This window comes from Engraulis encrasicolus, unplaced genomic scaffold (assembly GCF_034702125.1).
Source record: "Engraulis encrasicolus isolate BLACKSEA-1 unplaced genomic scaffold, IST_EnEncr_1.0 scaffold_93_np1212, whole genome shotgun sequence".
In the NCBI taxonomy this organism is placed as follows: domain Eukaryota; kingdom Metazoa; phylum Chordata; class Actinopteri; order Clupeiformes; family Engraulidae; genus Engraulis; species Engraulis encrasicolus.
Window position 1 is genome coordinate 11,481 of NW_026946291.1, and position 72,089 is coordinate 83,569.

At 41.7% G+C, this 72,089-nt stretch overlaps 1 protein-coding gene and 1 pseudogene across 1 annotated transcript; one reads left to right on the forward strand and one right to left on the reverse strand.

The window, feature by feature from the left end:
• Positions 1-7,591: 7,591 nt before the first annotated feature.
• On the reverse strand, positions 7,592-10,149 carry LOC134445025 (glycoprotein-N-acetylgalactosamine 3-beta-galactosyltransferase 1-A-like). Its single transcript, XM_063194159.1, is given in 3 exon segments — positions 7,592-7,676; positions 9,022-9,143; positions 9,724-10,149. Coding segments are annotated over 3 exon segments (633 nt in total).
• Positions 10,150-18,768: 8,619 nt separating this feature from the next.
• On the forward strand, positions 18,769-21,675 carry LOC134445028 (uncharacterized; annotated as a pseudogene).
• Positions 21,676-72,089: the final 50,414 nt, after the last annotated feature.

Consider the following 72,089-nt stretch of genomic DNA (forward strand, 5'->3'; position numbering starts at 1 on the left):
GATACAATGTAATACACCATGTACCAATTTTGTACTTACGTCATGTATTTGTGTGTAAGGTATTACATGGTATTGCATATTGTTACACTGGTATTACACTGTTATTACATGGTATTAAATACATTACGCTGGTTATTACACTGTACCTAATGTGGTAGATCCACTGAAAGGGTGAACCTTTAAAATAAAGTGTTACAGGGCAAATCAATCAACCCAGTCAGAAGTTATGTGCCAAATGAAAATTCCGCCATTTTGAAATTATTGGCCTCCAAAATCTAATCAGTTCATGAATCTACCATAGAACATTGAAACACTAAATCTGGGACAAATCCATCCAACTGGTCACAAGTTATGGGTCAAACCAAAATTCAGCCATCTTGAATTCAGCCATCTTGAAAGTGTTGGCCTCCAAACTCGAATCAGTTCATGAACCTGCCCAAGAGCATTCACCCAAAAAATCTGGGACAAATCCAAACATCTGTTCAAAAGTTATCGCGTTAACACGAAAGACCGGCGGACGCGGCGGCGGCGGCGGCGGACGCGGTGGCGCACGCAAAACCATTACATCCCAGACGCTCCGCGTTTCGGGGATATAATTACTTGTCATAGATGTAAAACTCAGTATGTGAGACAGACTAAAAACTCCATCCGAACCAGATTGCATCATCACACACACAACATCAGGACCAAGTAAAAATCTTAGACACATCTAGCTAGCCACTTCCTTGAACATGGCGTCACTCAACTTAGAATGCAGGGCCTAGCACATCAAGCTGAGTGGACACTAGGACAGAGACTCAGGATGAAGAGGTCTTGGATTAAAAAAATATCCACATTACATCCCACAGGGCTGAATCAACGCCAGGAACTTTAGTTGACAATATAATCCACATAAATTCAATAAATTAATTAATATTTTTAATAAACTAATTCCACCTCACACATCAACACCCTTCATAACTTCTTTTTTCTCTCTCCCACTCCTCTTCCTCACCCCCTCCCTCCCTCCCTCCCTCCCTCCCTCCCTCTCCCTCTCTCTCTCTCACTGTCCCCCTTTCTCCCTCCTCCTCCCTCTCTCTCTCTCCTTCCCCCTCCTTTCCTCCTTCTTCCCCCCTCCCACACCCCCCTCCCCCACACCCCACGATCAGACGCTCGGCACTATACCGATGCGCTGAGTAGTGGTATGTTGTGGGCGGATGGGCCTGGTGTTGACCTTAGCCAAGGTCACCAGAGAGTTGGCGCTTAGTCGAGTGCTCTCTCCTTCATGTCTTCTTCCTTATTTAAAATCATCTTTTTTGGCCAACATATTTTTTTTCCCCTCTTTAACCCTATCCAGACCGGGCTTTTTTGGCATTCCTGGGACCGGGGGGGGGGGGGCTTTTTTGACCCTTTTTGCCAAAGAACTATGAATGACATCAGTTTGGTGTCATTATTGGATATTATGACATCATTATGACGTCATTTCCTGATTTTATTGCCCAAAATGTCACCTTAATGTATTTTCCATCTAACTTGGGTAATGCACATCAATTTTGGTTATTATGTGCATCAGACCACTTCAAATGTTCACAAGGGTGTCTGATGCTAATGAAAATGTAAAAAAATATGAAAAGTGATGATGATGAGACTTAGATCAGTGATTTTTGGTCAGGCGTACCTGTCAGAAAACCGTTGCCATGGCAACACCAAAAATGATAAACCTAATCTTTTGGTATCACATTGTAGCCAACTTCATTTCAGGAAAAGTCACAAAGTTTCGTAGTCATAGCTTTAGTCATTCAGGAGTTATACAACATCAAAGTTGGTGCGGGCCCTTTTAGCCCCCCCCCCCCCCCCGGTCTGGATAGGGTTAAGGAATAATAATAGTATATTATATAATATCTCATTTTACTTCTTTAATTAACCCAGGTAAGTTATTTGTTGATTAACCACTTCATAACATATTGTACTCATACTGAAACGGACTGTGATCTACTTGGATCATATGGTGTTGTAGCTTCTCTTCCACTGTCCGTTTTTGGCTTTTTCCCTCCTTCTTTATAGACATACAAATCAGGACCTTTTTTCAAAAAAGAACCCTCTCAGGTTCATAGATGGGGAAATGAGGGTCTCCTCCTTTATAAGTCTTCCTCAAGACTTGAAGATTTGGAGTATATAAAAAATCTTTATCATAAAAGTCCCTCTTTCTCAATCTTTCCTGATAATCCTAGTGTACCGAATAAAACCAAGAAGCCTATTTACAGTATTTTAAATCTAATACCTCCACTATCAAAACATCTTTGCGCACAAGGCATTCAAGCATATAGGAACACGTTATAATATTTCCTCAAGTAGTTTATAGGAACCTCCTCTTCATAATCTTTTTCCCACACTTCACAAATATCTGGCAACCACAAGGATTTTTAATTTTTTAACTATCTTTCCTAATACACAATTTCCAAGGAGAGATTTTCCCCACGGATTTGGTCTATTCCTATTTATAACTGGTTTAACCCAAAATAGCCAAAACCAAATTACCCCACACACACCTCTTTCCAGGATTTGCGACCTGTCTTTACAAGTTTTTAAAATAGCACACAACACGCCCCCCTGAGCTCCGCCCCCTCAGTTAAAAGCCAGGACTCGCTGTGTAGCAGATACAGTGTTGCCAATTTGGCGACTTTGTCGCTAGATTTAGCGACTTTTGGCCACCTCTGGCGACAAAAAAAATCTAGCAACTTACCGACTTTTCAGGCTCAATCTGGCCGAATCTAGCGACTATTTCGCTTTTCTTGTGAGAGGCAAATCAATCTCCCTCCCCACGACACCACACAATGCATTTTCAGTGGCGGGTAGAGACAGACGTGACACATGATGCACTACGGTGTGGCAGCATTTGTGATACGCACTGGAATTCTCATACACATGCATCTGCTTGTATGAGGCTACGGCAAGCGATATGGGACAAAGGTATGACAGGAACCAAATGTCAACATAAACCGAGATCTTCGATATGGTCACCAAATGTTTTGGGACTGTAATTTATATTATGCCTAAACTTTGGAATTAGATCAGTCTTGTTGTTACACACGTATATTTGACTTACCTCAACTGTGCCCTGCGTATCACAAAAGCTACCACAACGGCTCCTTGGGATATGCATACCGGTATGACAAATTTAAATGAGCACTAGCAGGCTGACCGCACCGACCGCAGTGAATCCCGGGCACTGGCGACAAAAAACTCATCTTGCGCCTTCAGCGACTTTTTGGTGCATCTGGCGACTTTTTACAAACGTGCATTTTCGGGGACAAATTCATCGTTTTCCCACACTGCGCCGCCGTCAGAAGGGTTTCCCACGGTTAAGCAGGGCTGCAGATTAGCTCTGATCTCCAAAAAGTAGCTAGCACCGCCCATTTCTACTGTGGACGAAGGCATGTGGGCACGTTTTCTGTAGATCAGCGCGCCATGCGTGACGTTGTGACGTCATATGTAACGTCATGACGTCATCTAGCGACTTCTAGCGACTTTTCAGCAAGCCCATAGCGACTTTGGCTGATTTTCTTTTGGCAACACTGAGCAGATCACAACTCTGCTGACAATTGATCGCCTCAGTCCTTTGAAAGACTTTGACTACAGATTTTGTCCAGCGCATTCTCGCTTTCTGCTTCTCGGAGCAAATATCGCCCTTTGTATGCCCTTGCAAACGCATTGACCTCAACTGAATATATATTTTTTTGTTGGTATAAATATTTTCCCACAAAAGGCAGTATTTTCCTTAGGGACAGTTTGGTGAACAGTTTTGGTCCCCAACTTGTGTCTCATACTGAGCACGGCATATCTGCTAGTGCTTAACTGGGCACACCACAGGCCTAAAAAACGGCCATCTTTAACAAATACACCTTTTACAAACAAGGGAGGAATATCCTCCATTAATTCCAAATTTTACAACTTAAAGAAACTGTACTTTGTAAAGTGGATACCAACAATAATTCTCATACTTATTTCACCAGCGTTTATTAATCCTTAACACAAGGTGCCTTTTCAAAGCCAACTTGACTGGAAAGTCGCTGGTTAACCCTCTGAGGTCTAAGGCCTTTCAGAGGCTTTTAGGCTGCTTGCACCACCCTGACATTTTCAAGTATTTTCAACTAACAGTAAGCATCTATGCAAAAGTGAAATATATGGTTGCATTCTGAAAAGCCTGACAATAAATAATCTGAAAGAAAATTGGGTGTCATACAAACATGTTTTATTTAAATTGAGTATAAACACAACTGTACAAAAAATCAGGTTTCAGAGGTCTTCAAAAAGTGCAAGAAAACACACAATAAATATATCTAGCCAAGACTTTTGAAGTTTGAATCTTGTAAACAAATGTGTTGGCTGCATAAAAGTAAAAAGGGCATTTAGAAATGTTTTGTTGTTTTCATACAAAATGCAAAAAAGAAACATTATGTCAGGCCACTGCCTGTCTCATTTGAATACTAATGAGATAGGTGTGAAAAACCTCTAATGGCCCACACCCCCCTGTCAATCTCCATGTGCTCTGATAACACACCCCCCTGTCACTCTCTTTGTCCTGTGGCCAAGTGAGGAGCATGGCTGTGTTTACTCTAGCTGAAAGGGGCGTGTTGTCACCTCTGAATAGCCACTCAAGCACCGGTACTTTACATGTGAATAGCTATACGTGTGGCTGCTACAGGCAGAGAGTACAGAATATGCGAAGATTTCTTTTCACTTTCTTTAAATTGGGCCAGCTATATAATTTATTTAATATATATATATTTGAAATCTGGAAGGATGACAAAAACTCACAGAGTTACAGATTTGTTTTTGAAGACATGTCAAATTGCCCTCTCAAGGGCAATTAGACCTCAGAGGGTTAACACCACTAGCGTCCCATTTGGCTTCTCCACTGTATGTTTTTCTAAAAACAAATTACTACTACTTCATATTCTTTCTACAGATACGTTTTAAATTCTGTTTTCAAAACATTTACCAACAACTTCGGCTTTTTATGAAAAATATGTTGCCAAAACAATTTCCAATTTATTCTTAAACCTTTGATTAGCATGGAAATTGTCACCGAAAGTGCCATTCCAAATACTCTCCCTTCTCCTTTCTTCTAGACAACAACCAATGTTTTAATCATATATTCCTAAAGATAACATTAGACTACTCTTTAAAACATTTTCAACTTTTTAGACTTTTTGAAGGTTTGTTCCTTTTCTGCCTTTCAGGCTATTTTCATTTAAATAGTGTTCAGCTGAACCGTTCCTTTGGAGTCAACCAACTCACATCCAATCTTTTTCAAAAGAGTTTTCTAAAGCCGGGCATACACTGTGCGATATTTTCACACGTGGGTCTTAACCCTTATGTTGTGTTCGGGTCATTTTTGACCCGTTTTCAAGTTTTAGTGTGAAAAAAACACACTTTCCTTTATTTTCTTGGAATAAGGCTTCATCTAATCCTCAGTCACAATCATTTCAATACAAAAAAAATATGTTTTATCATTTTAGTGAATTTTAAAGGTCCAAAAAAAAAAAAAGTTACATCTGTGGTGTTCGGGGGTCAAAATTGACCCGGTATAGATTTTAGGTTGTTTTATGCATTTCTGAAAAGCTGTTGGTTGCCCTTTGTCTTCAGTTTGGTGATTTATGGTGAGGAAAATATATTTCTTGCCTGAACTTTTTTTTTGCCAGCTTTTTGATATCACAAATCCAATATGGCCGCCGGACAGTCCCATACACTACAATATGTCATATCTCCTGTTGTGAAAGGAGTACAGATGTATTTCTGGTGTCTACTCATATGTTTTCATGGTCAGGGAATCCATTTCTGCATTATATATGAGATTTTTTGCAGATTTGTTTGCAAAATACATTTTTGCACATTATTTTTTCCAAAAAACGTATCAAAAATTCATAATGGCACCCAAACCTGTAAAACTGGTCTTATACTTTCCATATAGTTGATGTGGCACTGACATAATGGTCCATGTTCATGGCATAGGGGATTCAGATGAATAGTGTGACTTTTTTCATGTTCATTGAGGTGTTCATTTCCAATACCTTTGCATTAGATTGGCAGAATAGCTGTGACTCGGACAGAATTGTTATTTTGTATATTTACCACACTAAAATCATATAAATATTGAAAAACACCAAGTCAACATATTTAAACATTGATTTTATGCACTGAAAAACTAATTTAGCTGACATTTGGTCTTTATCCTGCTATAAATCTCTTTGGGTTGGTTTGGACCTCAACACCACAAATGCCACTATTGATGATATTTTTCAATATTAGAGAAAAACCAATGAAATAAATTTGGGGGTTGTTGTACTCTCATATCAGCTGTAATACATGGACAACATAACCACTAATTGTATCACTTTAGGAGGTATTAATAGTGAATTTATGCAGATTTTGATAGTTTTGGTCATCAAAAACGATTTGCATAATGTAAGATAAAAGGCCAGTAAAGTCAAAAAGATGAATACATAAAGTAATATTTCCATGGATATGAATACATACCAAGTTAGCCATGAGATGAAAAACAATATTTGATGATAACTAGTGTTTTGGGGTATTTTATGGCTGAGTTTTGTTATCACGGGTCAAAAATGACCCGAACACCACAGGTGTATGCAGCTTACGAACACAACACAAGGGTTAAGCTTCTGCTCACATTGCACGATGGAATTTCACTGTTTAAAAGTTCACAGCTCACGACTCACGTCCTCACACTACACGAGCCGACAGTCGGATGCGAGCGAAATGCTTCCACCGTACGACGTGACAGGCATGTTTCCCCGGTCTGCAGAGGAGGGAACATGCGCACCTGAGATGGAGATGAGGTCGCGCTCAACAGCGAATCGCACGGCCCTATTAATTTGTGCATGTGAAGTGTCAAATCGGGTCGTAGCACTGCTTTAACTGTGCGATTTACGCACGAGCCACGACCAGAATTTCAAACCGTTTTGATTTTCTTGCGACCCTGCAATTGCACGATCGTGAGGCGAAATCGCTTGTCGTTACCCCATGTACACTGCACGATGCGAGACTCACGATTGACCTGCGATTGAGCAAGAAATCGGCCCGGCTCCCAAAAAGTCTTGCGAGTGCCCAATTGTGGCAAAATCGGGGCAAAAGTCACACATTGTAGTCCAGCTTAAGTTTATATAACACCAATACATCTGTTTTAACAACACCAATCCCACTTTTAATCATCACATGGGTTTATTTTTGGAGGTTTTTTTTACTCTTTTCTCAAATTGCTGATCCGGACAGACTGAGCAATTCTAGACATTTTAGCAATTGGACAAGGGACATCAACCTGGGCGTGATCACCCCAGGTTGGGCCGCTACTGCAGAGAGCTGTACAGCTTAAGTGGTGGAAATAGTCTTGATGACGCAGTAGGCGCACTGATGATGACAGATGTCCCATTTTTCCACGATTTTCTAAAAAAACTACCGTGAATAGGCCTTATCTAACTTTTTAGTTCTTTTTCCACATTTTCCCCTTCACACCAACACGTATCACAGTTCTGAGAATTTAGAAGTCTCTGGTTTTACGTCAAAAACTTTTAAGAATCTATCCTGAAGCTTAAGGATTACAAATCAGTGGCAATTTATTCTCCCTCGTTCTGCCTTTAACTCCTGTGAGAGCTGTTTCGCTCTTCGGGAGGGCACTACGTTGTAATTTCATATATACCTAACCCTAATCCTCTTCTTGTCTGTTAATAAGGAAAGATCGTCTTTCCCCTAGGAAATCTTCTCCCTTACTTAAGCCGAAAAATATCCTCATTTTGGCTATGTCACGTGACTATTTCTTCTGAAACCCTACACTTCCGGACAAGTTTTTTTGCCAAGTGTTGTGCTCTCTTAGAATATCACTAGCACTTCAACCTAACCAGTGTATATCATACACAATGTCCTAAAGCATGCAAACATTTCAGTAAAAATTAAACTCACCGCTGAGTTGCCTGTGGCCGCAGATAATGGGTGGAGTATCAGGGCATACAGGAGAAGTCCTCCAGTGGATGAGTCACAATGGGACTCCGCTTGGCCAGGTCAATTGAAGTCCAGCTGAATGTCCTCTCCTTCGTTACCTGAGATATCCATCCCACTTCTGACACCAAATGTAGTAAAAAAAATAATATCGGCAAACAACTCAGATGGTAAGCACTGCAGATTTTATTGTTAACCGCCGGAGAAGTTACTACGTGGAGACACAAAGTATTCCACCCAGCAATTTCTGAAGTGAATACAAAAGGCAACCCTATTTAACCACTTCCCTCCCCCAGTCCATGTCGTCAGCTTCTTCTGTGCACATGGGGTCTCGCATGGCCAGATGCCCACTGTCCATTGTCTTGTTGCCAACGTATGCAATTTCATATTTGTTGTTCAGCAGCCAAACCAAGTAGATGCACATGTTTCCAATAATGTTGAGTGTCCAGTGACCCATTACAGAAAAGCTTACACGCAAGAATATGTCACTATATGGGGACTTCCCCAGCCAAATCATAAGAATAAAATGACAATATAATATAGTAATAGTAGAAGGTTCATAAAACTAACATGAAACTAAAAATGTCTCCATTCTCCATCCTATTATTTAACCTCTTTCTAGTCTAAAAAAAAACACATTTAAAAAAAATATATGATGTTTAAAAGGTTGTTCATGCAACCAGAAATGAAACCCAATCGAAAATGCATGGGGATTTATTTCTGGTGTTAGGATTAAACTGGTGAGTTGGCACCAAAATATGGCAGAGAAATCTACGGGGCATATTGAAGAGTGAAGTGCGTGAAAAGCGACACTTTTAACCCCCACCCCTCCCCCCAGTCTGGATAGGGTTAAGTCTGTACAGGGCCAACAAGGCCCTGGTGCAGGAGTGGTCGGTAGCGGGGCAAACAAGATAAGAGCACGCAATACTCTACAAACTGAAAGCATGAACTATACAACATCAGAGTTGGCGAGGGCAATTTTAATTCTGTACACGCCCAGCAAGGACCAAGGGCAGGGACGGGGACGGCCGGTAGCGATAGCGGTAGCCCCAGGGCCGCAGGTGGTAGGTGAAGTACTCCAGAGTGTGCATGAGGACACTGTCCACGTAGTGGAAGGATACGGCCAAGTCAGAGCAGCATTGAGGACCCTGCAGGGACCAGAGGACACACACACACACACACACACACACACACACACACACACACACACACACACACACACACACACACACACACACACACACACACACACACACACACACACACACACACACACACACACACATACACACACAGACACAAGAGGATCACAGGAGTGTCACTTGGTGGAGAACCAAATGTAATTACAGCATCAAATCTTGAAAGTTTAGCAAAAGCATGTCCCATTCAAAAGTTCTAATTTTGGTCAAATCAATCACATACAGAATCCAGCTGATGATCTGGATCTGATGGTAGATGGTCGTGAAGACGAACGAGAAACATTTCAGCTTGCGATAGTCATGTCAGGTCTACTTGTCCTGAGTACTCATTATCATCAGCAGAGCTGCTTGGATTAAATCTGTGGCTTTGTGGGGTTTTACCATGTAATCTTTATACCTTCAGGGATTGACACTTCTGCAGCATAGCATATCATCAGCATTCTTGATTGTCATTAACAGCAATAGCTATTGAGCATGTAGTGTAATATAATTGTATAGAAAATAGAAATGGAACTTAGTAGCTACTTGCCTCCGCAGGAAGGTAGAAATTTTCCATCCAGTACCAGTTAGTCTTGACGAACTTTCTTGTCAGATGAAACTCAGGGACAAGGGGGTGAAACGTCTCTCTGTGCATTGTGTCCCTGGAATCCCCCGGCCGCACCCCAATCTACGCCATACATCGTGCCAAAGACACGTCCTCCACAGCCGAGGTGTGGGTGCACACCTTGGTGCGGAAGGCCTTCACATAGCGCTGTAATGCTTCCTTGCTTAGGACATAGCCTGCGCCACCACTCATGAAGCCTTGCTTGATGTGGAGCTTGAATCGCTTGCCGAAGTAGATGGGTTGTTCTGGTGTGTAGTTGGAGAGGATCCAGCGCAGGTTGTCCACCGCCACAAAGGTGTCGTTGTCAGCCTTGAGGAACCAGTCGGCCTCGTCACCGTGCTCCCCCTTCATACCAGAGAGGTTATGTTGATGTTGCTGGGTGGCTCACCGCTGTTTATTGCTTTACCAGGTATAAACGTACTGTGTCTCCTGGTGCCATGCCATCCCGGCTTGGTAGATAGTTCCTCCTCGCTCCTGGTATGTGTCCAACCCTTCATTTTCCTTTGATGTATGAAGTTAGCATACGATCGCTAGTTAACTGTGCTGTATGGTAACGTATGTGTGCAGGTATGCTGTGGAACTGTGGGCCAACGTGAGGTTGTCTGCTGAGGCGAGCTGCTGTCTTGCTCTACTTGGAATTCTGAACTGACGCGCGCCGAGCATGCATGCTTCCGGAGTGAGACCGATTCAGGCTGCGCTCCTGACTGGTGTGAATGTGTGTGAGTGTGTGGGTGTCTATGTCTTGTGTGTGAGTGTGTGGGTGTCTATGTCTTGTGTGTGTGTGGAGTGATCTCCGGTGCCCTTGTACATCATCACTTTATAACTGCAGTTATATAAATATTGTATAATATTCCCAGTGCACCATTCATCATGAACTAAAAAAAAAAGAACCGTAGAGAACCAAAAACCGTGACCTTGACACCGTGATATGAACTGAACCGTGAATTTTGTGAACCGTACCACCCCTACTAATCATGTGTGTTCTTAAATTGCATGCCGATTTTTATGTAACCTGATTGCTGTGCTAAGTGTGCTGTTTCCTACTTTATGCTTTCGGGGTTGGGGGAATCACACATATGTGCAGCCCACATTTTGTAACTGACTGAAATGGACTGTAGAAATAGAATAGAAAATACTTGTATTACTGTATTAATTACTATGCTAAATTAGATTGGTTAAAAGTATCTGAGGGGGATTTGAGTAAATATTTCTCGACTACTGACAAGCTGTTGGGTTTAATTGATTTACCTAAAAATGCATTGTTGTGCCAGAACATGAATTGTAGGGATGTTGACCATGGTAGTGCATTATGCACCATGTATGATCACATTGTCAGCAGTTTAATTGAATCTAGCTCCTCTATCACTACACAGAGGGGCAAAAGACATGGTAATGCCAAACCAGGATGGAATGAGCACGTTAGGGATCTACATACTGTAGCTAGAGATGCCTTCAGACTCTGGTGTGATGCAGGCAGGCCCCGACAAGGTCCCCTGTTTCTGAGCAAGAAGCTCACAAATGCTAGATTAAAATATGCTCTCCGCTTTATCAAGAGGAATGAAAGTACCATGAGAGCTGATGCACTTGCCAGTAGGCTGCAGAATAATGATTATTATGACTTCTGGAAAGAAGTTAAAGCATCAAACAATAGCAAAACCTCTCTTCCCTCTGATATAGAAGGGGTGTCTGGAACTGACAATATTGTTGAGAAATGGCGTAAGCATTACCAAGAATTGTTTAACTGCATTAAGAATGACCCATTTGAAGTTAAATGTACTGACTCAACTGAAAATTTTGTTATTAGACCTGAAGAAATACTTGAAGCAATATCAGCACTAGATAATAATAAGGCATGTGGCATGGATCTAATCTGTGCTGAGCACCTTAAGTATGGAAGCAAGAAACTCTGCCCTCTTTTAGCGATGTGTTTTACTGCACTCCTCACCCATGGAGTGCTACCAGAGTCTCTCTTGTCCATATTGCTTGTCCCAGTACTAAAGGACAAAGCAGGGAAACTGAATAGTATAGACAACTATAGACCAATAGCACTGTCTAGTATTCCTTCCAAGGTTTTAGAACGGGTACTCATTACAAGGCTTGATGCTTTTTTAGTAACGTCAGATAACCAGTTTGGTTAAAAAGAAACACGGCGCCGATATGTGTATATTTGCTTTAAAGCAAATGGTTGCCAAATATGTAAACCAGAACTCCACTGTTTTTTTATGTGATTCCTCGATGCCTAAGGCGTTCGACCGCATAAATCATACAAAATTATTTATTAAATTGCTACAGAGAGGGGTACCTAAGATCATCGTTAGAATCCTGGTGTTCTGGTACAGCCACCAAACAATGCGTGTCAAATGGGGGTGTGGAACATCATCCCCATTTCATGTATCTAATGGTGTCCGCCAAGGTGGGCTTTTATCTCCTGCACTGTTTAATGTTTACATGAATGATTTATCTGTCCAGCTGAGTATGTGTTCCACAGGCTGTCTAATTGGCAGCTGTGTTTAACCATCTCATGTATGCAGACGACCTGGCCATTGTGAGCCCATGTAGTGCTGACTTACAACACCTCTTTAAGGTATGCACTGAATATGGCCTCTTGTATGATATTCAATTCAATCCAAAGAAGAGTAATTTCATGATAGTGAGGAGTAAAGAGGATAAGAAGATGACATTCCCTGTTTTTATATGGGTGATAGTTCACTTATGATGTGCAAGGAAGTTAAGTATCTTGGTCATATAATATCTGATGATCTCTGTGATGATCGTGATATATACCGGCAACGGCGTAAACTGTATGCTCAGGCTAATATGCTTCTTCGCAAATTTAGCATGTGTTCTTTTAATGTCAAGTGCTCCCTGTTTAGAGCCTTCTGCACACCCATGTACACTGCCCAGTTATGGTGCAAATACAAGCATAGCAGCTATCAGAAGCTAAAAGTTGCATATAATGACACAATGAGACTGCTGATGAGGATACCCAGATGGTCCAGTGCCAGCTGTCTGTTTGTCCACTCCAATATCCCTGGGTGTGATGCAGTCCTGAGAAATGTAATGTTTAAATTCATGGGACGACTGGATTGCTCCCAAAATAGCATAGTTGAATCTCTGGTAAACCCGGCCAAGAGTTCTGTAAGGTTCTCTTCTGAGCTCAGGCGACATTGGAGAAAGTGTCTTTATGTTTGATGGCTGTAGGCCTATCTTGTGTTTTTTATTTATCTTATCCTGGACTGTCTCTTATTTAACCTATGTAATCTGTATATGTATGCTATGGACCATTGTGTCTGTCACAAATAAAGAATGAATTAAAGGGGTATGCCACTATTTTGGGGCTTAATATAGTTAAAATCGTTGGCCAGGGTTTATAAAGGTGGTAAAGTGAATTATTTTTCATGTGAAGCGTTGTCTTGCTTTAAGACGAGTTAAAATAGGGAGTATGTCGCTAAGCTAGTGGAAGTCAATGTATCCATGTAGCATTGCTACATGCTACACGGATCCATTGACTTTCACTAGCTTAGCGACATATTCCCTCTTTTAACTTGTCTTAAAGCAAGACAACGCTTAACATGAAAAATAAGACACTTTACCACCTTTATAAACCCCAGCCAACGATTTTAACTGTAGTCAGCCCCAAAATAGTGGCATACCCCTTTAATAAAAGAATGTTAATTGTATGCAAACCCAGACTCTGGTGTCCTTCACGAACCTCTGTGCCTTGTTACTACTCGTTTGAAGCAAAATATATTCTGGGGTGGAAGTCCCCCAGTGGCGTAGTCGTGCAATAGTCTTTTTGAAATAGGTAATTATTATTTTAATTAATTACCGTAAAAGTTCCACTCCGCTACACTTATTATGTATAAGATGTATAGTGTTTATCTGTGTTGTGGAAATAGTTGAATAAAATAACCATAATTTAACCATAATTAAAAAATAAACATAACTAGCCTAACGCATAGTTTATTTTGGCGAGATAAAAAAAATGGCTAGTTGAATTTCTGTTTGGCTGTTGAGAAAAAATATCTACTAGCCAAATTGGCTGCTGGTGGAAACAGATAATTTAGAGCCCTGGTTGTTGGTGGTGGACACAAGTTGGTTAAGGCAGCAGCCACTCTGGCTCAACAGCAGTCCAAACTCCGTGGAGCAGCACTGGAAGTGGCGTCGTACGCAGCGATGGAAACAGGTGTTGTTGTGCAGCTCTAGCAGCCACAGCAGCAGGCCAACGCAGTGTAGCAGGTAGGCCATCACGATTTGCACACAGCCAAGCGTTGGTGACCATTAGGACTATAGAAAACATACGTGAAAATCCTAGCCTACATGGAGGCACTGTGGTGACCATTAGGACTATAGAAAACTTAAGTGAAAATACTAGCCTACATGGAGGCACTGTGGTGACCATAAGGACTATAGAAAACCTAAATGAAAAGACTAGCCTACATGGAGGCACTGTGGTGACCATTAGGACTATAGAAAACATACGCGAAAATCCTAGACTACATGCATGGCGTTGGTGACCATTAGGACTATAGAAAACTTAAGTGAAAATACTAGCCTACATGGAGGCACTGTGGTGGAGTCACAGCTTTGTGACAAATGCACCCGAGCTGAGGCGAGACACTCCGAGCATTTCCGAAAACTTCATCGTGCGTCTGAAGTTACCTGGTTGGAATTTCATCTGACTTACTTCGTACCTACATCGGACCACGTTGGTCTGAGGGTTTCGAGAAATCATAGTTGTTGGCTAGTTGTTGTGTCGGACAACTTACTTGGTCCGAAGGGCAATTTTGTTCGGATTCGAGAAATCTACCCCAGGATTTGAATTCTCAAAACTCTACACTAGTGGTGGGCCGTTATCTGCGTTAACGTGCTGCGATAATGTGAGACTCTTATCGCGCGACAAAGAAAATATCGCACGTTAATCTATTCACAAAATATGGATTTGGGGTTTGGGGATGCGCGTCACCATAGCGTTCGATTGACAGACGCGCCCTCCAGTCGCTTCGCCTCTCCACCTGTTGCTCAGCAGCAGACCTACTAAATATGAACAGTGTTTGCATGCTGTAAACATTAATCTCTCTGCCGTGGTAGGTGTTGTTTTAGTGCTTTTTCATAAGTGGTAGACTAGAGAGACGTTATTGTTTGAGGTGAAGCAGACATTATTGTGTAGCCTACCAGCCCGACATAGCCTACATTTCCTCACGCATTGTAACACAAACAACAGTCCTGTTCCAGAAATCTTGCCTGTGCCATGATTGCAAAACATTCCGTGTAATATACATTTTGAAGATTGTCAAACTGAAACGGACAATAATTACTCTCGCTGAATGTTTGTGTTATGATCGCGCATTTGAGACTCATGTCAGACGGTAACACCTCGCGGTTGTTGCGCTAGATATAGCCAATCTCGCGGTTGTTGCGCTTGACTTTTTTTTTTTTTGCAAACTGAATTCATTTGGAGTTGTAACTCCGCTGGCATTCTAACGCAGAGAACAACTGTCAGGTTTAGGCCAAATCGATGTGGGCCAGTGCTTTAGGGTCTAGAACTAGCTCTAGAAATCTAGTAGCCTGGCTCTGACTTTGCTGTAGGCTACCTGCTGCGCAGCTCCTCCCTCTCTAAAGGAGCCGCTGCCCTTTTTAACAGTCAGTGGCAGATTCATTCTCTCTCTCTCTCTCTCTCTCTCTCTCTCTCTCTCTCTCTCTCTCTCTCTCTCTCTCTCTCTCTCTTCTCTCTCTCTCTCTCTCTCTCTCTCTCTCTCTCTCTCTCTCTCTCTCTCTCTCTCTCTCTCTCCCTCTCTCTCTCTCCAGGCCCATTAGAAATGCTGAATTGTTGAATCATTTTGTTTAAATAGTCTAAGGGTGGGTTGCACCAACGTGGTTTAAATTTTAATCTACATTTAATCTAAGTTTAATTTTTAGTTGTGTTGCACCAAACTTAAACCCAGTTTAAATTTAGCTTCCAGTAATCTCTGGTTAAATCTAATCCATGGCTAAACTCAGATTTAATACCCCACTTAAACTGAGATTAATTTTGAGTCTGTTGCACCAGTGATTTTAACCCAAGGATAAACCTGCATTGCCTGATTAATTTAAGCCAACCCTGGAGGAGGTTTAAATGCGTTTTTCGGACAACATGGCTGCTATTATTCGTCTGCTTGAGTTACAAGATAGAGTTCCACGCATAAATATTCAAGATAGGCTAAACCCTGTTGAATTCTACAGCAATAGTGAGTTTCAGATTCACAAAATAGGCCCTAATAGTCTGTTGTGGCACCCATTCTCCAGATTCTCGTTGCTTATCGCCACATGTTGTTTCCAGATGATGGATGGTGAACTATTGTCTACAAGTCCAGTCTGCACCTAGGTCCCCTGAATATAGGCCTAACTTAACTGGCCTATTGCAAATAGATAATGACATAAATAAGCAAATATGATTTGATTTATTAATTTGCATTAAATGATGTCACTCAAAAGTTCTTCAAGTGCGTTGTTATGAGCTCAATGGCTTTCCCATGCTCTGCAGCCTTTCTTTTTGCATTAAAATAACCTCCTTCTTCAGTCATCTGAGCAGAAAGACAGAAATTGATGAGCCATAGCCATAACAAATAATTCCATTCACCATTTTTTTTCCAAAATATGACGAAATTGAACAAAACAGTAGAATTAAGTAGTCATCTGAAGATAGTAAGGATATGTCTTTAAAAGGATAATCAACTATGCTGTCATTGTAGATGGTCCGGCGCCTGTCACTTTAATTTCATGGTCGGACCCAAACAGTGACGTCACGTCTGTCAACAAACTTCATTCATGCAAGCGGGACGGTGGAGTCAGAAGTGCCACTACAACTACCGAGATGTTCATTTCTATTGATGCAGTGTAAATAAAATAAACAAATCAGAATCGCCATTGGATTATGTGGAATGTGTGTTCTGTATGCCCTTTTGAGTAAGTCATTACCTTAGTAACAAGAGACCACTTCGTGAACAGGATTCGCTTAGCCTACAGTAAAACTAGCCTTGCTGCAGCTTGTTCTTAACGAAACGGACATTAAATTAATGTTATGCCAAGTTGTTACAATGGTTATAAATTCACGAAATGAATAATGCATTGCCATTTCGTTTAAAATCAGTGCTAAACATTTAATACGAAGTGTTATGTTGGAATATGACAGGTTTTGGTGGACATGAGTCCAACTCCAATGACGTTTTGTAGTAGTTCTAGACGTCAATGTGGACTGTAAAGTGAAGTCAGCATCTACGAAGCATGTTCGTTGTTTATAGCCTAGCCTACATCAATGACGAATTACTTTTCCATTTTGGGCATTAACTGTGGTGCTACCACTTGACGTCTGGTGCTGAAAAAAAATGTATGTAGCCTACAGACATATAGGTGGAGACATGGTGACAACTTTTCTCCTGTCCAGAGCATCAAAGGGGTTGGAGAGGGAGAGCTGCTTCGGGATTAATATTGATATACCTTCGCCGTCAGCGGGTCAATGTTTTCTTTGTACAGTCCCACTATGCCGCCTCTCTTCTGTTTCCATTGCGATCTACCGGTATCTTAACTTTGATACAATGTAACGGCCGCTACGCATGCAGTGTTTACAAAATGTCAAACAGGCCGAATTCCAGACCACTGAACCTGAACGACTATCCCCGCCCCAAACAACTCAATGTGTGATCGTTTGTTTGTTAAATATTAAATAATAAATGTACGTTTTGTCTTTTTAGGCACACATTTTGACCTACCCATCAATGGTGGCTGATGAACATATTTAAATCTAGTTTAATCCTTGATTAAACCAGTTTAGGTAATCCAGGTTTAAATTTAAGATGTGCAACACATCTCAGATTAATTTAAACCCTGTTTAAACATGGATTAACTAAACTCAGTTTAGGCCTAAACTAGGTTTAAATTAAGACATGTTGGTGCAACCCACCCTAAATGTTTGATAGATTTATCTTCCTAACATATTCGAAACACTTTTCAAATATTGCAGTGATTTTTTTTTTCATCACCAAATATCAACCATTTTTTTGATGATGAGATGCATTTTGGAAAAAAGAGATGAGCTCTGGTCTAATGCGCCATTTTAAGAATCCCCCTAGGTTTTTTTTCGTCATTATTTCGCTAGCATGCCTATTCTGAATGAGCCATTTTGATATAGATTAATCTAGATTAATCTAGATTAATTTCATAATTACCATGAGATTAATCTAGATTTAAAAAAAATAATCAATGCCCACCCCTACTCTACACACAAATCCCCAAAACTCACACACAGCGGGCAAAACTCCCCACTACCCCTGAAAAATGCATGGCTTGTCTCAATGTACTCTCTTCTAGAAAGGCAATTTTGTTTTCAAATGACAGACACAAGCAGTCATCACAGGGACCACAATGGAAATAAGTCTTCGGACTTTTTTTTAGTGTACATCCCTGTTTATTTATCTGTCAATGTATGGTTATTGTTGCTGTACAATGTTTTTACATCTAATAGACAAAATAATTAATTAATTTATTCATTCATTTTAATCCACACTAATATGAGCCGTTGAACACCAATGGTAATATGATAAAACACTATACTCAGCTTGACACATTGTGGAAATTATTTTTGTTCAGTGTTCCACTTACTGAAGAGGGTATCTTTCTGTTGTAAAACACTGAAATATTGTTTTCAGACTCAGGGTACACAGATGTGTGGCAAAGAATATATATTTACATATTTATCTGACATCAGAAAAACAACGCACTAATTTGCTGTAAAATATTGGGTAACCACATGAAAGAACCCGCATGGTCTAAAGATCCACCAGACCAAAATGAAATGTTTGACGGGGAGGCAGGTGGTGCAACGCACAGGTCCAGTGCCTGGTGAGACGCAGGAGGAGCCAGGAGTCAACCCACAGTGCCCAGACCCTCCACGCCCCACAAGTCCTTCCTCGCTTCAAGCATTCCGAACATCGTCGGGTTATGTGGCCTGCTGCCAACAAAGAAAGAGAATGGCTCCAGTTTGATGAAAATCTGAACCAAGTCCTTGATGCTACTGCAAGGGGAGACGCGGACCAGAAGCTGCTATCAATGTCTGCAATGATCATCAACATCGGAGCAGAAAGATTTGGCATGAAGGAACAACAGCCAACCAGACGCTCAGGGGAGCCAAATAGACGGGAGCTAAAAATCAGTCAGCTGCGGCAGGAACTTCGACTGCTTGGTCGGCAATTTAAGGTGGCAAGAGAGGAGGAGAAGGCCGGTTTGTCAGAGCTCCGAAGCGTACTGAGGAAAAGGCTCGTAACCCTCCGTCGAGCAGAGTGGCATAGAAGGAGAGGTAGAGAGAGAGCCAGGAGACGTGCTGCCTTCATCTCAAATCCCTTTGGGTTCACCAAGAAGATCCTTGGTCAAAAGAGAAGTGGCCATCTTGCCTGCACTGAAGAGGAGGTCAATACATACCTCAATGCCACCTACAGTGACAATGCAAGAGAGGAAGATCTTGGGCCATGCAGAACCTTGATAACCCCGCCAATACCCACCTCAGCTTTCAACACGAAGGAGCCAACTTTCAAAGAAGTTGAGGAGGTTGTCAAGGCAGCGAGATCAAATTCAGCACCAGGCCCCAGCGGAGTGCCATATGTTGTTTACAAGAGATGCCCCAGACTCTTGAGGCGACTATGGACAATCCTCAGGGTCATCTGGAGAAGGGGGAAGGTGGCACAGCAGTGGAGACACGCAGAGGGGGTCTGGATTCCAAAGGAGGAGAGCTCAAGTACCATCGAGCAATTCAGGATCATCTCACTCCTCAGTGTCGAGGGCAAGATATTCTTCAGTATTGTTGCCCGGCGCTTGATGGAGTTCCTCCTGAGGAACACTTATATCGACACCTCTGTGCAGAAGGGAGGAGTCCCGAAGGTCCCAGGATGCATAGAGCATACAGGAGTCGTTACCCAGCTGATCCGGGAGGCACGAGAAGGCAAAGGAGATCTGGCAGTCCTTTGGCTTGACCTGGCCAATGCCTACGGGTCCATGCCACACAAGCTGGTGGAAACCTCGCTCGACCGACACCACGTTCCAGGCAAGATCAAAGACCTCATACTGGACTATTACAGCTGCTTCAGTCTGAGAGTCACTTCTGGAGCAGTAACATCTGCATTTCATCGGCTGGAGAAAGGCATTATCACAGGATGCACCATTTCTGTGGTATTGTTTTCTTTGGCCATGAATATGCTGGTGAAGTCAGCAGAGGTAGAGTGCAGAGGACCACTCACCAACTCTGGTATGCGTCAGCCTCCCATCCGAGCATTTATGGATGATCTGACGGTCACCACAACATCTGTCCCGGGCTGTAGATGGATCCTCCAAGGCCTGGAGCACCTCATCAGCTGGGCCCGGATGAACTGCAAGCCAGCCAAGTCCAGGTCCCTGGTGGTGAAGAAGGGGAAGGTTTCTGAGAAGTTCCACTTCTCAATAGGAGACACCCAGATCCCATCTGTGGGAGAGAAGCCAGTCAAGAGTCTGGGCAAGATCTATGACTGCACCTTGAGGGACACTGCAGCACTCCAAGCAACAACGGAGGAGTTGGGAACCTGGCTGACTGCAGTGGATAAGTCAGGGTTACCAGGCAAGTTTAAAGCCTGGCTTTACCAGCATGGTATCCTGCCTCGACTGCTCTGGCCACTGCTTGTTTACAACGTGCCAATCACCACCGTCGAGTGCTTCGAGAGGAAGGTCAGCTCTTTCCTGCGGAAGTGGCTGGGCCTACCACGAAGCCTCAGCAGTGTCGCCTTGTACGGGAGGAACAACAAGCTTGAGCTACCCTTCAGCAGTTTGACGGAGGAGTTCATGGTGACCCGAGCAAGAGAGGTGCTGCTGTATAGGGACTCCAGGGACATCAAAGTCTCCTCGGCTGGCATAGAAGTCAGGACTGGCAGGAAGTGGTGTGCTCAAGAGGCAGTCAACCAGGCTGAGTCCCGCTTGCGGCACAGTGAGCTGGTGGGAACAGTGGCATCAGGGCGGGCAGGACTGGGAAGCAACCCTAGACCCTCCTACAACAAGGCCAAGGGGAAGGAAAGGCGTCAGCTGATCCAGGATGAGGTCCGGGCAGGAGTGGAGGAAGCCCGCTGCAGTAGGATGGTAGGGATGCGGCAGCAGGGGGCGTGGACTCGCTGGGAGGAGGCAGCGGCTCGGAAGGTTTCGTGGTCAGAGTTATGGCGATCCGAGCCACACCGGATCAAATTCCTCATCCAGTCCGTCTATGATGTACTCCCAAGCCCATCCAACCTCCACCGTTGGGGCTTGGCTGAGAATCCACTGTGCCCTCTCTGCCAGAAAGCAGGAACACTGGAGCATATCCTTAGCTGCTGCCTGAGAGCACTAGGAGAGGGGCGCTACCGGTGGCGCCATGAACAAGTGCTACGGGTCATTGCAGAGGTCATCAGCACAGGGCTCTCCACCAGCAAACACCAACAACCAGCAAGGTAGGCCATCGCCTTTGTTAAGGCTGGGGAGAAACCACAGCAGCTAAGGAGACAACCAGGGAGGCTGCTGGCAACAGCCAGGGACTGGCAGTTGAAGGTTGACCTAGGGAGACAGCTCAAATTTCCAGAGAACATCGCAGTGACCACACTCAGGCCAGACATGGTCCTGGTGTCGGAAACAACGAGGCAAGTGGTCCTGCTGGAGTTGACTGTCCCCTGGGAAGACAGGATGGAGGAGGCTTTTGAGAGGAAGAGGGCCAAGTATGAGGAGCTGGCAAGTGAATGCCGAAGCAGGGGATGGAAGACCCGATGCAACCCCATCGAGGTCGGATGCAGAGGTTTTGCTGGCCAGTCTCTCATCAGGGCACTGAAGATGCTGGGACTGAGAGGACTGCCCAAGTAAAAAAAAAAGTGTACTTAATATATACTTAATAAGTACGTTTTATTGTATTTAAAGTGTACTTCAAAAGTGTGTATTTAAAGAATGCTATTTTGGGACAACTTATAGTATACTTAAATGTACTTGAAATATAATTAAGTAGAGCTTAAACACATTTTAAGCTGACTTTTTTGTACTAAAATTAAACTTTGTATAAGTGTACTTAATATACTAAAAATATATTTAACTTTAAGTACATTATAAGTATACTAACCAAGTCACTTTAAAATGTGTTTAATGTGAACTTTAGCATGCGGATAAGTGCATTTTAAGTACATTAGAAATCTATTTCAATGTCATGAGAAAGTAATTTATAGTATACTGCAGAAGTACATACTTAAGTTGTGTTATTTTGGGACAACTTATAGTATACTTAAATACACTTGAAATATAATTAAGTAGAGCTTAATCACATTTTAAGTTGACTTTTTTGTACTAAAATCAAACTTTGTACAAGTGTACTTAATATACTAAAAATATATTTAACTTTAAGTACATTATAAGTATACTAACCAAGTCACTTTAAAATGTGTTTAATGTGAACTTTAGCATGCGGATAAGTGCATTTTAAGTACATTAGAAATCTATTTCAATGTCATGAGAAAGTACTTTATTGTATACTGCAGAAGTACATACTTAAGTTGTGTTATTTTGGGACAACTTATAGTGCACTTAAATACACTTGAAGTATGATTAAGTAGAGCTTAAACACATTTTAAGTTTACTTTTTTGTACTAGAATCAGACTTTGTACAAGTGCACTTAATGTACTAAAGCATACTTTACTTTAAGTACATTTCAAATATATTCACAAAAATCGCTTTAAGTACATTTTAAGTGTATTGACTCTAAATGTATTGTATACTATGTAAAAGTATACTACAAGTAGATTTTACTTTAAGCACATTTCAAATATATTTATTTTAAGTACACTTTAAATATATTTCAAAAGTATATGAAAAAATCATCAATGTAATCTCTAATTACTCATTACCATTGTACACTGTCTTGTTCACAGTCATCAGCCATTTACATGAACCTTCACTTCACCTTCACTTCAGACAACAACCACTGCCTCAACCAGGATTTGAACCCACAATTCACTGAACCACAGACCTGCACTCTAACCACTAGACCACAACTACCTGTTATACAACAGGCACAATTACGTTCTTGAAGTAATAGTCTTGAGTAGTACACTTTAAGTATACTTTTATATACTTAATAATAATACTTAGAAATCATTGGTGGTGGTTTGCTTTTATCGAATTAAAGACACTTTTACATGTTTAATTTGTGCGCCAAAAAGTACACTTAAAGTGCACTTAATACACTAATAACACAACTTAAGTACAGACTTCAGTATTGTGCTTAAAAGTTTAATAGGTAAGGCCTTATATGCCTTTTAAAGATCTGTTTGTGCTCTTCAATATGGTGTTTTTACCATGAAAATATATTAACAAAATGGAAGGTGGAAGGTTATTTAATGTTACAAAGCATAATGAATAAATAAGCCTAGGTTAAAATACACTAAAATGATGGTTTAAAAAAAAGTACCCAGGTGAAAAAAGTGTACTTAATATACTTAATAAGTATGTATTTTTGTATTTAAAATATACTTCAAAAGTGTGTATTTAAAGAACGTTATTTTGGGACAACTTATAGTATACTTAAATACACTTGAAGTATGATTAAGTAGAGCTTTAACACATTTTAAGCTGACTTTTTGGTACTAAAATCAATCTTTGCAGAAGTGTACTTAATATACTAAAATCATACTTAAATGTAAGTACATTTTAAATATACTTACTAATTCACTTTAAAAGATGTTTAATGTGTACTTTAACATGTGGTTAAGTGTAACTATTTGAAGTATTCTACAAATCTATTTCAATGTCACAAGAAAGTACTTTATAGCATGCTGCAGAAATACATACTTAAGTTGTGTTATTTTGGGACAACTTATAGTGCACTTAAATACACTTGAAGTATGATTAAGTAGAGCTTAAACACATTATAGTATACTTAAATACACTGGAAATATACAGTGCCCTCCATAATTATTGGCACGCCTGGTTGAGATGTGTTAAAAGCCTTCAAATAAATTCAGTGTTTATTGCAGAAGAATACTGTCACACTGAAAATTTTAGGAAAATGTAGCCTTCAACTCAAATGAATTGTAGGAAAATAAAACAAATCCCTGACTAAAAAATAATTATTTTTCATTAAATCACCTGTTCCACAATTATTGGCACCCTTAACAATTCCCAGGAAATACATATAATTGAAGCATTTCTGTCATTTCTACAGTAGTTTACAAAGTTTACCAGAGTATGTAGAAACATTTAATTAGTAATTCATCACTTCCTGTTTCCCTGGGGTATAAATATGACGTGACACCGAGGCTATTTCTCTTATCCACTCTTAAACATGGGAAAGACAAAGGAACACAGCGTACAAGTGAGGCAGATGTGCGTCGACCTTCACAGGTCAGGCAGAGTATTGGGGCTTCAACTGGGACCGCGTGCTTTGGTCAGATGAGACCAAGATTGAGCTTTTTGGCAACACACACTCTAAGTGGGTCTGGCGTGCCACGAAAGATGCACATGCTGAAAAGCACCTCATACCCACTGTGAAGTATGGGGGTGGGTCAGTGATGCTGTGGGGCTGTTTCGCTTCCAAAGGCCCTGGGAAGCTTGTTAGGGTGCATGGCATCATGAATGCTTTGAAATACCAGGACATTTTAAATCAAAATCTGTTGCCCTCTGCCAAAAAGCTGAAGATGGGTCGTCACTGGGTCTTTCAGCAAGACAATGACCCTAAACATATGGCCAAATCTACACAGAAATGGTTCACCAGACACAAAATCAAGCTCCTCCCATGGCCATCTCAGTCCCCAGACCTCAACCCCATTGAGAACCTGTGGGGTGAGCTGAAGAGGAGAGTACAGAGGAGAGGACCCAGGTCTCTGGATGATTTAGAGAGATTCTGCAAAGAGGAATGGCTGAAGATCCCTCTTTCTGTCTTTTCCCATCTTGTGAAACATTATAGGAGAAGATTAGGTGCTGTTTTGTTGGCAAAAGGGGGTTGTACAAAATATTAACAACAGGGGTGCTAATAATTGTGACACACATTATTTGATGTCAAATAATTATTTCTTTATGTGGGATTTTTTCCCCACTGAATAAATGCACTTGTATTGAAGGTTGGATTTTTCTCTTTTTTTCCATTAAGGTCCCATATTATTTAGAGAAAAATAATAATAATTGGAAGCTAAAAAACACATCTCAACCAGGGGTGCCAATAATAATGGAGGGCACTGTATTTAAGTAGAGCTTTAACACATTTTAAGTTTACTTTTTGGTACTAAAATCAAACTTTGTACAAGTGTACTTAATATACTAAAACCATACTTAACTTTAAGTACGTTTCAAATATTCTTTCTAATACCAAACTTTAGCACATTACTTTTAAAATACAAATACACTTAAAATACACTTAAAATATACTACACCAATAGTATGTCTTCAAATAGAATACATTTAAATACAATACACTAATAGTGCATTTTATAATTGTTGCGTCAGGCGGAGCCTGGGCACGGGCCCGCTTGATTGACAGCCGTCTGCACCGCTCCTTACTGCGCTGAGTTGCGTGGTGCCATGCTCCAGGTGTAGGTAATTTCTGATTGCCCCTAATTGGCATGGGTCTCAAACAAAAGACATGGCGTGTTGCTGTTCATTCACTTCACGAGAGAGCAGCAACACGGCCGGTCGGCAAAAGTTTTAATGCCAAACATTCTTAACAAAATCCTAACAGCTTGGGGAAAAAAGGACTTCAGAAGGCTACCGGTAAGACCAGAGACTTTTGATCTAAATGTGCATGGCTACGCCCTTAACAGAGCATGGAAATGTTTGTCAGCATCTTGGATTGAATGTTTGAATTACGACTCGGCCAGATGGTTATTAATTGCGTTCATCGGCCAAATGTATTGTTTGTTTAATGTCGCGGACATGCGTAATTGGTTTGGTTGCGTTACTTTTCATTTAGGCTAATTCACTTCATTTGTTCATATTTAAAATGTAAAGCTAAAGCGGTCATGAAATGGCCTATGTTTTGAGAGTTTTATGAAAAGTCACTGCCTTTTCTGCCTTAGTTTATTTAAAACCATTGTTAATGTGTCAAAGCGGTTTAATGCTTGATTGGTGGCATTTTCACCGCGTTCAAACCGTGATAAATAGCCCAGTTTATACTGACCTTATGTACTTACCTTTTGTTGCCTATTTTCGTGGGCGAAGATACTTACCTTTGTTGCCTATCGTGTAGGCTACATACTTACCTGGTACCTATTTGACCTGGGCTCGAGAAATGTGATGTTATGTTTGTGCGTAAATAATGACGAATGCACGTTATTTAATCCATTTTATTTCTGCTTCATGTGTTTTAAGGTTTTTCACCTGTACCTGTACCTGTAAATCCAATCTGCACTGCAAACCCTGTTGAAACCCTGATCCATTGAAACTCACTTCAAAGAACAATCCACCGAAAATCAATAAAACAAAACCAACGAGTGGAATCTTGTGTCCGATTCAGTCCTTCCTATTTCAAGTGTGGGAAACCCAATGCTGGGAACTTGACAGTGAAAAACCGCTACAGTGGATGACCGCTACAGTGGACACATAGACGACTGCCAGAGAATCGCCGCCTGTCAAGAGCCGTCTGCAGTTGTTCGTCACCGACCAGAGGCATCGCGTTGCCGACCAAAATCGCCTGTTGCTACCAGTTAAAGAAGGAAGACTCCAATCAAGCCACAACCCAAAAGAGGAGAAGCCACTTCACCTGGGGGCCTGGAGGACACTGTAATCACCTGCTGTGGACAATATCTCAAGTGAAAAAAAAAATCACTGTGAAAAAAAAAATCACAAGGTGACAAAAAAAGATAAAAAAGATCACAAAGTGACCAAAAAAGATCACAAAGTGACCAAAAAAGATCACAAAGTGACCAAAAAAGATCACAAAGTGACCAAAAAAGATCACAAAGTGACCAAAAAAGATCACAAAGTGACAAAAAAAAGATTCACAAAGTGACAAAAAAAAGATTCACAAAGTGACAAAAAAAAGATTCACAAAGTGACAAAAAAAAGATTCACAAAGTCACCAAAAATTATTGAAAATGTCACTAGATGACCTAAAAACGGAGCGAACCACGGCAAAAAGACTTTTTACCCGCCTGGTCAATCACATTACAAGAACATATCCAGACATGGCTGTGGAGGAACTGAAGGTGAATTTCAACAAGCTCACAGCCGAGTGCTCCAGAGTCTTGGAAGCCAACGACGACGTCGGGGCTGCCTATATGGCAGAAGAAGACGCAGCCACAGTGGAGGACTTGAGCGCTGACACAAAAGGAGACCTGGAGAAGACGGAGGAGGACTGCAAACGGAGGACCAAAGAAGCAAAGATCCTAATTCAACAGGCACTCTGGGGGCACGGGGAAGTTGAGCTGGCCCTCGCTCTCCACAATGCCGAAGCCGAATACAAAAACGTCTCCTCAGCCCAGCTTGACGTGACTCTGGAGGGCTATGAATTCATGCTAACTCACTTCGAGACACTGGTGCTGAAAGCGAGAGAGGCCCATAGCGTTTGGAATCGTTGGGCACCCGCTCGGGAGAAGAAGGAGACTGATCAGCGTTTAATGGAGCTTGAAGTGTTTCTTCCACAGCTGGTTTCCCGAAAGGCCGCCTTTATAAAGGCAGCGAAGATAAAGACCAATGAGGAACCCACTGCCCACCATGCGGAGCCTGCGCCAGCAATCAAGCTCAAAGCCACAGCTCTCCCAAAGTTTACCGGCAACCAGCGGAGCTACTGCCGGTGGAAAAAGGAATGGGAAGTGCTGCAGAGACAAGGAGAACCAACGGGCTCAAAAGAGGTCAAGAAGTTCCAGCTGCTCAACAGCATCGATGAAAAGGTGGCTGGAAACTTGCATCTGTCGACCTACAGCTCATCGGACGAGATCTTCAGGGTCCTCGACAACAGATATGGGAACCAGGCCAACATCGCTCTGGAGATCGTCCAGAGCCCACAAGCTATCCCTGCAGTCAGAGCTGGTCAGCCCCGAAAAGTCATTGATCTCATCCAGACCATCGAGAAAGCGCTGTGTGATCTGAACGACCTGGACAACGCAGAGGCCATAAAAAACCCCATTGTGACGAAGTCCATCGAGGGTAAGCTCCCAGAGACATTAAAGAAGGACTGGCTCACCCACGCAGCTGTACAGGCCAATGCTGTGGACCAGCACAACCGCTTCGACAAGCTCTTGGCCTACCTAAAGACCCAGGAGGCCATTTATGAGCAACTGGACCAGCTGAGAGAGGGTGCTGAACCTGCCCAGACCAAGTTCCAGAAGCAAGCCAGGACCAAAACAAGTATCAGCCCTGCGGCAACCAACAATGACTCAGCAGGGTGCGTTGTCTGCGGCGATCCAAAGCACAGGAGGAAGCTGTACTTTTGCCGAAAGTTCAGAGCCAACCTGAAGCCAGCGGAGAAGAGGGACGCAGTTCAACAAATTGGTGCCTGCAGGAGATGCCTAGAGGTCCACACCGGCGAAAGCTGCAAGAAATCAACGTACCTGTGCAGGATTCCAGAGTGCAAGAACCAACACCACTACCTCCTATGTCCAGTTGCCAGACCTCAACCCCAAACCACCACCAGTCCAGTGAGGGCCACAGCCAAAAAGCTCACAGACACGCAGGAGCAGTTCCTCTCAAAACTTTCACCAGAGCTGGCAAAACAATGCCAAGATGCCTTCTGCAACACCGCATCCAGGGCGTTCATCTCCAGTGCTGATGAGAGAAGTCTTCTCGACGAACACTCCCTCAAAGAATACCCAGTCATCCTGATGCTTCTGAACGTCACTGCCAATGACGGACAGAGCATCGGGACCCTGATTGATCTCGCTTCTGATACAAATTACATAACCCACAGAGCTGCAAGCAAGCTGAATCTCAGGAGCGAAGACGTCACACTGGTGGTTCACGGGGTCGGCGGTATGAAGGTGTCTGTCGCGACCAAGCGTTACCTACTCAAGGTACGCGTCAGCACAGCAAGAGGGACGGTCACGGCACATCAGTTGGTCTGCTACGGGCTGGAGAAGATTGCAGAAGTCCACAAGCATGTCTCTGCAGAGAAGCTTCAGAAAATCTTTCCAGACGTCACCCTTCAAGACCTGGTGAGACCTAAAGAAATCCAACTTCTCATCAGCCACAAAGAGGGAAAGCTGGTGCCACAAAAGATCCGCTCTGCTGGCGACCTGGTGTTGTGGGACGGTCCACTGGGCAAAACAGTCGGAGGCACACACCCGGATCTCTTCGAGGAAATCACCTTGTCAGCACACACGTCAAAGACTCATTTCGCAAGATCTATGCGAACTGCTGCTGTCAGATACACCGAACACTCATCCAAAGCTCCAGTCTTCTGCCAACCTCACACACACCCCAGCTCCCAGTCCAACACAGCCACGAGCAGCAGAGACTTTCTGAAGTGGTGGAAATGGGAGAGCATCGGCGCAGCTTGCCAACCAAGATGTGGAGGGTGTCGCTGCGGCAACTGTCAGCCCGGTGGCAAAGAAATGACGCTGGCCGAAGAGAGAGAGATGGAGCAGGTGAGAGAAGGTTTGACTTACGTGGCAGAAGACCATCACAGTCCTGCACCACACTGGCATGCCAAGTACCCTTGGAAAGTGGACCCAGCATCTCTCCCCAACAACAAGAGAGCAGTGGAAGCCACATTCCACAGAACTGAGAGGCAGCTGTCAAGGGAGCCAGAGTGGAAAACGGCCTACGCCTCTCAAGTCCACGAAATGGTGAGCCGCAGAGCTGCAGTGAAGCTCTCCAAAGATGTCTTGTGCAACTGGACTGGGCCAGTATGGTACATTAGCCACCTGATCGCCCCAAATCCACACTCCGTCACCACGCCAGTGAGACTGGTATGGAACAGCAGCCAGAACTACAGAGGTCTCAGCCTGAACGACATCCTAATCAAAGGGCCCGACGTCTTGAACCCAATCAGAGGTGTCCTGCTCAGGTTCCGCACTGGTGTCTTCGCTGCGCTGGGAGACATCCGCAAAATGTATAACTCTGTCTGGCTTGAAGAAACAGAAGTCCATATGCACAGATTCCTCTGGCGTGACTCAGAAGACGCAGAGATCGAAGAATTCGTAATAACACGAGTCAACATTGGAGACAAGCCCGCTGGGTGCATAGCCCAAGTTGCCATGCGAGAGACTGCCAGTCTGCCGGCATTCAAACACTTCAAAGAAGAGAGACGCATCATTGAAGAGGATGCCTATGTTGACGACATATTAACCTCTCACAACAACCTCGACTGCCTGAAAAGCCTCACAGCCAACATTGAGCAGATCCTGCAAGCAGGAGGATTCTCCATGAAGCCCTGGATCTACTCGGATCAAAGTGGGAGGAACGAGTCGAGAGGTGAGAAGATGAAGTCAAACACCACCGTGGTTCTGCCAAACCAACTCACCGAGGAAGACAACAAAGCCCTGGGCCTCGGTTACACCATTGAAGATGACAAGCTGCATGTCATGGTTGCGGTGAACTTCTCCAAGAAAAAGAAAAAGATGCGCCTTGGCCAGGACCTGAAGAAAAACCAGGTGAGGGAGAACACTCCAGATCCACTCACCAGAAGAGAACTGCTAAGCCAAGTCTCAGGCCTCTACGACCCCCTCGGCCTTGTGGCTCCAGCAAAACAAAAGGGAGCCATCTTGATCCGCCGAGCCTTCCAAGAGGCAAAGGTCATGTACGACGCAAAAGACACCTGGGATGCTGCCTTGTCCACTGAGCTCAGAGATGATGCCATAAAGCTCCTTGAAGAGTATGCTGAGCTAAGCCAAGTCAGATTCTCCAGAGCTCTCACACCACCAGACCCAGCCGAGGAGCCATGCGCCGTCACCTTCTCTGATGGCAGCGAGCATGCATATGGTGCTGTGCTGTACCTGCGATGGAGCTGCAGCCATGGTGCCATCGTGAGGCTGGTGGAAGCCAAGGCCAAGCTGACCCCTCTTGACCAGAAGGGTGACCCGGTGAAGGCGGAGATGTGTGGAGCTGTCTTTGCTGCACGGCTGAAAACCTACTTCCAAAAACACTGCCGAATGAAGGTCAAGAGGTGGTTTCACCTGGTCGACAGTCAGACCATCCTAGGCGCCATACAGCGAGAGAGTTATGGGTACCACACCTTCTACGCGAACAGAGTGGGTGAGATCCAGAGCAGCACTGACATCGGAGATTGGTGGTGGATTCCAGGTGCTCTGAACGTAGCAGACATCATCACCCGAGGGGCCAGTCCCGATGACCTGACTGAGGATTCGGAGTGGCAGTCCGGCCCGCAGTTCCTGCAGCGTCCAGAGGTTGAGTGGCCAACGAAGTCGGCGAAAGATGTTGCTGTACAGGCAAGAGAGAGCATCACCAAAATGCAGAAGAAAACCTTCTCCGCAATACTTACCAGAGGTCAGCTGAGGGCACAACGCGCAGTTGCAATCCAGGATGGCGACACACAGTCCAAGTCCAGAAAACCACCAACAGTAGCAGCAGTCCAAAGACTTGTGGATGAAAAACGCTTCAGCAGTCTCAGACGGCTGGTTGGAACGATTGCATGGACTTGGAGAGCTGCCAAAACATTCCTGAATGCCAAGGAAGAAAAGTGGGAGGCGGCACCATCATGCGGCACCATCACCGTCGGCGAGAGGGAAACCGCGTTCCTAAGCATCTGCCTGGCTGCGCAAGAAGGTGTCAACTTTCCAGCCACGACCACTGACAGACTTGTGGTATATAGAGACCACACAACTGGCATCCTCATGTGTGGCGGGAGGATACAGGCCTTCAAAGAAGACCGTAAAGCTGTTCCCCTGCTACCGTACCAAGCCTGGGTCTCCACTCTTCTAGCCCGCGAAGCACACAGTGAGGGGCATGATGGAGTGGCAGGAACTCTGCTGCGAATGAGGAAGAGAGCCTGGGTGATTAGAGGAAGACTTCTGGCCCAAAAAGCTGTCGACGACTGCATGGTCTGCAGGAAAGAAAGAGCGAAGACCTGTCAACAAATCATGGGTGACTTACCTGAAGAACGTGTGAATCCAGCTCCTCCTTTCCAATTCACATCCATCGACCTGTTCGGCCCGTATCAAGTAAAGGATGATGTCAAAAGAAGAGCGAACATGAAGGTCTGGGGAGTTCTTTTTTGCTGCATGTCCAGCAGAGCAGTCCACCTAGAACTCTCAAACACACTGTCAACAGAGAGCTTCCTGTTTGCATATCAAAGATTCACCTCCATCCGTGGCCATCCACAGAAAATCTGGTCCGATCCTGGGACGAACTTTGTAGGGGCGAAACCGGTCCTACAAGACATGTACACTTACCTGAACCAACAAAATCCGGAAGCCTTGGAGGAGTATGCTGCCAAAAATGGAACCTGCTGGATGTGGAAAATCCTGCCAGCTGATTCACCCCACCGAAATGGCGCTGCTGAAGCTGCAGTCAAGGTCGTCAAAAGAGCTCTTCAAAGTCTTGGCGGAGGAAGTGGCCTTACCTTCAGTGAGTTCCTGACTGTGCTGAAGTTGGCTGCCAACCTTGCCAACGAAAGGCCCATTGACGCCAGAGTACAGAGTCGTGAGGACAGCATCAGCTACATCACCCCAAACTCACTGCTGCTTGGCCGAGCCACACAGACTGGAGACTTCAAAGCAGTCGATTACACCACCTACCCCTTCAAAAGGCTTCAAGAGATGCAGACTCAGGTCAGCCACTTCTGGAGGTTGTGGAGTCAACTTGCCGGCCCAAACTTGTTCATCCGCAGTAAGTGGCATACTGCAAAAAGAAATGTTGCTGTCGGAGATGTGGTTTGGCTCTGCGACCAGAATGCGCTACGGGGGCAGTACAAGCTGGCAAGAGTAACCAACGTGAATGCAGACCCCAAGGGCATTGTCCGGGACGTTTATCTGAAAGTCCCAGCAAGTGGATGTGCCCAAGACAAAGCAAGACCCAAGGCAAGGCAAACCAAGAAGTCCTGGGACGCGCAGGGCACCACACTACACCGGGATGTGCGGCGCCTTGTTGTCCTCCTCCCTGTGGAAGAACAGAACACCACAACTCAGCTCACCTGATGAGGGCGATCTTTCCGTGATGTCTCACAGCAAGACCGAGTGGGAGGTGTTGCGTCAGGCGGAGCCTGGGCACGGGCCCGCTTGATTGACAGCCGTCTGCACCGCTCCTTACTGCGCTGAGTTGCGTGGTGCCATGCTCCAGGTGTAGGTAATTTCTGATTGCCCCTAATTGGCATGGGTCTCAAACAAAAGACATGGCGTGTTGCTGTTCATTCACTTCACGAGAGAGCAGCAACACGGCCGGTCGGCAAAAGTTTTAATGCCAAACATTCTTAACAAAATCCTAACAGCTTGGGGAAAAAAGGACTTCAGAAGGCTACCGGTAAGACCAGAGACTTTTGATCTAAATGTGCATGGCTACGCCCTTAACAGAGCATGGAAATGTTTGTCAGCATCTTGGATTGAATGTTTGAATTACGACTCGGCCAGATGGTTATTAATTGCGTTCATCGGCCAAATGTATTGTTTGTTTAATGTCGCGGACATGCGTAATTGGTTTGGTTGCGTTACTTTTCATTTAGGCTAATTCACTTCATTTGTTCATATTTAAAATGTAAAGCTAAAGCGGTCATGAAATGGCCTATGTTTTGAGAGTTTTATAAAAAGTCACTGATCATTTGTCAGTATTCTGCCTTAGTTTATTTAAAAACATTGTTAATGTGTCAAAGCGGTTTAATGCTTGATTGGTGGCATTTTGACCGCGTTCAAACCGTGGTAAATAGCCCAGTTTACACTGACCTTATGTACTTACCTTTTTGTTGCCTATTTTCGTGGGCAAAGATACTTACCTTTGTTGCCTATCGTGTAGGCTATATACTTACCTGGTACCTATTTGACCTGGGCTCGAGAAATGTGATGTTATGTTTGTGCGTAAATAATGACGAATGCACGTTATTTAATCCATTTTATTTCTGCTTCATGTGTTTTAAGGTTTTTCACCTGTACCTGTACCTGTAAATCCAATCTGCACTGCAAACCCTGTTGAAACCCTGATCCATTGAAACTCACTTCAAAGAACAATCCACCGAAAATCAATAAAACAAAACCAACGAGTGGAATCTTGTGTCCGATTCAGTCCTTCCTATTTCAAGTGTGGGAAACCCAATGCTGGGAACTTGACAAATATACTACACTTTAACACATTACTTTTAAAATACAAATGTACTTAAAATAGACTTAAAATTGAATATACTAATAGTATATTTAACAGTACCACACTTAAGCACATTACTTTAAAAATACAAATGTACTTACAATACATTTAAATGCAATACACTAATAGTGTATTTTAAAATATTACACTTAAGTACATAACTTTTAAAATACAAAGATACTTAAAATACACTTAAAATATAATACACTGATAGTATACTTTATAATGCTACACTTTAGCCCATTACTTTTAAAATACAAATGTACTTAAAATACATTGAAATAGAATATACTAATAGTGTATTTAACAATACCACACTTTAGCACATTACTTTAAAAATACAAATGTATTTACAATTCATTTAAATACAATACACTAATAATGTATTTTATAATACTACACGTTAACACATTACTTTTAAAATACAAATGTACTTAAAATAGACTTCAAATTGAATATACTACTAGTATAATTAACAATACCACACTTAAGCACATTACTTTAAAAATACAAATGTACTTACAATACATTTAAATACAATACACTAATAGTGTATTTTATAATACTACACTTAAGTACATAACTTTTAAAATACAAAGATACTGAAAATACACTTAAAATATAATACACTAATAGTGTACTTCATAATACTACACTTAAGTACATAACTTTTAAAATACAAATGTACTTAAAATACATTTAAATACAATACACTAATAGTGTATTTCATAATACTACACTTAAGTACATGACTTTTAAAATACAAAGATACTTAAAATACACTTAAAATATAATACACTAACAGTATACTGTATAATGCTACACTTTAGCACATTACTTTTAAAATACAAATGTACTTAAAATAGACTTAGAATACAATATACTAATAGTATATTTGACAATACTACACTTTAGCACATTACTTTTAAAATACAAATGTACTTACAATACATTTAAATACAATACACTAATAGTGTACTTTATAATACTACACTTAAGTACATAACTTTTAAAATACAAAGATACTTAAAATACACTTAAAATATAATACACTAATAGTACACTGTATAATGCTACACTTTAGCACATTACTTTTAAAATACAAATGTACTTAAAATAGACTTAAAATACAATATACTAATAGTATATTTGACAATACTACACTTTAGCACATTACTTTTAAAATACAAATGTACTTACAATACATTTAAATACAATACACTAATAGTGTATTTTATAATACTACACTGAAGTATATAACTTTTAAAATACAAAGATACTTAAAATACACTTAAAGTACAATACACTAATAGTATACTTTATAATGCTACACTTTAGCACATTACTTTTAAAATACAAATATACTTGAAATACACTTAAAATATAATACACTAATAGTATATTTTACAATACTACACTTAGCACATTACTTTTAAAATACAAATATACTTAAAATACATTTAAAATACAATACACTAACAGTATATTTCATAAAACTATATTTGAGTACATAACTTTAATAATACAAATGATTTAAAAATATATTTAAAATACACTAAACTATAAGTATATTTTTAAATACCATACTTAAGTACTGTACTTGATAAATAGAGTGTACTTAAAATATACTTTCTGAAAATTAAATATATTTAAAGTACACTTAAGTACACATTTTTTTGACCTGGGTGCAGAACAGAAAAGCCATCAGAAACATCAGTGACGCGGAGAAGGGAGAAGCGGAAGAAGGCGTCCAGATGGCTGTGGATCAAGCGGGGTGATCCGTGGACAAATAAATGCTCTTAAGACACAAGCCGGGGCTTGATCACCCCCGGTTGGGACCCCCGGTTGGGTCCCCTGGTGAGGGTGTATGTTGTGAGACCCGAAACACCCAATGATCGCAGGTCACAACACTGACGATGTGTCTTAAGTTGCACGATAGTGTATGTTGGAACTACTGAAAATTATCTCTTGTATTACATATTTTGGGGATCAAAAAATGAACAAATGTGTTCTCATTGCATCCATTTTAATCATGTTTTAGCCCTAAGATAATAAAGGCTTTTTAATGCACTTCCTCTTTTTCATTTGTAGTTGCCTGGATTTTCCCCTTTTTGTTGAAGGTTACCATGTATGTTCACATCTGGTTAGCTACAATATTTCCATTTAGTACTCTGTTAATAAGATGTGAGTTACTCCCCACTCCTGTATCTATAGTTGTAGGCATGTTAACTCCTGTATCTATAGTTGTAGGCATGTTAACTCCTGTATCTATAGCTGTAGGCATGTTAACTCCTGTATCTATAGTTGTAGCCATGTTAACTCCTGTATCTATATAGGCATGTTAACTCCTGTATCTATAGTTGTAGGCATGTTAACTCCTGTATCTATATAGGCATGTTAACTCCTGTATCTATAGTTGTAGGCATGTTAACTCCTGTGTCTATAGTTGTAGGCATGTTAACTCCTGTGTCTATAGTTGTAGGCATGTTAACTCCTGTATCTATAGTTGTAGCCATGTTAACTCCTGTGTCTATAGTTGTAGGCATGTTAACTCCTGTATCTATAGTTGTAGCCATGTTAACTCCTGTGTCTATAGTTGTAGGCATGTTAACTCCTGTATCTATAGTTGTAGGCATGTTGTTCACGTTAAAACTTTCTTTCTGTGTACATTCCTGCATGCAATAGTATGAATATACAGCCGCGGCAAAAAAACGAGAGACCACTTCGAAAATTTAAGTTTTTCTCATTTTGCTAAGGATAGGTATGTGTTTCAGTAAAGCAAACATTGTTATTTAATTCTACAAACAGCCAACAACATTTCCTCCGAATTTCAAAAATCAATATTGTCATTTAGCTAATTACTTTGCAGAAAATCTCAAAATGGTCAAAATAACACATAAGATGCAATGTTTTCAAATCTCAAAAAAGGCAAATAAAACAAGATGATATTAACTTCAAAACATAACAGTAATGTATTAACTTGGCAAGAGTTCAGAAATCAATATTTGGTGGAACAAGACCAATTTGTAGTCACAGCTTTCATGCGTCTTGGTATGTGTTCCATTACTCCTTCACATTGATCTTGGATGACTTTATTTCAGGCATGGTACAAGAATTCAAGTTGCTGAGCTTGGGTTGATAGCTTCTGACCATGCAGCTTCCTCTTGATCACATTCTAGAGGTTTTCAAGGGGGTTCGGGCCTGGAGTTTGGGCTGACCATATGAGGGTATTGATCTGGTGGTCCTCCATCCACAGTTTGATTGGCAAGCTGAATGGCTGGAGCATTGTCCTTCTTTCAAACTGTCCTCAGTGTTCAGGGGCGTTGTCAGAACAGTAGGAATCATGTTCTAGCCCAAAGTAACTTTGTATGTGACTTCAGAGACGCATCATTTGCAACGATGAATCTGACCGATTTCAGCCTTGCTTAACCCTTGTGTTGTGTTCGTAAGCTGCATACACCTGTGGTGTTCGGGTCATTTTTGACCCGTGATAACAAAACTCAGCCATAAAATACCCCAAAACACTAGTTATCATCAAATATTGTTTTTCATCTCATGGCTAACTTGGTATGTATTCATATCCATAGAAATATTACTTAATGTATTCATCTTTTTGACTTTACTGGTCTTTTATTTTACATTATGCAAATCGTTTTTGATGACCAAAACTATCCAAATCTGCATAAATTCACTATTAATACCTCCTAAAGTGATACAATTTGTGATTATGTTGTCCATGTATTACAGCTGATGTGAGAGTACAACAACCCCCAAATTTATTTTATTGGTTTTTCTCTAATATTGAAAAATATCATCAATAGTGGCATTTGTGGTGTTGAGGTCCAAACCAACCCAAAGAGATTTATAGCAGGATAAAGACCAAATGTCAACTAAATTAGTTTTTCAGTGCATAAAATCAATGCTTAAATATGTTGACTTGGTGTTTTTCAATATTTATATGATTTTAGTGTGGTAAATATACAAAATAACAATTCTGTCAGAGTCACAGCTATTCCACCAATCTAATGCAAAGACATTGGAAATGAACACATCAATTAACATGAAAAAAGTCACACTATTCATCTGAATCCCCTATGCCATGAACATGGACCATTATGTCATTGCCACATCAACTTTATGGAAAGTATAAGACCAGTTCTACATGTTTGCGTGCCATTATGAATTTTCGATACGTTTTTTGGAAAAAATAATGTGCAAAAATGTATTTTGCAAACAAATGTGCAAAAAATCTCATTATATAATGCAGAAATGGATTCCCTGACCATGAAAACATATGAGTAGACACCAGAAATACATCTGTACTCCTTTCACAACAGGAGATATGACATATTGTAGTTCATGGGACTGTCTGGCGGCCATATTGGATTTGGAATAGGAAAAAGCTGGCAAAAAAAAATTCAGGCAAGAAATATACTTTCCTCACCATAAATCACCAAACTAAAGACAAGGGTCAACCAACAGCTTTTCAGAAATGCATACAACAGCCAAAAATCTATGACGGGTCAATTTTGACCCTGAACACCACAGATGTAACTTTTTTTTTTTTGGACCTTTAAAATTTACTAAAATGATAAAACATATTTTTTGTGTGTTGCAATGATTGTGACTGAGGATTAGATGAAGCCTTATTCCAAGAAAATAAAGGAAAGTGTGTTTTTTTCACACTAAAACTTGAAAACGGGTCAAAAATGACCCGAACACAACATAAGGGTTAAGCACCCTCAGATAATCCCACTGACCGTAACACCCTGCTACACTTTGATTATTTTCATCAGAAACACCTGAAAGACAACATTTCGTATGAACATTTTCAAAGATTGAGACGGATATGTGACAGATACAGATTTCAACAACCAGTTTAAAAACATGCAGACACGCTTCCTCAACAGGTCATACAAGACAACTGTCATAAGTACAGCTCAGAAAACGGCGTCAGAGGCAAATCGCTCTCAGCTCCTCAAGCCCTCTAAAAAGAAAAAAAAAACAAGCATCATCCAACATCAGGTTTGTCATGCAATAGAGCACTCAAAGTCACCAGATTAAAAGCAAGTCCAACTGGGATATCCTCAGAAGTGACCCCGCACTAAAGGACACTTTCAAAGATCAGCCAACATTCTGCTACAAGCATGCCCGAGCCTAAGAGACAAATTGTCTCGCAGATACCTACCAGCCAAGAGGGGAGACCAGTGGCTAAAGCGTCCAACAGGCACATACAAGTGTCTAGAGTCTTCTTGCAACCATTGTATGAACATAATACAAAGTAAAGAATTCATGGACATTAAGAAAAACAAAGTGTATAAAATTAAGCACTTCATTAACTGCAACACAACCTTGGTAGTATACCGCCTCACTTGCCCCTGCAGCTGCTTCTACATACCTGCAGGTCGCACTAAGAGGAGACTGAAAGACAGAGTGGCTGAACACAAATATGAAGGGCTCTAAATTAACACACGCCAACCCGCCAAATGCGTGTGAATATTCATTTTGGCTAGTAGAGAAAATGATCTATGCGCCAATTTGGCTGGTAGCACCCGACTGGAATAAATTCTGAAAGTCTAAACCGCTGCTTCTGAGAACCCAAAGACGGCAAGGTTTCCTACATTACCCATGGACACTAGCCTACCGTCATGATGTAGCCTACAACCATTGGTTAGTCATTTAATCACAGTTACGTAGCCTCGCGCCTATTGGCTAACTGCATCAGAGTGCGCACCAGAGGGAGCCACTGCTTGTTTGAAGAGCAGAGGGATTTTAAAAGAGTCGCGCGGCTCGCGCTTAAACCAGTTTCTATATTAGGACTAGCGTGGGTTACTTCTGCGTTGTATATTTTGTACGGGTGATAAAGAATGTGATAGTGGTTACAGCAATGGTTCTGTGTTGGTGAATGCACATAGGCTAATAGAGACGTTAAATGGAGTGGTGTGGTGGAGCGTATGCCACAAGGACAGATGAGGAGAGCTGCCTGTCAATTTATGAGCGTAGCTGTCAGTCAGAAGTAGTCTGACATTTTCTAAATCCTGGCGAAATTGCATGGAGTTGCTGATTCGTAAGGCCCACTCCATCGGAAAGAAGGGCAGACCTTGCATGGACGTGCGAGTGCGTGAAAAAAAGCATTAACAAAAAAACTACCGACGCTATGGAAGTAAAAAAGAAAGCGAACATTTCCGTGACATGGCGTAATCGCTACATGTCATTTTGTTGCACGTGGAGCTCCTGGAGGAAATGAAGGTGTCTAGCAGGCTGAACATGAACACACAAGATATCATAGGCCCTACACTTTATTGCACAACGTGTGCGTGCGCGCATGTGTGTTCTCTCCTCTCCTCTCTTCTCCTTCGCTCCCACTCCTCTGTGCATGCTCCATGATATTGCCAGTATGTTGATGGCATACTGTACTTGTGTGAGGTTTGTTATGTACTATAGGCTTGGTTTGAGGGAGGGTTTGTAGTGTTAGCTGTAGCTCTATTTGGTAGTGCTATGTTAAAGGTCTGGCATATGTGATGTGATTCACTGTTTTCAGTGGAAATGGAGGAAAAAATAATTAAATGGATTGAATAGCAAAAAATAAACAGAAGTTGAAAAATGTTTTTAAAATGTAGGCTAGAGCATATATAATAGTAGGTCTATGTAGGCCTATCTTTATCTGTGTTGTGGAAATAGTTGAATAAAAAATAATAAAAATAAAAAACATAACGCATAGTTTATTTTGGCGAGATAAAAAAAAATGGCTAGTTGAACTTCTGTTTGGCTGGTAAGAAGAAATATCTACCAGCCAAATTGGCTGGTGGTGGAAAAAGGTAATTTAGAGCCCTGCAAATATGCCATCAGAACTAATAACCGAAATTACCCTATGGCACGCCACTTCTTCACACACCATAACAAAAATGCAGTGTTGGAAAGTAACAAAGTAAATGTAATTCGTTACTGTACTTAAGTAACATTTCCATGCATCTGTACTTTACTCAAGTATTTTTATTTGGTAAGACTTTATACTTTTACTTCACTACATTACTTTTACTTCACTACATTTCAAAGCGAAATTTAGAACTTTTACTTTACATTTACAGAAACACTCGTTCCTTACTCGTTACTTTTTTCTTTGTAGCCTCTTACTGCAGCAGGGGTCGCCAGCGACTCTATTCACTTGCTGAAAATGCTTAACTACATCATAACAACATTGCTCTGACATTAGTCATTAGCCATAGTGCTGCGCTAAGGGGTTAAGGCGATACACGGCAGGTGAATTAATACATTTTTAGTGCCCTGGTCAAAAATCTCACATTTCACGCTGGTGTGAAGAAAGTGAAACGGAATCCGATTGGCATGGCTCAGAGATTCGGCATTGTGATTGGTTGCAATGTGTCACATGACAAGAAAAGCAGTACTACTAAGGAATTAACCCTCCTGTTATCCCCAGATTTAGGTTACATCCGTGAACCTTGGGGTCATTTTGACCCCAGCCACTTAAATATCTACAAAGTCAGTAGAAGCAAAAACTTTTGCACTGGTTTATGCCACAGATATTCACTGTTGCTCTGTTGGGGACATACAAAAGCCCTTTAGATAAGTCATAGCACCCCCACACACAGCCCACACACCAAAAAAACGTATCCATGACTAGGCGAAAATGTGCAACAACTGCACAAAAGTTGCCTTGAATTAGTTTTGGCCCTCGTCCACATCATACATATTGATAGTTATCAGAGCCCTAAATAAAGCTAAATTTTCTGTTCTAAATAACTTATGTTCATGTATTTTACATAATCTAGACATATTGGAACATGTATTAGCAAAATATGGATGTTCCATTCATGTTTAATACACTTAAAATAATTTGGGGTCAAATTGACCCCAAGGAACACAGATGTAACCAAAACATGTACAGCACTAAAACATTTTTGTGGTATTTTCTCTTTTTTCACATTGACCCCATATATTTATAGTGCTTTTGTGGAGAGTGTTTTAACCTTTGTTGTCCTCTGTTGGTTTGGCAATGCAACAGAGACTCAAAAGGGGAAACTAAGAAAAATTGTGACAACCTCTTGCAAGCTGATGGGCACTAACATGAAAAGTCTTGACAACATATATGAAGAACGTTCACTCAGCAAAATTGACACAATTTTAACAGACAGAAGACATCAAGTTTTTATACTTTTGAGCTACTGCCATCTGGCTGCAGATTAAGACACCCTGCTGTTTTTAAAAACAGATCCAAGCAATCTTTTATTCCACAAGCAATTAGCTAACAAACATGCGAAACGAAAAGGTAGATCTTAATTTGCACTCTCTGTCTCAGCAGGCCTGAGAAGGAATGAATGACACTCTAATGCTTTATCTTTTTTATAATGTTTTTATAATGTTCTTATTTATTTATCTATTTGCTGCTTGCACATCCTCCCATGCTTTGTCCACGCTATGGGGTTAACTGGGACTGACAACTGTTGATGGATGAAATCTGTTTTTGTCCAATGTCTTGTCTGTGTTATGGCGGAATGTGTTGCTTGGGGTAAATGTGCTTGCTAATCTGACTGTATTGTGTTTGTTTTCATGTCTTACGCACCTCTCACTAGAAGAAATTTCCCCCATGGGGGACAATAAAGCTACTACTACTACTTTAGGAAAAGTCATCAAAGATGAAGCAAAAGAATTATGTACTTAATGTATTTTTCAGACGTTAAACATTGATTGGGGTCAAATAGACCCCAAGGTTAACAGGAGGGTTAATTTGTTTAGAAGGGGACCTGAGCAGAATCATTCCACTGTTGTGTATCCACTGTTGCGAGACAAATGAGAAGAGAAGGTAACCTACTGTAATATTTAGAAAGCACAGCAAAACAATAAAGCAGGCGACAATATCTGTTGTCAAAATGCATTATTACAGCATGCACGTCATATTCGCTGTGTGAGTGAGGGGGAGATGTTTAGCTCGCTAGGCTACTCGCCTGATAAAGACAAAATTTGTAAGGTAGGCTCCGCGTTTGAACTGATAAATCAGCGAATTGATACGTAATGTAATGTACTGCTTATTTGACATACTGTGCTATATCGGTATAGCTTGCAATAGACTCACATACAGTAATTGCCACTTTTGTTGTGTGTTGGTTCCGTGAGTCAAGTGCACAAGTAAACATGCTGCAGTTATATTCCAAACCATCCAGCCTCACAACTCAGTGATGCTTTCCAATCAGTGCAATGCGATAGAAGTAATTGGGGATATCAATTAGCCTACTTGTCTATAAAATACTCCTCTGGCCACCACATTGCAAAGGGAGGCTGCATCCCATCTTGCAACATGCACCCTTTCCCCAGTCAAGTCCGTACAGGATATGAAAAGCACTGGCAATATATGAATTTTAAAGTGAGGTTGTAAAACAACAACAAAACAGAAGTAGAGCTTGACTATTTATTTTGATGTGCACTGGCACAAAAGACCTGAACATAAGAAGTGTTCCAATTTAGTTTTATGATGTAGGCTTTTGCCAATCACTGGCATCTAGCAAATAGAGACCATTACAAGTAGCCTATATTAAGATGTTCCTATTTGAAAGGTAAAACACTAAATAATAATAATAATAATAATAACAGACCAAAACCATGATGATAACTAAAAATAAAGATTTGTACAGGAAGGTGTTACATCCTGCTGGGCATTGCTGCCTGTCGCACCTCCTCCGGTGCCCATGGGTCAGCTGCAGGGTCATCAGTCGGGAACCACCGTGTCATCAACGTTTCGCCCCTTTAACCCTTTTAATGCCAATGTTATTTTGGTGAAAATGCTCGATTTGGGCATCACATATTCAACAGGCTGTGGCTGGACAGGGGTAACAGATAGAGCCTAACTGTAAATTACAAAAATGTTGAGGAAGACCCAAAGTTTATTTTGGGAGTAAATATGCATACCTAATTAGCATATTATGACATCATATGGGGGCGGCCATTTTGAATTTTTAATTAGTAATGGAAAATATTGATAATTTTCAATAGATTTTCAATAGATTATTGAATTTATTGAATTTATTTAGAAATATGTGGCATCCCATTACTGTCATGTTGTGCACATACATTATGGTCAAGTAAAAAAAGTAGTTTTAAGCCTAACATATAGTAAATATTGTAACTAATATTGTAATAATAATAACTAGCAAGAAACGGAATAACTGGGAGGTTGTTGCCTGGAGTGCCAAAAGTGTTTGCATCTACCTGTGACTTTTTAGTCTGTGAAAACCTTTCTCAGACAGGGTAAGCACACATATTCAGTACACATATATGCCTATATAGCCTATTTTACTGCACCTGTGACCTATATAGGCTACTGTAGGCTATTTGGATAAGGCGCAGGGGCAATGACCCCTGTATGCATAGGATCATCCTGGATGATCATCAGCATAGCTCAGTGAACAGGTCATACAAGACAACTGTCATAAGTACAGCTCAGAAAAGGGCGTCAGAGGCAAATCGCTCTCAGCTCCTCAAGCCCTCTAAAAAGAAAAAAAAAACAAGCATCATCCAACATCAGGTTTGTCATGCAATAGAGCACTCAAAGTCACCAGATTAAAAGCAAGTCCAACTGGGATATCCTCAGAAGTGACCCCGCACTAAAGGACACTTTCAAAGATCAGCCAACATTCTGCTACAAGCATGCCCGAGCCTAAGAGACAAATTGTCTCGCAGTTACCTACCAGCCAAGAGGGGAGACCAGTGGCTAAAGCGTCCAACAGGCACATACAAGTGTCTAGAGTCTTCTTGCAACCATTGTATGAACATAATACAAAGTAAAGAATTCATGGACATTAAGAAAAACAAAGTGTATAAAATTAAGCACTTCATTAACTGCAACACAACCTTGGTAGTATACCGCCTCACTTGCCCCTGCAGCTGCTTCTACATACCTGCAGGTCGCACTAAGAGGAGACTGAAAGACAGAGTGGCTGAACACAAATATGAAGGGCTCTAAATTAACACACGCCAACCCGCCAAATGCGTGTGAATATTCATTTTGGCTAGTAGAGAAAATGATCTATGCGCCAATTTGGCTGGTAGCACCCGACTGGAATAAATTATGAAAGTCTAAACCGCTGCTTCTGAGAACCCAAAGACGGCAAGGTTTCCTACATTACCCATGGACACTAGCCTACCGTCATGATGTAGCCTACAACCATTGGTTAGTCATTTAATCACAGTTACGTAGCCTCGCGCCTATTGGCTAACTGCATCAGAGCGCGCACCAGAGGGAGCCACTGCTTGTTTGAAGAGCAGAGGGATTTTAAAAGAGTCGCGCGGCTCGCGCTTAAACCAGTTTCTATATTAGGACTAGCGTGGGTTACTTCTGCGTTGTATATTTTGTACGGGTGATAAAGAATGTGATAGTGGTTACAGCAATGGTTCTGTGTTGGTGAATGCACATAGGCTAATAGAGACGTTAAATGGAGTGGTGTGGTGGAGCGTATGCCACAAGGACAGATGAGGAGAGCTGCCTGTCAATTTATGAGCGTAGCTGTCAGTCAGAAGTAGTCTGACATTTTCTAAATCCTGGCGAAATTGCATGGAGTTGCTGATTCGTAAGGCCCACTCCATCGGAAAGAAGGGCAGACCTTGCATGGACGTGCGAGTGCGTGAAAAAAAGCATTAACAAAAAAACTACCGACGCTATGGAAGTAAAAAAGAAAGCGAACATTTCCGTGACATGGCGTAATCGCTACATGTCATTTTGTTGCGCGTGGAGCTCCTGGAGGAAATGAAGGTGTCTAGCAGGCTGAACATGAACACACAAGATATCATAGGCCCTACACTTTATTGCACAACGTGTGCGTGCGCGCATGTGTGTTCTCTCCTCTCCTCTCTTCTCCTTCGCTCCCACTCCTCTGTGCATGCTCCATGATATTGCCAGTATGTTGATGGCATACTGTACTTGTGTGAGGTTTGTTATGTACTATAGGCTTGGTTTGAGGGAGGGTTTGTAGTGTTAGCTGTAGCTCTATTTGGTAGTGCTATGTTAAAGGTCTGGCATATGTGATGTGATTCACTGTTTTCAGTGGAAATGGAGGAAAAAATAATTAAATGGATTGAATAGCAAAAAATAAACAGAAGTTGAAAAATGCTTTTAAAATGTAGGCTAGAGCATATATAATAGTAGGTCTATGTAGGCCTATCTTTATCTGTGTTGTGGAAATAGTTGAATAAAAAATAATTAAAAAAAAAAAACATAACGCATAGTTTATTTTGGCGAAATAAAAAAATGGCTAGTTGAACTTCTGTTTGGCTGGTAAGAAAAAATATCTACCAGCCAAATTGGCTGGTGGTGGAAAAAGTTAATTTAGAGCCCTGCAAATATGCCATCAGAACTAACAACCGAGATTACCCTATGCCACGCCACTTCTTCACACACCATAACAAAAATGCAGTGGTGGAAAGTAACAAAGTAAATGTAATTCGTTACTGTACTTAAGTAACATTTCCATGCATCTGTACTTTACTCAAGTATTTTTATTTGGTAAGACTTTATACTTTTACTTCACTACATTTCAAAGCGAAATTTAGAACTTTTACTTTACATTTACAGAAACACTTGTTCCTTACTCGTTACTTTTTTCTTTGTAGCCTCTTACTGCAGCAGGGGTCACCAGCGACTCTATTCACTTGCTGAAAATGCTTAACTACATCATGACAACATTGCTATGACATTAGTCATTAGCCATAGTGCTGCGCTAAGGGGTTAAGGCGATACACGGTAGGTGAATTAATACATTTTTAGTGCCCTGGTCAAAAAACTCACATTTCATGCTGGTCTGAAGAAAGTGAAACGGAATCCGATTGGCATGGCTCAGAGATTCGGCATTGTGATTGGTTGCAATGTGTCACGTGACAAGAACAGCAGTACTACTAAGGAATTAACCCTTCTGTTATCCCCAGATTTAGGTTACATCAGTGATCCTTGGGGTCATTTTGACCCCAGCCACTTAAATATCTACAAAGTCAGTAGAAGCAAAAACTTTTGCACTGGTTTATGCCACAGATATTCACTGTTGCTCTGTTGGGGACATACAAAAGCCCTTTAGATAAGTCATAGCACCCCCACACACAGCCCACACACCAAAAAAACGTATCCATGACTAGGCGAAAATTTGCAACAACTGCACAAAAGTTGCCTTGAATTAGTTTTGGCCCTCGTCCACATCATACATATTGATAGTTACCAGAGCCCTAAATAAAGCTAAATTTTCTGTTCTAAATAACTTATGTTCATGTATTTTACATAATCTAGACATATTGGAACATGTATTAGCAAAATATGGATGTTCCATTCATGTTTAATACACTTAAAATAATTTGGGGTCAAATTGACCCCAAGGAACACAGATGTAACCAAAACATGTACAGCACTAAAACATTTTTGTGGTATTTTCTCTTTTTTTCACATTGACCCCATATATTTATAGTGCTTTTGTGGAGAGTGTTTTAACCTTTGTTGTCCTCTGTTGGTTTGGCAATGCAACAGAGACTCAAAAGGGGAAACTAAGAAAAATTGTGACAACCTCTTGCAAGCTGATGGGCACTAACATGAAAAGTCTTGACAACATATATGAAGAACGTTCACTCAGCAAAATTGACACAATTTTAACAGACGGAAGACATCAATTTTTTATACTTTTGAGCTACTGCCATCTGGCTGCAGATTAAGACACCCTGCTGTTTTTAAAAACAGATCCAAGCAATCTTTTATTCCACAAGCAATTAGCTAACAAACATGCGAAACGAAAAGGTAGATCTTAATTTGCACTCTCTGTCTCAGCAGGCCTGAGAAGGAATGAATGACACTCTAATGCTTTATCTTTTTTATAATGTTTTTATAATGTTCTTATTTATTTATCTATTTGCTGCTTGCACATCCTCCCATGCTTTGTCCACGCTATGGGGTTAACTGGGACTGACAACTGTTGATGGATGAAATCTGTTTTTGTCCAATGTCTTGTCTGTGTTATGGCGGAATGTGTTGCTTGGGGTAAATGTGCTTGCTAATCTGACTGTATTGTGTTTGTTTTCATGTCTTACGCACCTCTCACTAGAAGAAATTTCCCCCATGGGGGACAATAAAGCTACTACTACTACTTTAGGAAAAGTCATCAAAGATGAAGCAAAAGAATTATGTACTTAATGTATTTTTCAGACGTTAAACATTGATTGGGGTCAAATAGACCCCAAGGTTAACAGGAGGGTTCATTTGTTTAGAAGGGGACCTGAGCAGAATCAGACCACTGTTGTGTATCCACTGTTGCGAGACAAATGAGAAGGTAACCTACTGTAATATGTAGAAAGCACAGCAAAACAATAAAGCAGGCGACGATATCTGTTGTCAAACTGTATTATTACAGCATGCACGTCATATTCGCTGTGTGAGTGAGGGGGAGATGTTCAGCTCGCTAGGCTACTCGCCTGATAAAGACAAAATTTGTAAGGTAGGCTCCGCGTTTGAACTGATAAATCAGCGAATTGATACGTAATGTAATGTACTGCTTATTTGACATACTGTGCTATATCGGTATAGCTTGCAATAGACTCACATACAGTAATTGCCACTTTTGTTGTGTGTTGGTTCCGTGAGTCAAGTGCACAAGTAAACATGCTGCAGTTATATTCCAAACCATCCAGCCTCACAACTCAGTGATGCTTTCCAATCAGTGCAATGCGATAGAAGTAATTGGGGATATCAATTAGCCTACTTGTCTATAAAATACTCCTCTGGCCACCACATTGCAAAGGGAGGCTGCATCCCATCTTGCAACATGCACCCTTTCCCCAGTCAAGTCCGTACAGGATATGAAAAGCACTGGCAATATATGAATTTTAAAGTGAGGTTGTAAAACAACAACAAAACAGAAGTAGAGCTTGACTATTTATTTTGATGTGCACTGGCACAAAAGACCTGAACATAAGAAGTGTTCCAATTTAGTTTTATGATGTAGGCTATTGCCAATCACTGGCATTTAGCAAATAGAGACCATTACAAGTAGCCTATATTAAGATGTTCCTATTTGAAAGGTAAAACACTAAATAATAATAATAATAATAATAATAATAATAATAATAATAATAATAATAATAATAATAATAGACCAAAACCATGATGATAACTAAAAATAAGGATTTGTACAGGAAGGTGTTACATCCTGCTGGGCATTGCTACCTGTCGCACCTCCTCCAGTGCCCATGGGTCAGCTGCAGGGTCATCAGTCGGGAACCACCGTGTCATCAACGTTTCGCCCCTTTAATCCCAAAACGTCTCCGGTGGCGGGGCAGTGACAGGGACGTCTCCCTGTCACCTCCTGCAGCTGATAGATGTTATCCCTGCGGCTGTTTTCTGGGGATTAGTTTTTATTCCCCCAGCTCCTGTCCTTCCTCCGCAGCCAGAGCCAAAAGCTACCTTTTTTTGCCTCCTCTGCCAGCTCCTTTGTTGCCTTCTTTAGCCTTCCTCCAGTGACTCCCACATCCTTCAGAAAGCCCCATAAAGCCACGGCATCCAACTCCGACTGGATATATGGAAGTCTTCCAGCCCGCCTCCCGGCACTCCGCAGCCAGTTCGGTGTACTTGGCCTTTTTCCGTTCAAAGGCTGCCTCAATCCCTTCCTCTGATGGTACAGTGAGCTCTATTAGAGCTACCGCTCTTGCCTTTGCAGACCAAGCCACTATGTCTGGCCGAAGAGATGTAGTATTGATCTCTGTGGGAAAGTGAAGCTTTCTATCCAAGTCAACCTTCATGCTCCACTCCTGGCCGGGCGTGAAGGGCCTTGTTGTTTCTTTTTGCCTGATGCTTCGAATTCCTCCTTCCGCAATAAAGATGGTAGAGTCCTCTGCAGGCGATGGTATTCTGCTACCTTGTCTGCACTCCTCCAGCACTTCGGCAAGCTTTCTCAGGACCTGGTCATGGCGCCATCTGTAGCGGCCCTGAGAGAGCGCGATTTTGCAGCCTGACAGGATGTGCTGGAGAGTGCACAACATTCCTCCTTTCTGAACCACTGGCTGAGGTTCCGAGGACAGGGAAGCGTGTCATACGTTGAGCGGATAAGGAAGCTGAGTCTTGCCTGTGGGATCTTCCATATGTCTGACCAACTGATGTTTCTGTTTGAGATTCCCTCCCAGGTTGTCCAGCTTCCTTGCCGACCCTGAGACACGGCCTTGATCTTGTAGCGGTCTTCCTCCATCCTCGTTACCTCCGCCACCAACCATCTCCTTCCTTTCCTTGCGGTGGGCCTTGGACCAGAAGCGTGGTGCATCTCCCCATCCTAGGCCTGCTCTTCCTACCTGGACTCTTCCCACGATTTCCTTGTGTTGCAGCCGACTGACAGCTTGGTCGACCTCTGTCTGGGCATTCCACTTGCGGCCAGTTAGGACCCTGGCATTGGCTTTCCTCACTGACTCGTCTGTGGACTCCCGAAGCTCGAGCACCAACCTGGTCTTTTCTTGCCTGTAGCCCAGCTGCAGAGAGTTCAAATTGTAGCTGGAGCATGTTTCTCCCGAACAGGCCAATGTCAGAGAGGCACCGTGGCAGCCCCAACCACTTTCGGATGATTGAGTTGGCTTTCCCATCCATCTTACTCACGGTCGATGAGGGGATCTCTCTTTTTCAGGGGCCACATTACTCTCTGGTAGAGAGTGAATTGGTAGCACCAGACCTTGTACTTTCCGGGAGTTGGCTTTGGTCGATCCTCGCCAGGCCGTCTGAGAGCTGCTTCATGACAGCTTTCCCCATCTGCTTATCGGAAAGCTCAGCAGTGTACTGCCTCCCCACGTTTTTCATGGGTTGCTCTGCAGAGGGTTTTCTCCTCCGATGACAAAGGTGGTGCTGTCGTTCCTGACTCTTCCCCTGAGTGACAGGCTACGGGACTTGGAGGGCTTGATCTTCATTCTTGCCCATGACATCAGCTCATCAATCCTCTTCAAAAGCCTTGATGTACATGGCGCTGTGTGAAGAAGGGTGGTGACGTCGTCCATGTAGCTCCTTAGCGGGGGGAGCCTCTGGCCAGTTGGCAGTTTGATTCCTCCTGCCATTTGCCTAGCACCGATGAGAATGATCTCAAATGCTGCGACAAAGAGTATCGGAGAAATGGCACACCCTATCGCTATTCCGACTTCAAGCCGGCTGCCACCCCGTGGTGAAGTCTTGGGTAGAGAAGCACATCTGCAGGTTGTTAAAATAGCATGCTATCATGTTCCTAATGCAAGTGGGCATGTGGAAGAACTCCATGGTGTAAGTGATCAGCTGGTGTGGGACTGATCCATATGCATTCGTCAGGTCAAGCCAGATGACGTGCAGATCTGTCCTGTCCCGTTTAGCTCGCTGGATCTGATCCCAGATCATTGTGCAGTGCTCAACACATCCTGGGAAACCTGGCACTCCTGCCTTCTGGCAGTTGGTGTCGATGTAGTTATATTGGAGCAGGTAGTTGGTCATCCAAGAAGTCACAAATAAGTAGGCCTATACTGGAATTTAGTTTCCTGGTGAACCAGTAGCCTGTAAGTAACAGGCTACTGGCACACTGCCCTTTCACGCGTCTCCGCAGGCGGGGTTTAGTCAAAAGATGCTTGCACGCGGTTGGAGCAACCTCATATGAATGACATGACACTTCGACCACTCACGTTGAAGCTTTGTGACGTAGGACGTGTCGTCACGTAAGCGCTGCCAGGTCGGGAACCAAAACAGAACAACGTCCTTTAGAAAATCAACTTGAGGTATTTTGGATAACACCGCTGAAATTGCTGCTTCCATCCCGACGCATGATAACTCCTCGCACACCGCCATTACTGTTGTGATTCAGGGAGGGGGCGGGCACAGCCGAACTACCCTGGGGGAGGGTGTTGCGTTCGATAAACGTCATACCCACTGAAATCCCTCCCTACGATCCTGATTCGTCGAGCTGCCCCGTTTATTTCGTAAACGGAGGAGGAGAGCGAATCACAGGTGCACCAGAAGGTTTGTGTAGCCCAGCCCCCTGGGCGTCAACACATAGCTTCTGGTTCACCAGGAAAGCACTATAGGCCTACGGCTGGGGTATTGTAATATTTTTAATGGTTGTTGTTGTAATAGGCATACAATCAATTTTAGTCTAATCATTCTCAATATTAACCGCCCTTTATGTGTTCTTTTGGGGATGTTATGGCCAGTATTAAATCTCCTGTTACCCTCAGATTTAGGCAACCTCCTTGGGGTCAATTTGACCCCAGCCACTAAAATGTCTTCAAAATCAGTAGAAACCAAAACTTTGACACATGTTTATGTCTCAGATATTTAATGTTGCTCTGTTGCTGACATTAAAGTCCTTTAAATATCTCCCAGTACCCCGACACACACCAAAAAACTAACCCTTGATAGGCGAAAATGTGTAAAATAGCAATGAAATGTCAGTGATTCATCTAAAACAGGTTGACAGATATTATTGGAATTTCAATTGCCCCACATAGGCTACCCTAAATATGAATTTATGTTATTAATAACATTTGAAAAGAAAAGTAATATCTATTATCCTCTGGGTCAATTTGACCCCTGAAGAAATAAACATATTCCCAAACATACAGAAAAAGTTGTATAGGTTATTCAAAATTATCTTTGCTTGAATGTTTAAGACTATAACATAAGCCTATTAGTTTGATATCAGCAGAGATACATTGTCAATCAAAAGACCTTTTGGAATATCATAGAATAACATTGGATCATAGGAACATCATAGGCAGGGCCGGTTTTAAGCATAGGCCGGCTAGGCGGTCGCCTAGAGCGCCATGTGAAGAAGGAGCGCCGAAATGGCGCTCTCCGATGCCTAATTTTGCGGTATGGAGGTTTTTTTTATGAAGTCGCAATCAACAAAGCGTGGCGAAAGCGCTCCTCACGGCAAAACGCCCCTCAGCCAATAGTAACATCGCTTTCAACTGTCTCTGGGAAGTCTGTGAACCAATAAACAGACAATCCTGAGAAAGGGGGCGGGACGAGTGACAGCCTTCCATCTATTTTGAATTTGGAGACTCACTCGAGAGACAGAGAGGGCAAGCGCAAACAGCAGTGTTGCTCTGCTGGGTGGAGAATTGTTAAGTTCTCATTAACATTGCATGATGCAGGAGTTGCAGAGGGTGTTTTAGAACTATGTGGTTTAATCAGCAACCGTTTGTGATTATGGAAAGCCTAATAGTTATGAGGCTACTGTTTGGAATTAGAGGGAAAAAGACCTTTGTTTTTGATCTGAGAAATCGTTAGTTAGCATGCTAACATTAGCCAAGTATGCCAAGCAATGAAATCCAGTGAAGTAGCTGTTAGTAGCCTACTCACTACTCACTAACACCCACCTGATATCATAATACTTGCTTAGGTTGACAAGCAATGTAATGTAAGACTAGTGCAATGTTTAAAACAATTTTAGCTGCCATATATCCTTCCATCCACTTGAATTAATTACCTGCTTGTTGCTTAACCCTTGTGTTGTGTTCATAAGCTGCATACACCTGTGGTGTTCGGGTCATTTTTGACCCGTGATAACAAAACTCAGCTATAAAATACCTAAAAACACTAGTTATCATCAAATATTGTTTTTCATCTCATGGCTAACTTGGTATGTATTCATATCCATGGAAATATTACTGATGTATTCATCTTTTTAACTTTAAAGATCTTTTATCTTACATTATGCAAATCGTTTTTGATGACCAAAACTATCAAAATCTGCATAAATTCACTATTAATACCTCCCAAAGTGATACAATTAGTGATTATGTTGTCCATGTATTACAGCTGATATGAGAGTACAACAATCCCCAAATTTATTTTATTAGTTTTTCTCTAATATTAAAAAATATCATCAAGAGTGGCATTTGTGATGTTCGGGTCCAAACCAACCCAAAGAGATTTATAGCAGGATAAAGACCAAATGTCAACTAAATTAGTTTTTCAGTGCATAAAATTAATGTTTAAATATGTTGACTTGGTGTTTTTCAATATTTATATGATTTTAGTGTGGTAAATATACAAAATAACAATTCTGTCAGAGTCACAGCTATTCCGCCAATCTAATGCAAAGGTATTGGAAATGAACACCTTAATGAACATGAAAAAAGTCACACTATTCATCTGAATCCCCTATGCCATGAACATGGACCATTATGTCATTGCCACATCAACTTTATGGAAAGTATAAGACCAGTTCTACAGGTTTGGGTGCCATTATGAATTTTTGATACGTTTTTTGGAAAAATAATGTGCAAAAATGTATTTTGCAAACAAATGTGCAAAAAATCTCATTATATAATGCAGAAATGGATTCCCTGACCATGAAAACATATGAGTAGACACCAGAAATACATCTGTACTCCTTTCACAACAGGAGATATGACATATTGTAGTGCATGGGACTGTCCGGCGGCCATATTGGATTTGTAATATCAAAAAGCTGGCAAAAAAAAAGTTCAGGCAAGAAATATATTTTCCTCACCATAAATCACCAAACTGAAGACAAAGGGCAACCAACAACTTTTCAGAAATGCATAAAACAACTAAAAATCTATACTGGGTCAATTTTGACCCCCGAACACCACAGATGTAACTTTTTTTTTTTTTGGACCTTTAAAATTTACTAAAATGATAAAACATATTTTTTTGTGTTGAAATGATTGTGACTGAGGATTAGATGAAGCCTTATTCCAAGAAAATAAAGGAAAGTGTGTTTTTTTCACACTAAAACTTGAAAACGGGTCAAAAATGACCCGAACACAACATAAGGGTTAAGCTTAAAAAAAAACATTGTTTCCAGACCAGAATGACATGCATGAATCATGTAACAGAACCATGCACAGCATGTTTTCATACTGAGTGATGTAGTATTGCAGACAAGTGAGGCTATTTACTATATTTTGTATATTATGAAATTAAAAAGCGTGACTGCTCTTCTCCCTTTCTCTCACCCTGTCCCTCCAGTTCAAACACATAGATAGCCCCCTTCTCATTCTCCTACTCACAAATGCACCACTATTTCCAGTCCAGAAATGAAATTGGTTTGGAATCATAGACAGCACAAATGTGTAGCTTATTAAAATTGTTATGCTGCCATGCTTTGTGATGCTGTAGGTAGGCCTAGTGTAGATAGGCTATCAATGCAGACCTCCTTGGTAGGCCTATTGTCTACACATGCATTTTACATTTAATGTACTGTATCACTCTCCTGGCATTTCTGTTCTTGATGCTATTTAGTTAACCCTTTTAATGCCAATGTTATTTTGGTGAAAATGCTCGATTTGGGCATCACATATTCAACATGCTGTGGCTGGACAGGGGTAACAGATAGAGCCTAACTGTAAATTACTAAAATGTTGAGGAAGACCCAAAGTTTATTTTGGGAGTAAATATGCATACCTAATTAGCATATTATGACGTCATATGGGGCGGCCATTTTGAATTTTTAATTAGTAATGGAAAATATTGATAATTTTCAATAGATTTTCAATAGATTATTGAATTTATTTAGAAATATGTGGCATCCCATTACTGTCATGTTGTGCACATACATTATGGTCAAGTAAAAAAGTAGTTTTAAGCCTAACATATAGTAAATATTGTAACTAATATTGTAATAATAATAACTAGCAAGAAACGGAATAACTGGGAGGTTGTTGCCTGGAGTGCCAAAAGTGTTTGCATCTACCTGTGACTTTTTAGTCTGTGAAAACCTTTCTCAGACAGGGTAAGCACACATATTCAGTACACATATATGCCTATATAGCCTATTTTACTACACCTGTGACCTATATAGGCTACTGTAGGCCATTTGGATAAGGCGCAGGGGCAATGACCCCTGTATGCATAGGATCATCCTGGATGATCATCAGCATAGCTCAGTGAATGAATGTTACAGATTGTCACATTTCACAGAACTAATGGGCACAGTGTCAAGATAATGGGCATAAAAAAGGCCTAATTTGTATCATGAGGTGTACCCTTGTGAAATCAGTTTCAGGAAAAGGGGTGGAGAGGCGGAGCAAATCAGCATCACCTCTCCTGTTATCTCAGCTCTATTGACTTATAAACTGCTTTTATTCATTTTGGTATCATAGGCTACTGTTAGGCATACAGACATGGATCGAAAGTACACACAGCCCAATTAGGCCGACGTTGTCACGTTATAGTAGGCCTATACATTATAAGTAACACCTAAAGTCGGCTATCTGAAGGCGATTAGAAGCGGCACCATCTCCCCTCACGCATAGCGCAGCGCTTTCCTCTCCAGTCTCTCCGGTTCCGCCCCCTCTTCCATGCTGCTTTAGTGACATGACAAACTCTAATAAAGACAGTCCAACCACGGCGACCAGCCCAGTTTTCAACAAGTCTAAAATATTCGTGTTATAGGGTATGCGTCTTCATTTCGCCGTGCGCAACGGTAAAAAAAAAAAAAAAAAAAAACGCGGATATTTCCCCAAGCCATGTATCGAATTTCTACGGGATGTACAACGTCTAACAGGATAATCCATTATTTTTTGTAGCAGTGGTTTTCCTTACGGTCTTTCATAGGGGGAAATGACATACGTTATCTTTATGTTTTAGCTTTTTTGCCTACTCCAGCTTAGGGGAAGACGCACGTCAAAGTTCACCACCAAGTGAAATATAGCCTATTTCGATGAACACATGATGACTGCAATCACTTTAGGGGCGACATATGGCATTGTATTGCATATAAAACGCACGACATAGAAATAGTGGTTGCCTATTTAGAGGTTTATTCAGTGAAATTACGCATATCGCCCTGTGGGTTTGGATGACAATAAACGTTTCTCGCATGTTCTAAGGAAATCCCCCGTAACCATTTACAAGTCGCCAAGCAAACACATTCTCACAACCCCGCAAATGTTCATTAGTTTGTGTTCAGGATCATGTTTCCTAGGTCTACACCGTGTTTCTGTGTTTGACAGGGGAGGTCCCAAACAGCCGATTGATCGTCTGTGTTGCAATCTCAGCAGCAACATCTTTTTCTTATAATAATGGCTGCAATTACTTGAGGGGCGAAATACGCAATTGCATTGCACACAAAACATCATGACAAGTTGTCGTCTGGGGGCAGGCCAACTTGCTTCAGATTTATTCAGTGAATGAAACCAGTCGCATGCGTTCAGCTCGCCTGGAACAGGGCTTCGCCTTCGCGTCGCGTGTGTTCAAATGGGAACTCCCCTACCTAATGAAGTCTCCAAACAAACCTCTTCTCTCAATCCCGAAACTTTCCATTGAGTTATGGTTAGGATCAGTTATGTTTGTAAAACTGTTTATGTATGTAAAACTGACGCCATGTTTCCCTGTGTTTGGCAAGGGGATCTATTTCACTGCCTATTCGAATTGGCTGTTCTTCTCTGTAGCCACGGCTAAGCTAGCAATAGGAGACGCATTGTCTAAGGCCATATTATAAATGTCTACACATATACAATCAACTTGTGAGAAAATATAATGTCACTAAACATAAACCACAAAGACAAATTGCATTTAAAATGTATTTGGGCTTGAATTAGAGGAAATTATGTGCACAATCTCACAACGCCGATCCTCCTTTGTTTTGAAATAGTGACTTGCAACGCAACTTCCGCGTCTGGGTTTTCAGATGGAAATTACTCGAAAAAAATGCACTAAGAGGGGTCGAAATTCTTAGAAAGGATTGAAGTACCACATGTCTGCCACCCAGTGGAAAGGAGTATGGACAAGATTTTACACTCTATTCGACGTGACAGCCCACCTAATTCAATACCGCGACCTGTCGCAATTTTGCGACGACGGCAGTAAAAGGGTTAAGCTTACTACCGGTATTACTCTTGTGTTCTGTAAGGTATAAAAAAAGAGGGTTTTTAGTTTTTCTTTCCAAGGTTTTCGTCTTTGGGGGGGGGGGGGGGGGCAGAACTCAAACTCGCCTAGGGCACCAAATAAGCCAGAACCGGCCCTTATCATAGGATTTCAACTACGCTTGAAGTAGTGCACATAATGAAGAAAAGGTTTATGTATCCCTCTTGTAGACCCGTTACATGTTTCTGGTATTGGGGTAAGGTTTGAAGGGACAGGTATGTGAACTTACCTAAGGCCTATGTTTACTTCAATTCAATGCAGTGGTAGCTCCCATGGAACAGGTTTGGGTGTATTGTATTGTATTGTTGTAATGTATTGTCTCTGAATTCTTTCCATTCTGACTTTTATTTCAATTCCTCATTTTGTTGTGTGCAGAGAGAGAGAGAGAGAGAGAGAGAGAGAGAGAGAGAGAGAGAGAGCGATCTGAGTTTGGTTAAATGTAGGTGTGTGCTCTGTAGGGTGAATATACTGTACAGTATGTGCAATGATGGGTGTAACGTCTGTGTTTTTTTTGTATTTATGTATATATGCTGGACTGGACACTTTAATTTCCCTCGGGATTAATACATGATACTACTCTATCTACTCTACTTTTTCAGAGGTCAATGGCACATGTAATTCACTGAATTTGAAATAGAACTGAAATTGTCAGTAAAAAGTATAGTTGGGAAAGTGTACTGTTCTAAAACTTTTGATTGGTAGTGTATATTGGATGAAGTACTACTCCTTTCTCTCATTTGCCATGTTCATCTACATGAGGCTCCAAACAGTCTCTCTTCAGGAACTGGTTTCTCTTCATTCAGGCCACTTATGATACGGTATGTTCCTCCCACCTACTTGGCCTGAGGTGATTTTGCGACTTATTGTTATAGCACGTTGTTCTATGACATTTGCCTGAGGATTAACATCTGACAGGTGAGGTGGCCTCACCTGTCACGCTATGTGGATCTCAGCCATTCTGTAAATAATGAGCCTAAGGGCACTTTCTGACATTCCCTCTGTGAAAATGATTCATAGCATGGTACTGTGTTTGTTTTTGAACCATGGCTGTCTTGTCACCCCGGCGCACTGTCATCCAAGTTTTCATCTGCCGTAGTTGTGTGGATGGTTACACAAGGCAGCCCAAATGATCAGTTAACCCTATCCAGACCGGTGTGTGTGTGTGTGTGTGTAAAAGTGCCCGCACCAACTTTGATGTCGTATAACTCCTGAATGACTAAAGCTATGACTACGAAACTTTTTTACTTTTCCTAAAATGAAGTTGGCTACAATGTGATACCAAAAGATTAGGTTTATCATTTTTGTTTTTTTGGTTTTCTGTCAGGACCAAAAATCACTGATCTAAGTCTCATCATCATCACTTCATATTTTTTTTACATTTCCATTAGCATCAGACACCCTTGTGAACATTTGAAGTGGTCTGATGCACATAATAACCAAAATTGATGTGCATTACCCAAGTTAGATGGAAAATACATTAAGGTGACTTTTTGGGCAATAAAATCAGGAAATTACGTCATAATGATGTCATAAGTAAGGGTTAACGTTCGGCGAGAAGGTCGCTACCGTGGAATAGCAGCACGACAGAGAGAATCTTTAGACCCTGACGCGGAGCGGAGGGGTCTTGTTCTCTCTGAAGTGCTGCTATTCCACAAAGCGACCGACTCGCCGAAAGTTAACCCGCTTATTATATGGATATACTTAAATGATTCACACATGGCGGGGACATTTCTTTAGACCTATTTAATGTTAAGATTGTTGCTGCGCAAAACAAAACAGTGCCGTTGTGGAACACCGCTAGGCAACAGCTAGGTAGCCAGGACAACAGGTGTTGTCTATCACAGCAGCTGATTAGAGTGACAAAAGACCGGACCCCCTGCGGAGTGATATGAAACATTCGCTTTAGCCACTGACTTGTATACAAGCCAGTGGCTTTAGCAGTGAACGTCTTGCCATTGACAGCGGTAGCCAGGACAACGGGTGCTGTCTATCACAGCAGCTGATTAGAGTCTTGTTGAAAAGTCGCTTTAGCAGTGAAAAGTCTTGTTGCCATTGACAGCGGTCTGTTATAGACCAACCCGTCCGTTATCGAAAAATAACAGACGTCCGAACGTTGGGGAGCCCCGTTGAAATGAATGGAGCATTCGACAGATGACGTCACAACCATATAATAATATCCAATAATGACACCAAACTGATGCCATTCATAGATCTTTGGACGAAGATCATCCCCTCCAAGTTGGGTGGTCATACGCCATTCGGTTCCTAAGTTATGAGGGTGTGTGTGTGTGTGTGTGTGGGGGGGGGGTGTCAAAAGAGCCCCCCCCTCAGTCCCAGTGATGCCAAAAAAGCCCGGTCTGGATAGGGTTAATGCATAATGAGTGTGTGATAGGCCTACCTTGGGGTGCCAAAGGTGCTTATGTTATATAATAGGATGCAGTTGGTGGATTATGTCAACATTCTATTGCTGTAGTAGCAACCATTACCCATAAGTTTGCCTTTAATTAGTTATGGCCTTTGCCCACATCATTTATCTTACTGCATTACTGTATGGGGCCAATCCTCCCAGACATCAATTAAACCTATTTTATCATTATACAAACAGGCATTAAAGATACTGGATCAGAAACCAATAAGGTGGCACCACTGCCTCAGAGTAACGAAATATAACATCTTAAGAAAACTTCATAAAATTCCCAAAGCTTATCTTAAACTAATCTTTAAATGTGCAATTAATCTTGCCCCTGCTTTATTATGTCCTTTTGTAACAAAAATAAGCACAAGAAGGGTGGCAACCAGAGGAGCAGTGAATAGCAACTGCACAGCAGAGGTGCGCAAAACTTAATTTGGCCAGTCGCGTTTTTCAGCTATTGGAACTCAAATGTGGAACAACTTACCTAAAGTAATAAAAACACAAACTGAATTTAAAACATTTAACAGACAACTGAAACACTGGCTGAAGGAAAAACAAAAATGTAATCATCACAACACACAATAGATAACACAGTACATGCACACACAGCATACATACTGTAGGTCACACTCATCATATTGTTTTTTTCTTTTTCTTCCTGCACATGCTTTTAATGTTACAGGAAGTATTTTTAAAGAAAGAATATCATTGTCTGTATACTGTATATTTTGTATAATTGTATAGTCTATACAGTGCCGCCAGGTACTATTGGCACCCTTGAAGTTTAATTACATTATGGGACATATCTCCAGACAACAAATAATTTGGCCAACCATGATTTTTCTATAGATAGCTTGTGGTTGAAACTAAATATAAAAAATATCAACAGCATTAAATACTAAACTATGAGAGGGAAATAATTGAAGATGGTAAAGTTCCCGGGATCACTGGTATTGGCACCCTTTACTGGATATCATTTTGGAAACCTAATTTGACTCAATTATGGTAAATCGCAAATTGGAATCACCTTTGACTAATTGCTTTTGCCCATAGAACATGAATTAGGCAAGGAATTATGATATTTGTGTTTAAATAGCCACCTGTTACATCTTGTGTGTCTTTCACCAATCTGAAGACAGAGGAGCTGCCTGAGGACACCACAAATACTATTATTTACAAAAACAAGACCTCCAAATAATAAAAGGTCATCTCAAAAGACCTTGGTAAACCATTTTCAACACTGTGTTGTGTTATTCAGAAATCTGCCAAACATGGAGCTGTAAAGAACATCCTTGGATGTAGGGGGTAGAGGAAGATATTATGATAAAAGTCTTTGGAAGTCGGTGCAAATAATGAAAAAACACAGGGACTAACATCTACAGACCTGACGGTCAACTTTGAACTGTTCTGGGTAGTTTTTTTCAATAAGCACCCTGTGTTAAACACTACACAAAGTAGTGCCTTTTGGTTGGAGAGCAAGGCAGACCACATTGCTTAATAAAAGTCATAACAGGGAACACCTGACGGCTGTATGAAAAAATACAGGCCTAGCACAGCCCTTTTAAGAGTGTTTTAAGGTCAGATGAAGCAATAGCACAGTTTTTCAGTGACTCACACAAACAGCATGTTTGCATACTCTGCAAGAAAGTCTTTAAGGAAAAGGACACCCTACCAAAAAGCAAGCATGGTGCCCGATCCATAATATTATGTCACCCCATTGTTGCATCAGGTATTGGAGGATTTGACTGTATCCAGGGCTCTAAATTAACTTTTTCCACCACCAGCCAATTTGGCTAGTAGACATTTTTTCTTACCAGCCAAACAGAAGTTCAACTAGCCTTTTTTTTATCTTGCCAAAATAGGCTATGCGTTAGGCTAGTTGTGTTTTTTTAAATTATTAATATTATTATTATTATGGTTATTTTATTCAAATTTCCACAACACATAAACACTACTTTATAGGCCTACATACTAGGTCTATAATAAGCATATTATATACACTTTTTAAACTTCTGCTTTATTTTTACCTTATTTTTACCTCTGAAAACAATGAATCACCAGCCACACACACAACAGACCTTTAAACCAAACACACAGCCAAACACTGCAAAACCTCACACTCCAAGGAGGGAGAAGAGATGAGAGGAAAAGAAGAGGAGGAGAGGAGAGGTCAACACACACACACACACACACACACACACACACACACACACACGTTGTGCAATAATGGATATGATGTCGTGTGTGCCTATTGTGTGTTTATGTGGCCTACAATACTATGCTATAAGTAGCATTATTTCCTCCAGGAGCTCTTCTCTACCATGCGCAACAAAATAACAAGAAGACCACGCTATGTTTAACTAAAAGCAAATAATATCACGGAAATGTTCGCTTCCTTTGTTACTTCCATAGCGTACGTAGCGCACGTAGCCTACTCGCACGGGCATAAGGTCTGCCCTTCTTTCCGATGGCGTGGGCTTTCCAACTTAGTTGCGCCAGGACTTAAAACATTTCAGAAGACAACTGACAGCTACGCTCACACTACTCTGACAGCCCGTTCTCCTCCTCTGCACTTGTCGCTATTTCGTTCCACAACACTCCTGTTATTGAAACTCTTCGGTCAGGTCCTCGCAGCTTAAAAAGTCAGCCTGTTAGAGCCAGGTATGTCGGTGTCGGCGAATGCTAATAGTAACAGTAGGCCTAATAGTGACGTTAAAAGTGGTGGAGCGAAAGCGACAGGAGCAGGGGAGAGTTGCCTGTCAAAATAGTGTGAGCGCACAGGAGCTCTGAAATGCTTTCTGTCCTGGCGCGCGCAACAGCAGCACGGAGTGGCTGCTGCTTCGGAACGCTCACGGTGGGGTGGGGTCATGACGGGAGTGTTTATGGGTAATGTAGGAAATCTCACCGTATCGTTGTCATACAAGCAGCCGTTTACCGTTCACAATTTACTGTAGGCTACTCGTGTGTTACTAGCCAAATGGGCGGGTAGGTATTTTTTTTCCACCGGCCAAAATTAATTTTCACCCGTGTTTGGCGGGTTGGCGTGTGTTAATTTAGAGCCCTGACCGTATCACAGGTATCATGACAGGCATCATGACATGACAGGTATCATCATTTACAGTAAAATGTGTAACCATGGCAAGAACACTTGGTTTGAGTTGAACATCATGTGCACTCCAGAAAGACAAAAACCCAAAGAACACAACCAAATGCACAGTGGATTGGTTGTAAAAATGAAAGAACACAGTCATTGATGAAAACCAAAACCTTCAGAGGCTGCCATTGCTGTCTAATAGTTTGCAATTAACCCTTGAAGGAGGGGTGCCAATATTCCTGGACATGCCCTTTTAAATGTTTTTGCTTGAAATTACAAAATGCACTTGGAAATAAATACTTGGCAATTCCAAATATCTTATAATGTTCAATTAAAAGATCCTGATGGTAAAAGTTGTGTATATTTCCATTTATTTCTGGATATATTGCACAATTTGTAAATAAAATTAAGGGGTGCCAATACTAACTGGCGGCGCTGTATATTTTATTAGAATAGCTAACCTGACCAAGGACTGAGGTTGCATATTAGCTACCTAGCTATAAACCCTTTATGTACCCACATCTGCAAGCTGTGACATGGCCTTGCCATGCCATGTTTGTAATAATGTGCACTGCATTGTCCCTGACAAATAAACCACAAATAAATGAAATAAAAGTATTCCTGGCACCTGCCCCTTGACCTAGTAAAATGTGAAAATCATGGCTACAGGCTCTACCTGTCTGGAATGAAGGCAGCCTGAACCTCCTCTCTGAAGGCAACAACTCATACGCCTGATGTATTGGGTGTGGCACATCATTACAAATAATATGTGCTTTCTAAGGGACAAAGAGTCATTAACATGCCGGTTATATTAGGCCTACTTGTTTTTTTAACCCTATTCAGACTGCTTTTTTTGGGATTCCTGGGCCTGAATTATTGCCGATGTCGTAGTGGGACAGAGCAGGAGGTGTGTCTTGACGAGCAGCAAGATGCGTTTCAGAACTAACCTTGCACAGAATTTTGATTAAAACCAACTCATCCCCTTTCAAACTCTTGACATTCTGAAGCAGCGCACCCTTCAAAAAAACCTCAATATCTCCAATTGTAGCTGAATTCCTTCGGTTTAGCTTGGGTTTGCTCGGCAATAAAAGCTGGTAGCGATACACGGTTTTCAGCTACTAAGAGGGCAGAGTCTCCACTTTCAAACGAGCCATAACATATTTCAGTGGCCCTATCACATAATACGCTGTGAGTCTACAAAAAACGTCAAAGAAGGGCTTAGAACGCTGGTATTCTTTGACAAAATTCTGTGAGCACCGCCGGTATTCAATGCGTTAACATGGTGGCAGCGGCCATATTGGATTTTGCCCGTTTGATGCATTTCAGTAGCCGGGCTCCGCCTTCGGCTCAGCTACACACAGTAGGGCCAGGAGCTTGCTCATTCCTGCTACAGCAGGATCTCCACACACTTTGTCTGGAACCAATCAACTGAACATTTCCAACCGTCCTGGCTAGAGGCATGTTCATGGCAGTCTCTACTCTTCAAAAACGGTCTTGGCTGTCAGGGTTTCAGATTGGTGAGCGACAAGGTTTCGGGGATACAAGAGACAGTCATTCTGGAGAACAGAAGACAAATGACGCAGCACGGGACAGGGGAGCACAGGACTTAAATAGACAGGGGCATTCACAGAGCAGGGACACGATAGGTAGAACACAACAGGATCCAGGTGGTTGACGAGACAGAAACAGGGATACAAACGAGGCACAGGCAATCAAGGACAATGATAACGAGAACAGATAATGACACAGGTGGAGACAGTGACTAGCCCTCTGGGCGCCACAAGCGACTTTTGTCGACGAGATGCCGTATTGTATAAAACGGTCGTTTTTTTCAAATAGGATATCAAATATAGTTCAACTTCCACCTCTATAGGTGGCAGACATGTTTTACTTCAGTTCTAAACACATTGGGATGCCTTATATGGTATTTTGTTTAAGAAAACTACAAAACTACAAACCGCGTTCATTGCGGAAGTAACTCCTCCCCTGTGAAACAACTCGAAAGACGGAAGCAACTCTGCAGTGACATTACGTGGATAATTCTACTGAATAAACGACCAAATGCATTCAAATGGTAACTTGTCATGGTTGTACATATGTATTCATCATATATTTCGCCCCTAAATGAGGTAATATGCAAACAGGAGTGTATTTTCTGCCGCAGTAGAACTTCCCATGTTATGGTGCCTGAGGGAAACTATCGATAGCCTATTTGTCGATCATGGGGACTGTAACAGGAAAACCCTTCATTCATTCACTTGTAAGTACAGAATAGAAGTGTTTGTTTCTGCAGGAGACTTATATAATGAGGAAGGGAAGGTTTTTCCGATCAAGACGCGAGGTAAATATTGCGTGCAGCTTTTTAGGCTATACTGTCGCTATGCTGGCGACGTTCATTGCAACGGGGGATGAGGAAACGCGTCGTAATTTGCCTGTTACAGACTCAATAGTCAACACCTGGAGGGTGACAGGGGTCGGGATGTTTGTAGAAGAGCTTTTATACTAAGTAGAAAAGTAAATGAAGACAAAAGAAGTGTGCATATTCCTGCCAACAGCGGGGGATGTTGAGTGAGAAGTATAGGCGCCTGAGACACACAGGTCTCGTGCCCATTCTACTCGGTGCAAATTGGAAACGCAGTTCACGCTACTCGACACTGTTTGTGCCGTCTGCAGGTCTAAATAAATAGCAATGCTATTCTAATAATATAATAATAGTAATAATTATGTCAAATTGCGACCTGACTGAGTCTATTAGCAACAGAAAATTGTGACACCAGCTGGGGTTTGGTGCATCAGAATGACATGGGCGATAGCCTATGGTTACCCCCCCCCAAACACACACACACACACAGGTTCCTTTCTATCACTTATTTGTATATCAGTAAATGTAACACTTGGTTTGAATAGGTATTTGCACAAGTTTTTAGAAATGAAGGAAAGGAAGAGAAGAAAGGGTGTACGCTGACAGGCCTACTGTAGCCTACTGTAGGCCTGCTGTACTTGGTTCAAAGACCCACAGATGGACAAAATACACATAATACCCCTAGTGTGGATTGAATCTGTATGCTGGGCATTGCTGTGAAGGGTTTCCAAGCACTAAAAAAAAATTGTCACCTTCATAGACCAGCCCCTACAGGCAAAACGGCAACCTTCCATTCACTTGTGTTTGTCACTGTGCTACATTGTTGCACAATATTAGTTAGAAATTACACATTCAGTGTGCAATTTTTGCTATCTAGACCTAAATGTATCCACAGAACATAATAGTGAAGGTATCTGGGGAAGTTTTATGAATTAAATTAAATAAATGATGAAAAATATTTAAAAAATATGCATAAATATGCAATAACTCAATATAAATTCAAAATGGCCAACGCCATATGACGTCATAATATGCAAATTAGATGGGATAATTTACTCCTAAAATAAACTTTGGGTCATCCTCAATATTTGTCTCATTAATTGTCAGGCTCTATCTATTACCTATGTCAAGCCACAGCCTTTTGAATATGACATGTCAAAATCATCCGTTTTGGGCAAAAACCTCTGGCGCCCAGAGGGCTAGGGAACAGGAGGCAAGGGACAAGACCAATGGCCAGAACAGAACACAGGTGAAAACAATAAGGAACACTAAACAGGCCAAATGAGACTCAAAAACTAGACCAGAGAGAGAGAGAGAGAGAGAGAGAGAGAGAGAGAGAGAGAGAGAGAGAGATAACCAGACGGGCAGGGAGAGAGAGAGAGAGAGAGAGAGAGAGAGAGAGAGAGAGAGATAACCAGACGGGCAGGGAGAGAGAGAGAGAGAGAGAGAGAGAGAGAGAGAGAGAGAGAGAGAGAGCATGAGACCGAGAGAGCACGAGACAGAACCAGACAGGCATGCAGGCAGAGAGAGAGCACGAGACAGAACCAGACAGGCAGAGAGAGAGAGAGAGAGAGAGAGAGAGAGAGAGAGAGAGAGAGAGAGAGACGGAGAGCGAGATAAAGAGTATGAGACAGAACCAGAGTAAAGCAATGGCAGTATAACAATTCCAGGGGAGTGAGTTCATGACACTCGGCAGTTTTTATTCTTGAACATATACTGTATGTTCATTTGTTCACTAAGCAGCACGAAGCCAGGAAATTCTGAATAGCTCCACCCTTTGTGACCAACATTCTCATGGAGAGAACAAGTTGGGTGACCAGAGAAACAAAGAGTTTCAAGAGGGCTTAAGAAATAGAAGCTTCTGAGGTTTTGCGATGCAATAAGGTAAGAGCACAGCGATTCTATGAAGCCTCTTTGGTGTGGCCTATCAATAATCCAGCAATTGTTCTTACATCTCTTAGGAGGTAGACTATTTGATGATTCACCAACAAAGGCAAGAAAAATAAACACCTCGTTGAAGTGATTTTTGGATAAAAATGTTAACATATAATTATTCCATTGAGCTTCCTATGATCCTTGGGGTCTATTTGACCCCATTCAATATTTAATATCTAAAAATAGCAAAGAGTTTGTTTTACTTACTTTTTGATAGATTTTCCTAAATAGATAGGGTCAATATGCAGATCTCCTTTGTGTTGTGCACAATAATGCAGCAAAATGACGGTTTGTGCAAAAAGATTTGTTGAAGATACTTAACTTTTAAGTCAATGTGACCTTAGGTCACTCATCATTCCATTTCATCCAAATGACACAGACCGTGTTTACACTGGTCACTTGAAGTGACTCATATCCGATTTTTTGCTCCAATGTGACACATATCCATTATATGCGACCAGGGTTCTAAATTAACACACGCCAACCCGCCAAACACGGGTGAAAATTAATTTTGGCTAGTAGAAAAAATTACCTACCCGCCAATTTGGCCAGTAGCGCCCGGGTACAGTAACTTATGAACGGTAAACCGCTGCTCTGACGAACGTTAGAGGGCGAGATTTCCTACATTACCCATGGACACTAGCGTCGCGACTTAGCCTCCCACCGTGGACTTTCCAGTGCATCGAGCGGCAACTCCATGCTGTTGCGCGCGCCAGGATTGAAAACATTTCAGACGACCTGCCTTCTGTCAGCTAAGCTGCGCTCACACTATTCTGACAGGCAGCTCTCCTCCTATGCTCTCGTCGCTTTCGCTACAACCTTTTTAACGCCACTACTGCTATTATTACTATATGAACCTTGCTGTAACAGGCTGCATTTTTGAAGCAGCGAGGCCCTGACCGTTTCAATAACAGGACTTGCGCAGATAATGCATAGAGCTACTTCTGTTGTGTAGACTATGTTTTGTGCGAGTTATGAGAATGTGGCGGGGGTTAGAGCAAGGTTCTGTGTGTTGGTGAATGCTAGTAATTGTAAATAGTGACGTTAAAAATGAGTGGTTGTGGAACGAAATAGCGACAAGGGCAGAGGAGGAGAGCCGACTGTCAGAGTAGTGTGGCCGTAGCTGTCAGTTCAGTTGTATTCTGAAAGTGTTCCGAGTCCTGGCGCAACTAAGTTGGAAAGCCCACGCCATCGGAAAGGAAACAAAGCAACCAACGACGAAGCTGTGGAAGTAACTAAGGAAGCGAAGATTCCCGAGATATTATTTAGGCCTACTTTTAATTAAACTAGGCTTCTTGTCATTTTGTTGCGCATGGTAGAGAAGAGCTCCTCCTCTCTCCTCTCCTTTTCCTCTCATCTCTTCTCCTTCCTTGGTTTTGTAGTGTTTGGCTGTGTGCTTGGTTAGGCTACTGTATGTTAAAGGTCTGTTATGCGAGTGGCTTGTGTGATGTGATTCAGCTGTTTTCAGAGGAATTGAACAAAAACTAATCAAATTAATTGGGCCTAAGTAATGAAAGTAAAAAAATAAAGCAGAAGTTAAGCAATAATGAAAAAATAGGCTATATAGCCTATAATATGCTTATTATGTAGGCATATAGTAGCCTATGCAGGCCTATAGTGTATCTGTATTGTAGAAACAGTTGGACAAAATGACCATAATTAGAAAAAATATAACTAGCATAATGCATAGTTTATTTTGGCGAGATTAAAAAAAATGGCTAGTTGAACTTCTGTTTGGCTGGTAAGAAAAAATGTCCACTAGCCAAATTGGCTGGTGGTGGAAAAAGTTAATTTAGAGCCCTGTATGCGACCCATATGTAAACAGAAAAAAATCACATGACTTCCGATCTTCTCAGATCAGCTACAGGCCTTTTCCAAAAGTGGACTTTAATGAGATGTGAATCAGATGTATGTGAATGTGTCGATAGTTTAAACAGTCAGATCGGATATTCTGATCACTGCGACCCACAAGTCATCAGGACAATTTCGTGCACCTGTTAACAGAGGGTGGAGGCGTTATGACGTCAGCTAAAGCGGGGAATGCAGCCAGATAGAAGACGTGGCAGCAAACATGCATGGAGGAAGATTGTTGGAGCCAATGATTTGTACATAAAGAAATAAAGCGAGATATATATATATATATGAATAAATATTGCTTTACATGGTGAATAAATAATGGGACCCGTTGTCGTTCACCCTGCCTTTTCCCATAGCAAGCAGGCATCCTCAAGGCACTGCCCTCAGTCTGAATGGTGGCTCAACCCTGTGGGAAGTCCCTTTGATGAATGGAAGTTGAGTTGGTTATGACTTCATGTTTCCCTCCTGGCATGTGCATAGCTTAGAACAAGCTTAGAATATGCACACTAGTGCTGTACCAATACCGGTACCAGTATGTGTATCAGCCCGGATAGGCACTAAAATTGTGGTATCGGTATCGGTGAGTACCAACAAATAAGGCACCGATACTATTTACAGATGCTTGTATAACACGTGAATGAAGCCTTGAACTTAGTTATTTCATAGAGGTATTTAAAAAGTATAAAACGTTCCTCTGGATTCACTTAACTCATTGGCTGCCTTTGACTTCGAATGACGTCATTTTGAATAGTGGAGCCCCCTGCCTTTGACGTCGTTCGCCGATAAGGACAGTCTGACCTATGTTGTGTATTAATTTCACGCCTCTAGTCATGTTCTAACTGTTCCTGTAGGTGGCAGAAGTGTCCTTAGGAACAGTCAGGGCAGGGCATTAGCTCACATCAAGAGGAAATGTCAAGACAAAAACATCCCTTTTTACTATTATAATCTCAAAAGTAGCATAGCAAAATCATTTTTGAAAGTAAAGCACCTGTGACAGTAGTCTACTTTCTTGCCCTCTGATTTTAACACAGGTATTCTACTGATTTTAGTGTCAGAGCCTGACAAAAAAAACTTCCTCTCATGACCAAAATACACCCCCCTGTTGCCATCTAGCTAGTAGGCATTGTAACTAGCTTGCCCAAAATACACCATGTTCAACCAGAGATGATCTGTGTGGCAACTGTTTCATTTTGGATAATGTGATCAGCCTACACAACATCAGGATGATGCGTACAAAAGATCATCTAACAGGAAAATGCACGGGACTAGTGGTCACCTCAGTTGGGAATGTTTGGCTATTGTTTGCTACGCTAGCTAGCTAGCACGAAATCGCTAACAACTTACAACTAAGCCTAAATAAAGGAGCCTTGGTAAGTCAACTATTTTTACTCATTCTACAGTTGCAGTTATGGATCTGTAGAGTATGATCAGCTTACTGTATCATCAAAAAGACAGGGGGGTTGCAGATTCTTGGAACAGAGTAGACTAGCCTTTGTGTCTGGTCAGATACATTCAGCTCACATGAGAAAGCATTGCACTTAGCCTCAGACCAGCTAGCCTTCCCCACTCCAATCGGCTTGTGAAATGTTGGATATGTGATCAGTACTTTATCAAAAGAAAATTCATTGAACAATATATGACAAGATCACTATAGCAGAAACATGATGACAGTAATCATCAATCTGCAAATTGTCCGCTCTGTCAAAGAAGCAGCAGTAAGCTAAGTTGTGCTGCCTGCCTGCCTGCCTCCCAGTTCACACGGTACAGGAGGAAACAAATCAGCTGTGATTTGTTCCCCAACGAGAGGACGACAGGCTAAACAGAGGGACTATGAGACAGTATTTCTGTGATTTTAGTATTTCACATGAGTTACATGCACCTGCTGTCATGATCCATTGTGCGCGCCAGCAACAAACCAAAACACTCTTGTTTTCAAGCCCACCCCGTTATATTTCAGTACATTATTAGGTTGAAAAGACCATACAAACGATCTTTTGTTCTGGCTACAGATGACAGTAGACTCTGTAATAGTATCTGATTTGTTTGGAGTTGTTAGGACGGTGTCATTATGAGCAAAAACACTTGCAATTATAGGTCAACTTCAAATGGCGTTTTCTCTGCTTTTTGGCTAGAAAGCAGCATTTTGGCGAATTCCACTTATTTTCAACAGATGATTATGAAAGAACGGAAAGGGGTAGAGAGACAACGTTTTTTTCTGATGACAGATGAGCGTCTAATCTGTGTTTTGATAGGTATGGTGTTGACATAGACAAAGAACTCAATTTTCTGTGAGCCTCCAAAAAACACCCAAAATGCTGAAAAATCTCTGGCACTCTGGGTTACTCTTTTATGAAAATGGCTGGCAGCCAATGAGTTAATATTAGTCTTTTTTCTGTTTCACAAAGGTAGGCAGCAACCTGAAAAAGCCTACGAAAGGTTACGATCTATTTTTTCAGCATGCAACTTTTCCTGTATCTTGAAAAGGCACCCCATTGTTGTTTTGACAGTGGAATGCCATACATATTTTGC